Source organism: Anabrus simplex, chromosome 2 (genome assembly GCF_040414725.1).
Source record: "Anabrus simplex isolate iqAnaSimp1 chromosome 2, ASM4041472v1, whole genome shotgun sequence".
Taxonomy (NCBI): domain Eukaryota; kingdom Metazoa; phylum Arthropoda; class Insecta; order Orthoptera; family Tettigoniidae; genus Anabrus; species Anabrus simplex.
This window is the reverse complement of record NC_090266.1, coordinates 1,111,086,713-1,111,158,801: the sequence shown is the minus strand read 5'-3', so window position 1 is coordinate 1,111,158,801 and position 72,089 is coordinate 1,111,086,713.

Sequence of the window (72,089 nt, the reverse complement as noted above, 5' to 3'; positions counted from 1 at the left end):
GAAGAGCAGAGATTCTGGGAATCGGACGGTTTGTGCGATATGACTGTCGATCGCCTTGTCATTAATCCGAATGATACGAGTAACAGTGAGAATGAGGAGAGGGAGAGAGAGAGGAATCCAACTTGCAAAGAGTTCGTCCTTTATCATATTCTAGAATTTTACTTAATTGAAATATTAAATATCAAAAGTGTGGATTTTTCCTTATATGTGGTGCTGTGAATGATTTATTACGTATTTAAATTTTGGGCATAACCTCAAATCCACGCGAAGTTGACAGAAAATAGTGCCTATCAAATGAGGTCATTTAACCAGCTAATTTAATAAGTATACATTTTAAATGTTCAGGATCACTACTGCTAGTCAGTTAACAAATATATAGTTCCATCCAAAACTCTTTTAAATACGGCTCATTTAAGTCAAAAAAGTTACGCAAATTTTCTTAGCGGCAAAGCGAAAAATGCCTGGAGAGAGGGGGTAATGGCTACAAATATAGAGGGGACGCCATGTTGAAACCCCCTGCATTGTGTTATTGAATCTTGAGCGAGAGAGTTATACTGTTCTGTGAATCAAGCGACAAAAAGTAGACTAAGTTCGACGAACAGATTTTGGCCGATGTGGCTGGTGACTTAAATCCAAGTGGATTTAGTTTGATAAAAAGACGGTCAAGATACCGCAGAAATATTAGAAAGTTGTAAAATATTTTTTGTGTTGTAAAAGGTAATTCGTGTGCGGGCAGTAAATACTATCAGTCGAGTGCGATCAACGGAGACACGTGTGAAGGGTATTTCTTTTTTTGTGTTTTATTTCCAGGAAAAGAAATAAATATTATGATGTACAGCCAGAAATGAAAAATGGCTAGATAAGCGACGGAAGATCACGGGTGAGCCAAGGATGGAATCCGACGTCAGTCTAAGGTAGGTGCCTTGCCATCTTACCACCTACTATATCTTATTTTGTGATGTCAAACTTACGTGCATTTGAAATGGGTTTTTATGACGCAGTTGGTCACCCATATGTTTTTTGGCGAATGTCAGAAATATGACGAAAGGTCATTTCTTGTACTTTCTACTTGGATAATTTTTTTAAAATATTGCGAGTGCCGTGTGACATGTAAAAAGTTATTAGTGAGTGTTCCGAAGTGATATCACGTCCAGAGCAGATCGTCATTTCCGTGAAGTTATTGCCTATAATGTGATGTCAAATTAAGATATTTTATCTGACGTAAAAATTTCCTGTTTGAATTTGATGGAATTAATGTAAGAAATCCATGGTTACCCATTTTCAATCGAGTGGAAGCGCGCTGTCGGGTTGAGAAATGTAGAGTGGTGAATTTTGTCACGAAGTGAAACGTTATTCTTTGTCCATTTGAACTGTGTCTGACTGACAATAAATAATAGTAGAATTTTGACAGTCATTTTTGTGAAATCCAGTTTTGGAAAATACGAGATCATTATGCGAAGTGTTCACTATTAATGTATTTGTGCGTATTATGCGTCGTGGATTCTAAATATTTTTATTCCAGTTTTTGTCAGTGAGAGCCGTCGAGTTGAGATAAGAGTTCAGATTTTTCGCTTGAGCTGAGATAGGATTTGTGAATCAGGTGATAGGAAGCCTGTAAATGTGCCGGGATATGTACAAGCCCGAGGAAGATTTTGTGTAATGTTTGGGATGGAAAGTAGAACTAGAGAATCCACGCCGGTATTAATTTGCGACGTGTACAATTATTGTAGGGCATTTTGAAGTATAATCTATGTGCATTTTGTTGGTCAGAAATATCGTATTTTGTAATTGGACTTGCGAAGTTAAAAGTGTCATTCTGAGAAGCAAGTCAGGCAAGACGAAAACAGATGTTTCATATCACAGCGGAGCGGGGGTCGTGTTTCAATGCCGTCATCTGATAGGAGCTCGCAGCTCGAGAGTAACGGGATATGGGTAGTGTGTTAGAATTTAGATCGCATTTCTTGGCAACGGAAATCATTATTTGCGAGAACTTGTTGAAAATATCATCCGGGAATAACGTGCAAGTTGTAGGATACAGTGAATTTGCTTAATTGAGATTGTAATGTACATTTGAATCCACGAAATTAGAGTATAATAAGTAAGGTTAGTCAATTTCAGGGTTGTCCAAAATATAGAGCGATGGTAATGATGATTGTTTTGTTTGTGAGGGGCGCACAAAGCTTCACGGAAATGTTATGACAAGATATGACATCGTAATCGGTTTACATTGTACGGCGAGTTCGTGTGGTTTGTAATTAATTATCAGGGTTATCCAAGTAGTAATAATTGTTAGTATTAGATTAAATTAAAGTGTAATGTCACGAAACAAGATAAATACTGGGAATAAATGATGTAAATTTTTTCCAGCTACGGGAATATACAACCAACGATAAACGTCCAACATGATTAAAAATGAATTACGTCAAGACTTGTGTAGGGACTTGTGAAGGAAACCATTCGTCCGCGGAGATAGAATTTGTTGTTCATTAAGATTTCATTAAATCATTTAAATTTATTTAATTATTAAATTCAGTGGAAACCGTATTTTGAAATAACTTTAAATCAAGCGAATAACTTTAAGATGCATTCTGGAAATCTTAGTTTATTTTCTGGGAAATGCTGCCGTGAGCCCTAACTTCGCCACATACATAGCCATAAAATAAATAAATAAATAAATAAATAAATAAATAAATAAATAAATGTTAACGTAACGATTAAGGGGACATATCCGAAGGTAATGGATTTTACTGCCACAAAGTATTGTGAGCTTTGTGGTTATTGCATTATTTGACTTTGATTGATTGAACAGTAAATGTGCTGGGGTTAGTAAAGTGGAAACTTTGGTCATCAACCGATGTAACTTAATTGTGTTTAGCCTTCAGCTTAGAAACTTGGATGGTCATGGGGTCATCAACCTCAGTGACTTAGAGTAGGGCCATATGCCATCGTAGCATCATTTTCCTTGCGGTCATCATCCACAATGACTTTAAAGTAACTTGGAAGTTTAGATGTCGGTCCATGACATAGTCGCAGGTCACATCGATTCAGTTAAGGGTCCATGCCGTATAACCACTGTGTGGCACACACTGATTGGACTGCCTTAATTATACCCAGAGTCCAGAGTTCGTGTTACGAGGACTGGACCATAAAGAATCACTATGATGGTACATGTAGTCTCACATGGAAGCCGAATTTAAAGATTTCCAGACTTTCCTTTCTTTAATTAACAATTGAGACAATGGTTTCTAGTAAAGATGCCCATCAGGCAGTTAAGTCAAAGGCTCACACCAGTGTTCTGACCCTATGTGTAAAATGATTGTGGTGTCCAGTGGACACGTTTGGATCCCAATGATACCGATGGTCAATTATTAATCATTCCGAAATTATATGAATAAATAGGAATAATTTTAAACGCACCTTTTCATTTGAGTAGATAGATTAGAATTACTGAACCCTACCTCTACCTCAGCAAGTGACGAAGAACCCGATACGACCCAAGAGACAGATCTCATTAATTTTTTTCTGATAGGTAAGGAAGGTAGGTATCCTTCAGTGTGGACCAAAGGGTTCAATATGAATGTTCTTCCTATCTCTAATAGATTTCACGAAAACATGTTTATCGTGCGAGTTAGGCGTGCGTTTAGGGGCGCGCAGCTTTGAGCTTGCATGCGGGAGATAGTGGGTTCGAACCCCACTGTCGGCAGCCCTGAAGATGGTTTTCCGTGGTTTCCCGTTTTCACACCAGGCAAATGCTGGGCTGTACCTTAAGGCCACGGCCGCTTCCTTCCCACTCCTAGTCCTTTCCTATCCCATCGGCGCCATAAGACCTCTCTGTGTCGGTGCGACGTAAAACAAATTCTAAAAAAAGGGAAAACGTTTTTAGTTTGCTAGTTACTTTACGTCGCACCGACACAGATAGGTCTTATGGCGACGATGGGACTGGAAAGGGCTATGAGTGGGAAGTAAGCGGCCGTGGCCTTAATTAAGGTACAGCCCCAGCATTTGCCTGGTGTGAAAATGGGAAACCACGGAAAACCATTTTCAGGGCTTCCGACAGTGGGGTTCGAACCTACTATCTCCCGAATACTGGATACTGGCCGCACTTAAGCGACAAAACATGTTTTGTCCTTAAATCACGGTTCTCGCAGGTACGTTTGATATCCTGAGGTGATACATGGCCTACGTCACCCAGAGTGGTATTATCGTCTTCTTCTTTTATCGATTTTGGCCAGCTGTGGTCCACGTAAATAACTCCTCATGATTTAAATTTTCTTTGGCGCCAGTTCTCTTTCATCCTCCTGCTTGCTGCTCCTTTCCTTTCAGCCATCCATTGTTGTTTCTTCTTGGTTGCTGTTTCTGGCTCTAGGAAACCCTTAAATGTGTGTAACTATTTTCTGAAAGTGGTTCTATTCTGGATGTCTTGATGTGTGATGTTCATTTCTTCCAAATCCTTCTTCGTGTTAACAAACCATTTTTCATAAGAGCTGCCTTTCCTATTGGGATTATTGAAGTGGTTAAAGATTTTCTTATCTTCCAAATTTATTTATTTATTTATTTATTTATTTATTTATTTAATTATTATATACAGCCTATGAGGGACCACTTTACACTAATAAAATAACAAATTTAAATAAGTATAATAAGATAACAATTGGTATAAACAACTATATTAAGTATCAACATTAAATAAATAACAACACAATTGTAAAACAATGGCAACAATAACTGACAAGGGTCGGTTACAGAGTTAACAAGAAGAAAGGTCATGTGAGAGGACATTTAGTCAGGTGACTGAAACACGAACACAGTTTAGGTAATCTATTTGTGGTGAAAATTTGGAGAGGTTGTTGATAGTAAAATCAAGGCTAAAGGGCAACTGTTTTCAGCAAACCTTTGATAGAGGTTTGCCCAGACAGGCAAAATCAGACACTGATGCTTCTTTTAATCAACAGCAATTTTCTACTGATGGTGAAGCTCCTGTAAAATCAGCAAGATGGAAGGAAGGTACATATGTGTTCTTATAAACTTTCTGGTGTTGTATATTTACGTATCACTGAATACGAAGTCCGGCTCCATGGCTAAATGGTAAGTGTGCTGGCCTTTGGTCACAGGGATCCCGGGTTCAATTCCCGACAGGGTCGGGAATTTTAACCTTAATTGGTTAATTTCGCTGGCACGGGGGCTGGGTGTATGTGTCGTCTTCATCATCATTTCATCCTCATCATGCCTACGGGCGTCAAATCAAAAGACCTGCATCTGGCGAGCCGAACTTGTCCTCGGACACTCCCAGCAGTAAAAGCCATACGCCATTTAATTTCATTTCACTGAATACGAATACATATAGGAGTAAAATATTTGTGGATTCAGATTCTACTCAGTTTCTTTGGAAACGTGTGTTCATTTAAATGAGGACTTGATGACACGATGCATGGAGCTTGCTAGGGTAAAGTATGTATTGCCCAAGACATGTAAAATAAGCAGTTTACCAATTGTATCTCCTGATTTCTCCTTATTTTTCCTCATTTTCAATCAAAATTTCCTGATTTTTGGTTTCGTAAAGTTGGCAGCTAAGTCATGGGTTGGAAAGGCGGAAAAAATGGAAATCTGGAGAGAACTTCAAAGGAATGTTTTAATTTTCTGTTTGAAAGATGCAAAGGATGTGAATATGTCAACTTCGGTTAGCGAGTTACCAAGAGTAGGGAGACGGTGGCAGATAGAGTGTTGCTTGAGTTTAGGCGCGGACGGGACACAAGATGCGTGCTGGGCGGGGCGAACCTGTATAGGGAAGTATGTTGGAAGAGTAGCCTACTGAATTTGGTATAGCCATTGATTATTTTATGAAGGTAACATAGATCGGAAAACTCTAAACGGCTTCTCAGGTCAAGTGTACACAGGTAGTTCAAGATTTTAGATTTAGGTTTGTTCTTAAAAACAGGATTGGGAGTCTTAACAATGAAAGTGAAAAAGTTAAAAGTACTATTTAGTTGAGATATGTTTGTGATAGCAGATGAGGACCAAATAAGGGAACAAAAGTCAATAATGGGGAAAACGTACTGTAGGAGACAAAGTATTATTTTAAGGCGTTATTATCGTTAATTTCAGTGAACCTGTAAAGAATACCTAGGCTACGCATAGCTCGGGATTGTATTGAATCGATATGAGCAGAGAAAATCAGTTAATAGTCGATTATAAGTCCTGAGAAGCCGATTGCAGTGCATTTCCCTGGATGGTATAGGCAGTGTTCATTTCTTGCTGGTAAAAGAAATGTCAAAATCGTTCCGGCAGTTCCTGAAATTACCCAATATTAAGGTGTTAAGTCATACATTTTATCATAGTGTATTTATGAGCACAGAATACTGTGTCAGAAGAAGGTGAATCATCATCTAGCTCCTGTTTCATACGTAGCGCGAATCGAATAGGGCACTCCCCAGCTGGCAAATGAAGCACGTTTGAATACATCACATTTTGTCCAGAAGTACTTGTACAATTTTCAAAATAATCACGGTGCTGAATTTGTAATATTTGTAGGTGTAAGGCTATGTCTAGAAAACAAGTGTAGTTCTATTTAAGAAAACAACGTTAGTACCATTATCCTAAAATATACAGACGCGATGAAAAGGTACTGTAAGACCGATTATGAGCCCCTTGGTACCATTGCCGAAAGTAAAAACAGAATGTCGATGTCTTGAATGGTTCACGAGTTATTTGAGGTGGACGACGTAGCTGTATTTGAATACTATTAATAGTTGACGGATTAGTCTTTGTACAGCTGATGACATCGAGCGAGCAACACACCTCAGTGTAATGTCGTTGTACGCCAACACATTTATAGTTGGGCCCACGAGAGTTGAAGTTTGGCATCTTCGAAGTAAGCTGCGTTGTCGTAGTTACCTCAGTCTGCGGCATATCACCCTTTCATACGGGCTGAATATTTAATCAACTATGTGGGCCTAATGCAATTCGATAAACTTTGACCCGTTTCTAAGCTCATGCTAATACTTCCGGCATTTATGACGGAACACGTCATTGCCGATAAATATGAGATATCATATTCACTAAACTTACAATAGCCTCAACAAATGCACATGTCTGATAGAGAATAGAACTGTACAACTAGCCACTGATTAACTTACAAAAAAAAAAAAAAATAACAACGAAAATAATATTCGGGAAACAATCTCTTAAATTATTACATAAATCAGCAACAACTAACACAGATAACAGAGAACAACTCCGAATAATATCACAAAAACGACTGAAAGCAAGCCAAACCACGTGGCGATAGCGTTCTTAAATATGGCATCTGTTATCGTTGCCATAGCAACAGACAATTTTCGAGCAGCGTTAGTCAATTTTTTATCGCCGTTGGCGCTAAACGTCAGACTCCAGGTCTCGTGGGCCCAACTATAGTTTTCTCCCGGCTGAGCGTTACTGGGACATCGAGGCAAAGGAAAACTTTTTTACAAAGCGAGTTGGCCGCGTGGTTACGGCGTGCAGGTGTGAGCTTGCATTCGGGAGATAGTTGACAGCCCTGAATATGGTTTTCCGTGGTTTTCCATTGTCACACCAGGAAAATGCTAGGGCTGAACATTTTTTAATGCTATTTGTTCGTGGCGTCGATCTATAGACATCTTTTGCCCCTACTTGCACCATGTGATATGAACCTGCGTGTAATTGGAATGGAAGAAGTTAAGAGTGTTGAATGTGAGGAAAGGAACGTTAAGGACGACACAAACACGCAGTTCCCAGGCCAGGGATATTAATCATTTAAAATCAAAAACCACTGAGCCAGCCGAGAATCGAACCTGGGGCCGTGGGGTGACAGGCGGATGCGTTACCCCCTACACCACGGGGCCGGATGGGCTGCACCTTAATTAAGACCACGGCCCCTTTCTGTTCCATCGTCGTCAAAAGATCGATTAGCGTCGGCGCGACGTAAAGCAACTTGTCTTGGAATCATTCTTTTACCCCTACCTTTACAACTCCGTTTGCCTCCTTCTTCTTCTTCTGCTCCTTCTTCTTCTTCTTCTTCTTCATTTTCCCCTTCTCATTTCAATAGTCATCTTCATTGTTTTCCTGATCAATATGGTCTGATGACCACGCGATTCTGCACCTTATAAAGCAACTACTACTACGACTGCCATTACCAGTTGACTTGTTACCGTGACGATTGTCAATATTTCCGCGTCAGTGATGCTCGGCGTTGATGGACTAGACAACAAAAATTTACTTTAATAAAGTCGTGAACATCTTTTTTTATCATAGCTCGCGCGGTACATGTAGTTTCTAGAGCTTTCGTTTTGTGCAGTTTTGATGTAACCCCAATTTGTTCAGAACTTCATGTTCGTCTCAGGCTATGTGGCTTTTCTCCTGAGATGGTGGTGACAGGTAGTAAAAGTGATTTCGTTGAATTCTGAAGTAAGATGGGTGATTGAGAGGATCATGTTGACTGAGATGAAGATATTATTCCTCCATTTGATGATGAAGTTGAGAACAGGGAGATGAAAATGAAATGGCGTATGGCTTTTAGTGCCGGGAGTGTCCGAGGACATGTTCGGCTCGCCAGGTGCAGGTCTTTCGATTTGACTCCCGTAGACGACCTGCGCATCGTGATGAGGATGAAATGATGAAGAAGACAACACATACACCCAGCCCCCGTGCCATTGGAATTAACCAATTAAGGTTAAAATCCCCGACCCGGCCGGGAATCGAACCCGGGACCCTCTGAACCGAAGGCCAGTACGCTGACCGTTCAGCCAACGAATCGGAAAGAACAGGGAGATGAGGATTACTAATGGCAATTATCCTAAGTGCTGCGTTTACGTATAAATTCTGAACGACTGAAAATTTGTACCGTATATGATATTGGACACACAGGGTGACTCAAAAACTCGTTAAATTTGACGAGTTAATACTGCGCCGTATCCTGACGGCTCATTTGGAATATTAAATCATATTATTTGACACATTAAACTGTATTATAAACGTGGACTGCAGTTGGGCACTACAACAGTAGCAGATTATAGCTGAGACCGGAAGTCCAGGAGACAGAATGTCGTGGGACACTTGCTCGTTACTTTCCAGTGACCGTGAGAAGCGTCCAATTTTACTCATAGTCAGCATAGAGCGCACGTGTAGCGAACGTTAAGTCACGAGGTGAGCTGAGCTAATTAGAAAGAAAGGGCGTGGCTATTTTGAATACTGGACCGCGCAGAGTTGAAGACCAACGTTGTTCTATGTGTGGTGTGTTCAGCAAGAGAGAGTGGTCAGTTCTGTTATTTGAGGCTATTCCACAGGTCTGAGAACCAGCAATATTCAGGAATAAATTCAGAAAGTTGTCTGAGCCGTAATCTGTTTATAATGAGTGCATTTAATTTCAGTGAATTACAAAGATATTGTGAGAAACAATAGCTCTTATTGGCTGAGCGTTTGAATCTCCGGGGAATCCGCTAGCCATAACGGTGTCTGCAAATATATTTAAGCGCACCACATGGCGGAGCGTTCTCCTTTGCCTGTGTGTTGTCGAGAAGTGAGCATCTCTCCTGTTGTGTGTCGTTGAGTAGTGAACATCAGTGTGATACTTTAGTGTACGCCGGACGCGTAGTTGCTGCAACGTGGGCAAAGGTTTAACTTTGTACGGTCATTACGACCCAAGACAGTGAAATTTTTCTTGTGAACAGGGTTATTTAAACTTTGTAAAATTGTTAGTGCAGTGCGCAATGGCACAAATTCGTATATTAATGGGACAAACTGTAATTTCTGCCGCAGACTGGTAATCGAGTGAGAGACGCTTTTCCGTACATTGCCATCGGGCCGGTCGCGTTTCGCGAGAGATTGTTCGTTTCGATTCGCGGGCCACTCCTAGACACAGTGACTGAACCCCTAACATTTACCTTTGATGGTGAATAGGTTGTGTGTACTAATTTAATCACGTTGGCTTTAAATTACAGCCGACAGTGGGTTTATTCCGGTGCAACGTGCACAAAGAGCTGTGAAGAGAGATCGACCAGATATTTATGTGTTGCTGTTGTACAGGAAACAGCTTCAAGAAGATGGCATCACCCATTGAAGAGAGAAGATTGGACCATCGTGTGCAAAGAGTGTTAGATATGGAGTAACACTTCATGCTAGCGAGGATATAACTCGCTAGAGATGTCCTGGGATTTGCCAAGATAAGTGGCATGATTTGTGAGATACGTTAAATACTAGTGAGGTTTAGATTAGGTATTTTCTTTAGATTTAATTTCAGTCATAGGGTATGAGTTCATTTTTATATGTGTGTTATTGTAAATATGGACAGGACTGGGTTGCATGTTTTCTTTTCCTTTCTATTATTTTATATATAGCCAGATGGGGAACCGAGAGAGGTGACAGGTTTTTTTGAGTTTTATTTGTGTGAATTATGCATGTTATTTTGTTACGGTTATTCCTGTGTTTTATTATTATTTAGAAGGATTAGATAGCTGAAACCATCAGCATCCCGAGTCACACACTCGCAGCGTCGAGACTAAATTTTTATAGAGAGATTAGCAATAGATAGGCTGCTTGCATTTCAGCTGCTGTAGGACATGTGAAGCTGGTATACACCGTTGAATTACTATAAGATCTCTTAAAATTGATTGGAAACTGTTGTAGACAATGGTTAGGCAGGGAATCGAACCCTGATTTATACTAAAAAGGGTTGATGAGAATACAGGATATATGTGAATTTTATGCATGCTGAAACATACGTGAAGTCAATGATGCGGGCAGTGTGCATGCCTGGATATATTATGAGAAATATGTGAAGTAAGAATCGGCTTGTGATTTGTTATGGAGAATTATTATTGAGAATTAGAGATGCCGCGTAGGAAATGTCAGGCCAAGAGATTATTACATGTGTTGAGGATATGCTAGCATGCCAGGATTGTGTACGTCTGAATGCGAGTTTTAAGCGGTTGTTGAAATATTAGCCCGCCATGAAGGTCAGTTTATCAGCCAGGATTATTGCCTTGTTGTGAAGCGAAGAGTAGTTTCCGCAATGTAACCTTGTCAAAACAGTGACCAAGTTCCGAGAGTAGTCTTGCGTTTTATTATTCTTTACAGCTGATTGCCAAGCAGGATATCTGGAGCTGACGAAGGGCGCTAGCCTGGGCTCTGATGCAGTAAGATGAAAGGGAGTGTTGTCCGTTGCTTTCCTTGTGTATATTGAATTATATTATTTGCTTTTTTACAGGATTATGTATTTGTGTGATTCATTGTGATTTTGTGTGATGTCTTGTTATTAATGGGGAACAGTCCGAGTGCTGAGTTGATGATTAAGGTTATTCTAGTTCCAACTAGATCTTTGGTGAACCGCGTTTCACATGTCCAGTTAGTGTAGTATATACGTTTTCACCCACCTGATCCAATGTTAAAAAAGACTTTGATAACTTTAGCCCGTTTTGATTGTTGTAAATATAGAGTAGGGAAATGCCACTAGTATTTAATCGTGTTTCGTAAAGCCATGTCCCATTACTTACGGTATTAAATCACGTGTAGATGCACTTCTCTAGGCAACCATCCCAAATTCAATAAATCCGTTAAAGTAATCATGCGACGATGTTACTCCATGTAAACAGGAACTTTAGACTATTACGTTGATTCGTAACTTTTCAGTAATGAACTTTGTAATTTGAATTGACATTTTCATATTTCGATTGTGTTTGCTTTAATATTGTTTGTTTGTTCCATATTTTAACATGATGACTTGTTGAATTTAATCTCTTTTCGATGCCGTTTTCAGGCTCTTTTTAACTTGATTTTTTACTTTGTGGATATTAGAATGGTTCGGATTGTTTTGTGCAATAAACCTATCTTATCCCATATCAGTATTTCTCATTCGATATAAACCTCCATTATTCCTGTCATGATACTTAGAGATAAGTTTAAACTTCGACTTTTAGACTTAACCGCGACAACATAACCGACTCTCTACCCACTTGAGCTTAGTCGGATGACCGAGCTCGATAGCTGCAGTCGCTTAAGTGCAGCCAGTATCCAGTATTCGGGAGATAGTAGGTTCGAACCCCACTGTCGGCAGCCCTGGAAATTGTTTTCCGTGGTTTCCCATTTTCACACCAGGCAAATGCTGGGGCTGTAACTTAATTAAGGCCACGGCCGCTTCCTTCCCACTCCTAGCCCTTTCCCGTCCCATCGTCGCCATAAGACCTATCTGTGTCGGTGCGACGTAAAGCAACTAGCAAAAAAATTAGCTTAATCGGATGTTTAGTCAGGAAATTGAGGCATCGTCCTAGAGGGTTCCTATCCCTAGGTACGGCACAATACTTCACGGAATATTCCAGGTAGAGATGTAATAATTGATACACATGATTGGCTGACATAGAGTTTTATTCACACCAAAGTAAAGTACACAAAATTGTCGACAGTTGGCGCTTCAAACGATACACAAGCAATAATTAGCATAACAATCGACGTTTAGTACAGACGATGTTCTTTATAACACATGATCAACATGTCGACCGTTGTTCATCAATAATACCTGTAGTCGAGGGACAATGTTTTGAACAGCACTGTACGGCATATCCGTAGATATGGTGAGAAATTGCCGTAGGGTGTTGTTTTTTAGCGTCATTAATGAGGTCGGACGTGGTAGACTTGCAACTTGAGGTAACCCCACAACCAATAATCACACGGATTGAGGTCGGGGGCCCGGGGAGGCCAAGCATGACAAGCCGCGATTGCAGACGCATCTGACGGCGTCTCTCACGACAGCTCCTTCTATACCGTACAGGGGTCTCATGCGCGCAGGTCGGGGGATCCGGGAGGCCAAGCATGACATGTCGCTATTGCAGGCGCATTTGACGCCCTCTCTCACGGCAGCTCCTTCTATATCGTACAGGGGTCTCATGCGCGCAGGTCGGGGGACCGGGTAGGCCAAGCATGACATGCAGGCGCATCTGACGCCCTCTCTCACGACAGCTTCTTCTATACCGTACAGGGGTCTCATGCGCCCAGGTCGGGGGACCAGGGAGGCCAAGCATGACATGCCGCTATTGCAGGCGCATCTGACGCCCTCTCTCACGGCAGCTCCTTCTATACCGTACAGGGGTCTCATGCGCGCAGGTCGGGGGACCGGGGAGGCCAAGCATGACATGCAGGCGCATCTGACGCCCTCTCTCACGACAGCTCCTTCTATACCGTACAGGGGTCTCATGCGCGCAGGTCGGGGGACCGGGGAGGCCAAGCATGACATGCCGCTATTGCAGGCCCATCTGACGCCCTCTCTCACGGCAGCTCCTTCTATACCGTACAGGGGTCTCATGCGCTCAGGTCGGGGGACCGGGGAGGCCAAGCATGACATGCAGGCGCATCTGACCCCCTCTCTCACGGCAGCTCCTTCTATACCGTACAGGGGTCTCATGCGCCCAGGTCGGGGGACCGGGGAGGCCAAGCATGACATGCCGCTATTGCAGGCGCATCTGACGCCCTCTCTCACGGCAGCTCCTTCTATACCGTACAGGGATCTCATGCGCGCAGGTCGGGGACCGGGGAGGCCAAGCATGACATGCAGGCGCATCTGACGCCCTCTCTCACGGCAGCTCCTTCTATACCGTACAGGGGTCTCATGCGCGCAGGTCGGGGGACCGGGGAGGCCAAGCATGACATGCAGGCGCATCTGACGCCCTCTCTCACGGCAGCTCCTTCTATACCGTACAGGGGTCTCATGCGCCCAGGTCGGGGGACCGGGGAGGCCAAGCATGATATGCCGCTATTGCAGGCGCATCTGACGCCCTCTCTCACGGCAGCTCCTTCTATACCGTACAGGGGTCTCATGCGCCCAGGTCGGGGGACCGGGGAGGCCAAGCATGACATGCCGCTATTGCAGGCGCATCTGACGCCCTCTCTCACGGCAGCTCCTTCTATACCGTACAGGGGTCTCATGCGCGCAGGTCGGGGGACCGGGGAGGCCAAGCATGACATGCAGGCGCATCTGACGCCCTCTCTCACGACAGCTCCTTCTATACCGTACAGGGGTCTCATGCGCGCAGGTTGCGGGACCGAGGAGGCCAAGCATGACATGCAGGCGCATCTGACACCCTCTCTCACGGCATCTCCTTCTATACCGTACAGGAATCTCATGCGGCATCACTGACGTGTTGCTGTCAAGTACCATGTGTTGGCCTGTTTGTGCACTCGTTGTTGGTGTCAACAAAACCCCAAGGAAGGATTTTGGCGACGCAAGGTTGAGAAAGGTAGTGGCTATGGCCTGACCCAAAGTGGAGTGCCTCTCCGGCGAATAATAATAATAATAATAATAATAATAATAATAATAATAATAATAATAATAATAATAATAATAATAATAATAATAATAATAATAATTGTTACGGAGTTTTCCGTGGTAGGTAGAGGTGAAAGAAGGTGCGGGTGTGAATAGGTCTCCAACTACGGAATTAAAGTTAAATGTAAAATTTAACAAGGTTATTTTTTCTTTCCAAAATTCAGAAATAACCAGAATGGCATGGTACGGAGTAGCAAGACAACAAGGTACAATTACAGTATTTACAGGATTTGGGCTTCGAGCCCTGAAAACACAATTCTTGAGCAACTAGCCCAACTTTACGATATACAAATTTCAACAACGGGGCAGAAGACCCCAATCAAACCCTGGAGCACTTGCTCCAAATTACACCGTAAAGCCTCCTCGAGGCATACAAGACTCAGTTTCCGGAAAAGAGCCACTCGCTCTCAAATTTAAGCCTCTCCCAGGCCACACCAAACTCCACCTTCAAGCTGTCCTCAACGGACATAAACACAGGGGTAAAATACCCAATCTACTGAGGCCTATTAAGTGAGAAAAGGTTAATTATATGGCCTCTAAAATACCAACTTGAAAGGAGGCTCTCCGCACTCCTAATACACTTTATTTAAAACCTACTTGGCACTAAGCCGTTAATGCAAGGGCTAATCCCATACTACAGAGGTGACTTCAGAAAAGAACAATTTACATTATATTAACGAAGAATAGGTTGAGAAAAATAAGTTCACCTCAAAACAATATGATTGGGAGCTCGAGAGGGTTAAGCACTCTCTATCCCGATATGCAGTTTAAAAGATGAAATAGATACAAGTTTCTTTACATTTTAAGGAAGGTTACATAATGGAAAAAGCTTCGGACCCGCCCCGAGAGTTAAACTGCTGAGCTAGCAAAGAAAGAAGTTATTAATTGGCCATTACCTTGTTGTTGACCGCTGCCGAAGAAAGAGGCGCTTCCCGCCCCCTGCTATGTACTTTACACACTGAAAGATGGAACAGAAGTGGCGCAGAGACCCAAAAATCAGCAGTTTATATACTCTCGCGGAAGGTTCTAGGCGTTAGGGGAATGAGAACACCCGCCCACAATCACTTTATTGGAGAAAAAAGAGAAACCCCTACACAAGATGAAGAGGAAACACATTATTGGTGGAAAATTAAGTTAAGAAATTCGGGATTGGCTAGATTTAAAACAAGGGGAAAGAAAGGGTTAATATTGCCAACTAAACCAATGACTGAAAGAAATTTAACAAAGAACAAACTTTTGAAATAAAATTTTCTCCAAAGAACAGTTCTTTTTCTTCGCACTAGGGTGCACTATTGTAGTTCTTCAGTAGTGTCCTCTAGAAGAGAAGGTTCACACTTCTTACTTCAAGCAAAACAAAAACACATAAAAAATGACACAGTTCTAAAACTCCAAAATTTACAGGTAGTGACATCTTCTGAGAAAGTAGAAAATTAATACCGTCAATAAAGTTCAGACTTTCTCCAGCAGAGGAGTTTCAACTGGCGCACCTTTTGAATTAGCGGCGTGGAGGTGTACCGCCCGGTACAGACCTCCCCCCCAAATATTCCTCCAGGGGTGACACATGAAATTTGTTTGAAAACTAGGTCCAAGTTTTGATGTAGATGTGGAGATTAATTGCAGAAGTATTTTTAAGATTTTCTTAATATGGTTTGATTCAGTTTCAAAATTTTTGTTGTTGCAGGTGAAGTAAAGTCTTTATGCTTGTAGAAGTTGAATTCAGAAGATAAACTTTAGTTTTTAAAGTTGAGAAAAAAAATTTCTAAGTCCACCAGGTATTGCAGAAAAATCCAAGAGAAGGTAGTAATGTCGAACTGGAATGTCCATGTAGTTGATGTAGACTAAGTTGAATGGCTAGATCGGCCGTTGCCGCTTGCGTCCAGGAGAGGCCGCTCGGACCCCTCAAGTACCCTGAGATACCGCTCGCCCGCACCATGAGGGGAGCAGTGGTGTTGAAACACGCCGCGCCCGCGGTGAAGATATACAGGCTGCGGGCAAGTAGCAGGTCGTGCGCCGCACATCAGCCTTGGCCGGGAGGAGAGCTCCGGCTCGCCGTGCACATGTCGTCCTCGCTGGGGTCGAGGGGGCCCATCCTCAAACCCAGTCGCGGCACAGCGCCGCGCGGCTGCGGGGGCACTGAAACATTAAAGCTAGGCGGCAGAATATTGTTGGACCATCATCTTTTTGAGGGCACAGACTTTGTGGAGAGGTTGAGGGGCCAGCGGCCTGCCGATATCCATGGCATTTAATATAAGCAAGCCACAGTGTGTATAGCAGGAGACGGGAGCGTGGTAATGGCCGTGGTAAGGACAGAGTGGCAGTTTAACGAATCGGGGGAGGTTTACAAAAATGCTTAAATATAGAAAATATTATAGAAGGGGCAGAATGCCTTAAAAGTGAAAACTCAAAAAAAATATAACCTTCATATTCCTTTCAAGATAATATGAAGCACGTTAACACAGAAATTACACCGGTTTCACCTGGGACAGGTGAACCCTAAATATCCTCTCGGTGGCTGGATTACTTAATAATAATGTGACCGGCGTAAGGAAATCGAGAATGATACAAGGCCCATGGAATCTGGGGGCAAGCTTGCCCGCGGGAACAAAATTCTTGACCATAACTTGGTCACCTACCTTCAAAGGGGTGGGTCTCCGTCCACGATCATACCTTTCCCTAACCTTTTCATGAGAGACATTAAGATTGGCTTTAGCCTTCTTCCAAAGATCATTGATGTTGTCCGGATCTATTGTCTCGGGTAGAATGTCACTCAGAGACCAGAGGTTAGAGAGCGGCGTGTTGGGAACAAACTTGAACATCAAAGAGGCTGGAGTAAACTTATGTGATTCATGAACCGCCGAATTCAAAGCAAAAGCTAACCAATGCAAGGACGTGTCCCACCTGGAATGATCTTCATGATGATAGGCAATAAGTGCGGACCTGAGATTACGGTTAACCCGTTCAGCCAGCGATGGTTGAGGGTAATAAGCAGAAGTAGTTACATGAGAGATAGACAAGTCAAAACAGAATTTACGAAAAAGGTTTGATGTGAACGCCTTAGCATTATCAGACACAACATATTGGCACGGACCAAAAGAAGCAAAAATAGAATTTAGGCAAGTAATGGTGGACTGAGCGGTAGCCAGCTTAGTCGGAAATAACCAGAAAAATCTTGTAAAACCATCTACGCACACAAAGATGAACTTGTTGGCATTTCCCTTTGACTGGGGGAAGGGTCTTACATAATCAATATACAGGCGTTCCATGGGGCGCGACGCTTGATGCGAAGACAGAAGGCCTACCTTTGTGGACATAGTGGGTTTACTAAGCAAACAAGGTTTACAAGCTTTTACTAGTTCACGGATTTCACCGTCCATACCCTTCCAGATGAACCTTTCACGAATCTTTTCACGAGTTTTAAAGATTCCAAGATGCCCCCCTAATGGGGTCTCATGATAGTACTTGAAGATCATAGGTACAAGAACAGCTGGAACGACAACTTTCATCATCTTATCCTGCCTCGAAGGGCAACATAGAACACCATTCCTCAGAACATAAGGGACCACACGTTCCCCAGAAGAAAGGGTTTCCATTATCGGAGCCAGCGTCGAATCTTCACGTTGGTATTTCTCGATATCCCTAAAAAGCATGGGGGCATCTGTTAAGATGGCATTAACATCAGATAACATGGACTCGGGAGGAGATGAACTATCGACCGGTTCATGGTTCTCAATGTCGTTGGAAAACATACGGCTGAGTCCATCAGCGACAACATTTTCGGTACCTCGGATATGCCTGACATCGAATTGGAAGGCAGAAATACGGATAGCCCAACGGGCTATACGACCAGTACGACGAGGCCTACCTAAGACCCAGCTTAAGGCTTGATTATCTGTCTCCAGGTCGAATTTGACATGTTCCAGATAGAGACGGAACTTCTCTAAGGCGAATAAGACTGCCAAACCTTCGAGCTCATATATGGAGTATTTTGCTTCTTGAGCCGATAGAGTCCTAGATGCATAGGCGATGGGTCGCCTCCCTAGTTCAGTCTCTTGAAGAAGGACTGCAGCTACTGCTGACGACGACGCGTCCGTTTGGACGATGAATTTCTTTGAGAAATCAGGCATAGCAAGGACAGGGGCATTACAGAGAGCTAATTTCAGATCTTCAAAAGCGGCTTGTTGAGAAGGTCCCCACTCGAATTTGATGCCTTTCCTACGAAGCAGGTTCAAGGGCGCCGCTCTATTAGCGAATTTAGGAATAAACTTCCTGAAGAAATTCACCATACCAAAGAACCTGGCGATACCTTTAATGTCCTTGGGAGTTTTAAAATCACGGATGGCCTGTGTTCTAGAATGATCGACTGCTACACCATCAGGTGACACGATATGCCCTAGGAATGACATAGAGGGCTTAGCAAAGGCAACCTTGGACAACTTGACAGTTAACCCAGCCTTACGAAGGCGATCGAGAACTTCTCGCAGATGATCTAGATGTTCTTCAAAAGTTTCTGAAAGTACGACGACATCATCCAAGTAGTGATATAAGTACTCAAATTTGATGTCGGAGAAGACCCTATCTAGTAGCCTAGTGAGTACAGCTGCTCCCGTGGGGAGCCCGAAAGGCACGCGGTTGTATTCATACAAATTCCAATCCGTGGCAAACGCTGTAAGATGTTTAGACTCTTCGGCAAGGGGAATTTGATTATAGGCCTGATTCAAGTCCAAGATAGTAAAGAACTTGGCCTTACGAAACCATGAAAAACAAGAATGAAGGTCAGGAAGGGGCACAGATTGTAACACCACCTTCCGATTGAGAGCCCTATAATCAATGACAGGCCTGAAGCCTCCTTGGGGTTTCGGGACTAGAAAGATAGGTGACGAATACGCCGACTTAGAGGGCCTAATAATACCGTCCTTCAACATCTGATCGATGATTTCTTTCAGAGCCTTCATTTTAGGTGGAGATAGCCTATAAAGTGGAAAACGGACAGGAATTGAATCCGTGACCTCAATTTTGTATTCAATAAGGTCAGTAACACCAAGAGTATCAGAGAACACCTCTGGAAATGACTGACATAATTTACGAATACTATGAGCCTGCTCCTCAGGTAGATGTCTAAGGTCTAACAACATCTCATCCTGGGTAGGCGAAATAGATGAGCATGATACAGAATTACACTTTAACAAGGGAATTTTACAATTGAACGCAAATTTGAATGTGCACGACTTACTCTGAAGATCGAGCACAAGACCAGTGTGCGAAATAAAGTCCGCTCCCAGTATGATGGGGCAAGACAAATGCTTAGCCACAAACAGTTTGGTTTTCCATGTAAATTTAAAAATACGAATTTTGACCTGTACGGAACCTAGAATTTCTAATGGAGATGAATTAGCCGAAACATATTGAACAGGAGATGAGACATAGTCAGGTAGTTTACAAACAGATTTCAATTTAGAATACCATTCAGCCGAAATAATCGAACAAACACTGCCTGAATCTAAGAGAGCTGTTACAGGTTCATTATTTAACTCAATCTTAAGAAAAGGAACCGGTGCGGGGGTATCCGCCGCAATCCTAAGACACTCCTTGGGGCATTCAAGGGATGGATTTGAAGATTGAAATTTCCCTGATTTTTCGATCTGTTTACCCGGGGCTGAGTCTCGGGAAGATGGATTAATCGACTCAGCCGAAGGCACTAGTCACTTTATATTGTTGTTGGAAGTTGCACCAGAAGTTGAGCAGGAGGGGGTGCTATTCGAATTGGGACAATTCTTGGCAATATGTGAGAAAGCCCCACATTTAATACAGCCTTGTGATGAACCAGCTCCATTCCTTGTCACACTAGATTTGAGCAATGGGCACTTGTTCCGAAGGTGGTCGGGCGACCCGCAAGCATAGCATTTACGGGCTGTGACTGATCGGCGAGGTGGAGGCCGAGTATTACTAAAAGAAGGCGGGGGTTCTTTCGCGACACGCAATGAATCGGCGTATCTAACTCCTTCCGCTGAGACGGCCAATGCCTCAAGTTCAGAGAAGGTTTGCGGGCACGCCGCGAAACACAAATATGACCTATAGGATGGTGAAATGCCTTCCACAATGGCTTGTACAATCTGGTCCTCCGGAAAGTGAAGAGCAAACACCCTAGTATAGAATTTAATATCTTGGATGAAGTCAGCCAAGTTTTCATCCAAACGCTGTACACGATAATAGTACTTCTGAATAAGGGAGGACCTTGCCCTAGCCGGGATGAAGTTAGCTAGCAAGTGGGCGTGGAAGTCTTCAATTGATGATTGCTCGTCAATGGCTCTAACTATTTTGTCTGAGAGAATACCTATTGCATAGGGATAGATGATTTGCAAAATCTGACATGGGGAAAGAGAAAACACAAGGGCATGATCCTGAAATTCAACTAGAAATCTTAAAAATGAAATTACTTCACTGGTGTTATTAACTGAAAACTTAGAGATACCCCTGAGCAACATTGCCAATGGATGGGGCAAACTACTGAACCCAGGTGACATAATCGGTAAAGGTTTAAGTGGCAAAGAAGTTAATTCAGAACGTACATTATTCAATGAGTTACGGCGTTCAGACTCGTTGTCTAATGGGGCAGAGATAGTTTGAGCAGCAACGGTTATCCTATTGACTTCTCCCTTAGGAGGCTCTTCCTCGCTCCCAGCATTCATCGTGGCGGGTTGATCAGTTTTGGGAGGAACTTCCCCAGTTAACAATTGAGTGACCTTGCTAGATAATTCAGAAATATTTTCAAGCAGCGTACTAGCTTCCTTCTTCTGAACGTCATTCAACTTTAGAGACAACAGATCGTTAACTCTATTTGAAAAATGAAACAGCCTAGCTTGCACACGCTTAATTTGATTAGGAGAAGGATCATTTTCATCAAAAAAACTAACTACAGAAGCTAGCCCAGTAGTATTCTCCGTGATCGTGGAAAGAGAGTCGTCAATTTCTTTCTCTCCCACATTGGGGATGGAAATGGGCAAATCTAGGGACTCTCTAAGCTTGTTTGTGTCTACTGCAACCGTGCCTCCAGATTGTACATTTCTGATAGTTAACTCATAGATCAACTCCTCCTTGCGCAAATAGTTAAGATGGAGAACATCGCGAGGGCCGGGCATGGTGACAGAACAATTTTGAAAACCTCAAAAATTCCAGCAACTGAGAAAATGGTTAGAGTTCGGAACAGAACAATATTTAGCCGTCAAAAGGGGCTAAAATGAGACCCATTCAACCACGCTCTGCTACCACTTGTTACGGAGTTTTCCGTGGTAGGTAGAGGTGAAAGAAGGTGCGGGTGTGAATAGGTCTCCAACTACGGAATTAAAGTTAAATGTAAAATTTAACAAGGTTATATTTTCTTTCCAAAATTCAGAAATGACAAGAATGGCATGGTACGGAGTAGCAAGACAACAAGGTACAATTACAGTATTTACAGGATTTGGGCTTCGAGCCCTGAAAACACAATTCTTGAGCAACTAGCCCAACTTTACGATATACAAATTTCAACAACGGGGCAGAAGACCCCAATCAAACCCTGGAGCACTTGCTCCAAATTACACCGTAAAGCCTCCTCGAGGCATACAAGACTCAGTTTCCGGAAAAGAGCCACTCGCTCTCAAATTTAAGCCTCTCCCAGGCCACACCAAACTCCACCTTCAAGCTGTCCTCAACGGACATAAACACAGGGGTAAAATACCCAATCTACTGAGGCCTATTAAGTGAGAAAAGGTTAATTATATGGCCTCTAAAATACCAACTTGAAAGGAGGCTCTCCGCACTCCTAATACACTTTATTTAAAACCTACTTGGCACTAAGCCGTTAATGCAAGGGCTAATCCCATACTACAGAGGTGACTTCAGAAAAGAACAATTTACATTATATTAACGAAGAATAGGTTGAGAAAAATAAGTTCACCTCAAAACAATATGATTGGGAGCTCGAGAGGGTTAAGCACTCTCTATCCCGATATGCAGTTTAAAAGATGAAATAGATACAAGTTTCTTTACATTTTAAGGAAGGTTACATAATGGAAAAAGCTTCGGACCCGCCCCGAGAGTTAAACTGCTGAGCTAGCAAAGAAAGAAGTTATTAATTGGCCATTACCTTGTTGTTGACCGCTGCCGAAGAAAGAGGCGCTTCCCGCCCCCTGCTATGTACTTTACACACTGAAAGATGGAACAGAAGTGGCGCAGAGACCCAAAAATCAGCAGTTTATATACTCTCGCGGAAGGTTCTAGGCGTTAGGGGAATGAGAACACCCGCCCACAATCACTTTATTGGAGAAAAAAGAGAAACCCCTACACAAGATGAAGAGGAAACACATTATTGGTGGAAAATTAAGTTAAGAAATTCGGGATTGGCTAGATTTAAAACAAGGGGAAAGAAAGGGTTAATATTGCCAACTAAACCAATGACTGAAAGAAATTTAACAAAGAACAAACTTTTGAAATAAAATTTTCTCCAAAGAACAGTTCTTTTTCTTCGCACTAGGGTGCACTATTGTAGTTCTTCAGTAGTGTCCTCTAGAAGAGAAGGTTCACACTTCTTACTTCAAGCAAAACAAAAACACATAAAAAATGACACAGTTCTAAAACTCCAAAATTTACAGGTAGTGACATCTTCTGAGAAAGTAGAAAATTAATACCGTCAATAAAGTTCAGACTTCCTCCAGCAGAGGAGTTTCAACTGGCGCACCTTTTGAATTAGCGGCGTGGAGGTGTACCGCCCGGTACAATAATAATAATAATAATAATAATAATAATGGTAATGGTCCGCCTCTGGGGGGTAGTGGTTAGCGTGATTAGCTGCCACCCCCGGAGGCCCGGGTTCGATTCCCGGCTCTGCCACGAAATTTGAAAAGTAGTACGAGGGTTGGAACGGGGTCCACTCAGCCTCGGGAGGTCAACTGAGTAGAGATGAGTTCTATTCCCACCTCAGCCGCCCTCGAAGTGGTTTTCCGTGGTTTCTCCACTTCTCCTCCAGGCAAATGCCGAGATGGTACGTAACTTAATGCCACCGCCGCTTCCTCCCCTCTTCCTTGTCTATCCCTTCCAATCTTCCCATCCTCCAATAAGGCCCCTGTTCAGCATAGCAGGTGAGGCCGTCTGGGTAAGGTACTGGGTCTTCTCCCCAATTGTATTCCCGACCCAATATCTCACGCTCGAGGACACTGCCCTTGAGGCGGTACAGGTGGGATCCCTCGCTGAGTCCGAGGAAAAAACCAACCATGGAGGGTAAAGATTAAGAAATAATAATAATAATAATAATAATAATAATAATAATAATAATAATAATAATAATAATAATAATAATAATAATAATAATAATAATAAGATACTTCTTAACAGATACGTTTTTATAGGACTGTAGGAGATGCTGGCTTAGAGAACCGGACACATTATTTCCTCATCTATATCTTATCGTGACAGCGCTGTGCTAATCTACATGACGCTGGTGTTGGAAGCGAGTTTGAGAGGCTCGTTCTTTGGTTATCCCCCACACCTCCCTATTTGAAACAACTCATAGTTTCACAGCCGCTGGAACTAGAGTAATTCGACGTCATATCGGTGTGATGTGATTTCACTTGAAATAACTTCAGTGTCTTTTGCCGTTTTGAAATCACAAATTTGGCATTTTAATTTCCACATTTAGCAATTGTAGCATTTACACATTTGTAATTTGGCTTTGTAGAAGGTTTTCAAGAAGAACGTAGAATTTGAGTTAATTGTGATAAATAGGCTACGTATTTCAGTGATCTTCTTCTACCGCTTTTCCCACATCTGTGGGGTCGCGGATGCGAACTATTTTGTACATGTGGATTTGGACCTGTTTTACGGCCGAATGCCCTTTCCGACGCCAATCCGATAAGGAGGCATGTAATCACTATTGCGTGTTTTTGCTGTGTGCGGTCGTGTGGTGTGTTGTTTGAATATGAAGAGGACAGTGTTTAACAAACACAAAAACCCAGTCCCAAAGCAGAACAATTATTCACACGCGATTAGAATCCCCGACCCGGCCGGGAATCGAACGCGGGACCCTCTGAACCAAGGCCTCCATGCTGGACATTCAGCCAATGAGTCGGAAGGAAGGAAATTAATGTGAAATCATAGTCGCATTTGCAGAGAGCTGCTCGTAAAGCACAATTACTTACATATAAACACACATACACATATCTTCATTATAGATTGTTACGCCTTTTAGCATTCAGTCTGCAGGCCTCTGTGAATTAACTGAACGCCTCAACATTTCTCTGTGCCTTCATACGTCTTGCAACGTAAACTGCAGTTGTTGTAAATACCATAGAAATGAGGAAAAATATATATAGATACAACATGAAAACAATAAAGAGAAAACATACACAATTAACTTCGGTTATGTTCGCGAATTAGTGATGATATTGAAGGAAATCATGGAACAAACGTGAATATATTGTTCTTTCATTCCTGTTCTTTTATCACGTGTATTTACTGAAGTATCTTTCAGCATCTACGCCGTTGGTATGGAATACGCAGCTACTGTAGTTGGGCAATCGCTGAATATTGGACCTTGACAGCCAATAGCATTTGCAGGAAGTCCAAGGGAGCGCAAACTCCGGGTATTTGAGCATGGCAGCCAACAGCATTTGCAGAAAGTCCATGGGAGCACAAACTCTGGGTATCTGAGCTTGACAGCCAACAGCATTTGCAAGAAGTCCAAGAGAGCACGAACTCTGCGTATTTGACCTTGACAGCCAACAACTCGATAGCTGCAGTCGCTTAAGTGCGGCCAGTATCCAGTATTCGGGAGATAGTGTGTTCGAACCCCACTGTCGGCAGCCCTGAAGAGGGTTTCCCGTGGTTTCCCATTTTCACACCAGGCAAATGCTGGGGGTGTACCATAGTTAAGACCACGGCCGCTTCCTTCCCAGTCCTAGCCCTTTCCTGTCCCATCGTCGCCATAACACCTGTCTGTGTCGGTGCGACCTAAAGCCAATAGCAAAAAAATTAATAATAATAGACTATACAAACAAACTCTATTTTACCGCATCACTTTAATTATAACCCTAATTGTAGTAACTTTTTAGAAGACAGGATACAGTACATATAGTAGTGAAACAAGGAATATACCTCCGTTAACGAAATAACATTTGCATTCCTTAAATTTAAAATACCGGTACTGTACTCTACACGTTCTTTTTACTGAACAGAGTAAAAACATCCGTTAGCCTCTTCTGTTTTTTACTGTTAACCTTTCCTCCCTTCACATTGAAACTTCTCGTCAATACCACGCAGCCGAAATTCGTAAATGGAGTTTGTCATCCGCGACTTCGAGGGTTGCTTTCGTACGTGACCGGTACTTAAATCACACCCGAGAAACAGCGAGCCTTCACCGATTTTGCGATCGTTAGAAATTTTAGTTTTTCGGTTCCCGTCATATTAGCTCGCAGTATCACTGTAAACCTTTCTTTACTTGTTAACTGTTCCTCACAAACCACAAACGCCGAATTGCACAGTTAATGTTGAACAAAATTCAAGTTACAGAGTATTTTTTGCTTCAAGGGAGGAAATGTTTGCTTCGAGAAATTGAGAAATTCGTTTAACTGAATTTCAAGTAATAGAGAAATAAATACACATGAAGAATAGGACAAACGTTCGGGAAATTGAAGTTACTTCGAGATACTAAAAATTCGAGGAATAGAGGTTCGAGATATCGAGGTTCGACTGTATTATTATTATTATTATTATTATTATTATTATTATTATTATTATTATTATTATTATTCATACCCACAAGGGATAGTCGTATCTGCGCCACTGCCTGGCCATATTCAATGAAACACGGCGAATTGTATGGGCTTAAATGTAAGTGTTCACAGGAAAAAAAATACTGAGTTGAAGTTCCTGCGTGACATTTCATGGTGGCCTCTTCGAATGTACCGTATTGAACGGTGTCGTATATCTCATTCCAATGTACTTTCTTATTCAGCGCTTTGTCCAGTTACGTAGTGTTACAAGGTATGTCAACACCTCTTCTCGGACCGTCCCATTAGTCATCCAGGAATGTCTGTCGTCGTGGGCAGAAAATAAAACAGTGCCATGGCTGGCTGCTATAAACCTTCAGAAGGTCAAGCTGACAACAATGGCCGGGACAGGAAGTATAGCTACTGCATGACTCCAAGAACTGTCTGTCAGAATTTGAAGACTACACTGAAATACCATGAAACGTTCCCTGGACGTTCATTTCGCCACATGCCATTGAGTTTGAGTTATCGATGGCTAAAACCGAGCGAGTTGACTGTGAGGTTGCATTCGGGAGATGGTGGGTTCGAATTCCACCGTCGGCAGCCCTGAAAATGTTTTTCCGTGGTTTCCCATTTCCTCACCAGGAAAATGCTGGGGTTTTGCCTTAATTAAAGCCACGGCTGCTACCTTCGATGTATTATTGCGACGTTTAACTAATAGTAGTAGTAGTAGTAGCAGCGGCCACTGGGAATTATAAGTGGGGGGTCGCAAAAAATAAACAGAAAACAAAAATTACCCGTGTTTGTGGGAAAAAGTTACAAAATGGTAAGTATTTTGATGCCCTCTAAGCGAATTTCGACAGAGAGGGAATGGCTGACAGTTTACCAACGTGCGGTAATAATATTTTGTTTTGTTTTGAGATTTTGATTCAATACTATACAATACAACTTTCACCAAAGGAGCAATATTAGACACGTATTACAATTAAATAGAAGTACTGTGTGATTGTACAATTAAATACCATTTAGTATTTGACTACACACTGAGAAACTAACACTAAAGAGACTGACGAATGCGCGCGGCAAGCGGGTGAATCATACTTCAGCGTCCATGTCCTTGGAAAAAAAATACAGATACTCGAAAAAGAATTCGTACACGTCACCTTGTGAGAGAACGGGACGTACATATGCATAGATTTAAGGGAAAATATGAAAAGGTAATATAAATAAAACACGGATTGCATAGTTTGGAATGTTATTTATTACTAGGGCATGGATGTTTATGGCATGTCATATCTTTACCTTTTGTATATTATTATTTCCATGAAAAATATAAGTTAAGCAATATTTTATCTACGGTGACTAAAATTATTCAATTTTCACGGGGCATATGAAGTCATATTTTGGCTCTTTTAATATTTTTTGTCATTTTCAGGTAATTTTTCATATTATGGTCATATTTCCCCGTGAATTTTCGTACTTTTGTCATATTTACATCTATTTATTCTTTTTTCGCATACCTGCTTGCAGTCGTCTCAAAGACGGATTTTTCACATATAATTGTTGTCTGTAATTTCTCACAATTATATTTCTTAGAAATATATATTTATGTGAATTAGGAGGGTAAGCTGTATAGAAAGAGACAGATGCACAATAGTGAGCCTCAAATATGCCCCAGTAACGTCCTGTAATGTTGAAAAGACTTTTCCCGTTACAGGACAATGTTACGTGAAAATAGAAGATCGTTTCTATTTGAAAACTTCAAAATATATGTAATTTGCTATTATAATTTCTTCTGATCGCCACCTATTTCATTCTGTGCAGAGTCGAGAGTTACCTCTGGATTGAGTAACTGAACAAATTCAAAATACAATAATATTAATATTATTACTTATTTATTATTATTGAATATTCTATATTTTAAAAGTATATTTTCAAGATAATATTTAAATAGGGGTAAGATTTTGAAGATGTCGCAAATGTGACCAAAAAACTTTTAAGTCATATTTATTGTCATATTTTAATACATGTTTAGGTCATAAATGCTTGCACATTTCTAACATTTTTAGGTCATAAACATCCGGGCCCTATTTATTACCATCGATAATTGCTTACAACAAAAAAGACAACCGCAATTCCTCTAAAGAATTACACATGGAAAAAGTATTCATACACCACATCCTGTTAGAGACGTTTGTTCACTTTTCAATACTTCGTCGGGTTCCCCTTTGCCTTTATTATTGCCTGTAGTCGTCGCGGGATGGAAACAACTAAGTTCTCGGTAATCGACGACTCAATGTTGATCCATTCTTCCAGTAATGCAGTTTGGAGATCATTCCTGTTGGAGATTACCCTGGATTGTAATTTTCTGTCCAATATCTCCCATACTTGCTCTATCGGATTGATGTCGGGGTACTGAGGGGGTGTAGGAAGATGCTTTGGCACATTGTAAAATATCCACATCTTTGTATTATGGGTGGTGTGTTTTGGATCATTGTCCTGCATGAACGTGACATTATGTTCCAAACTAAGTTTCCTAGCACTGGGTATAAGATGTGTTTTGAGAATATTTATGTAGCATTTGTGATCGACGGTTCCATCCATAAAACACAAATTTCCAACAGCGGCAGCAGTCATGCTCCCCCTCCCCCCTGTATGTTTCACTGTAGGAGTGAGATTTTTTGGGTCCAGTTTTGTGTTTGGTTTTCGCCACACTAATCTTCTCCCCACGGAACCAAATACATTGTATTTACTTTCATCGGTGAAAATCACACGCTTCCAAAATTCGTCCGTCTTATCCACATCTTTTAAAGCGAATTCTAGGCGTTTCTTGTGGTTACTTGCACTAACAAAAAAAATTCTCCTAGACACTCGACCATTATACTCTGCAGTTTTCAAGGTACTTCGCACAGTATCCGTATATTCCTTAACGCCCCGCTTCTCCATCTCGGCAGCAATCTGAGGGGCACTAGTTTTTTGATCCTCTTTCACAGTCCGAACAATAAACGCCATGTCCCTCGGAGACAATACTTTGGGACGACCACTTCTGGGCCTGTTCAGTACGCTTTTAGTCACGCAATACCTGTCAATGATGGATTCAACTGTCGACCGAGGTCGACTGATTATTCGTGAAATCTCAGACAGGGACTTTGTTTCATTGTGAAGCTTGATAATTATTTTCCGTTCCTCTTTTGTTTTTCGTGCCATTTTCGCCCCATTGCGCTTGTTTGGACCTTGCGTCAACTGCAGGCGTACACAGCGATTGTACATGGACTGCAGTACTCGCGTGCCCTGAATGTACACGGACCTGGGAAGGGCCCTGCACGTAACTACAAGACTATTTCTTGGTGTACGAATACTTTTACTAGGTGCATAATGTCAGACTCAACCTGTACAATCAACGGTCTAGACCTCTTGATGTAATGAAATGGGGCAAAGGACGTTCAGACATTACGTCTTGTTCTATATTGATCCATACAGTCCCCGTGCATATCAATATATTTATTCAGAGACGCCATGAATGTATAAATAGTCGGCATTTTCACGCGTACGAATACTTTATCAAGTATCTGTATACCTTTGCTACCCTTCCTCACAGTAATGCAAAGTCTCCATATCTTGCTGTGGCGCTATACAAGTCGGTTAGCTGCGACGAACGACATTTTGTGCTCATTTGCGCTAATTATTATGTTAATAATTAAATAAGATAAATGAAAGAATTAGCTGATAAGACAGCAGAGCTTGTACAGATTGCTTTTTTTTTTTAAATAATTCCTGTTGTACCGGGGGAACACCTTCTCCGGCCAGTTAAATTGTGCGCCTTCTATACGGCCATCAAGGTAATCCACCTTAAACTGATGTTATGCAAAATAGTTTGGGTTTCTACTGTTAGATGTCTCTACCATAGCTTTAATTGCTCCACCTTGTGGGGTAAACTACAATTAATCTATAAAGAAACTTGTAATGTGGAGGTTTTTCAACATCGTTTTTAGGATTTTTAAATGTATCAAAGTTGTCATCACTTCTGTTGGTTCCTTCTCCAGTATCAATCTACCAACCATAATTTTTTGTAAATATTTTCTCTAGCCTATTAAAAATCTGCATTTCTAAATTTGGTGGTTTAAATGCAGAGTTTTCGACCAGTCTGAGGACTCTGTTCTATTCCCTATTGGGAAACACGTAATGTAGGGGAATAAGGAGTGATTAACCTCAGTTGATTGCCATTCAACTTGCCACGGGCTGACTAAAGTTTCTAAACCTTTAACATTTTTAACCGTCTTTTGGTATTTAATGTTTCTCATTTAGTCACCCCGCTGTAGAATAGGATTATCCTCTGTGTCATTAGGCCATAAACCCACTTTTGGTTTTAAGTTTTTCTAGAAGGAGTGCAAGTGCCTCCTTTATATTTTGTTTATGACCGATTACAACCAACCTTTCCTTTTGTCACTAAGGCCATGTAGTATGGGCAAAAATTCCCTTGTAAATATATTCTGGTGTGTAGATTAGATTCCGGTGTGCAGTTCTTTGAGGGACAGAAAATTATAAACTGTTGAGCAATAGACAAGCCCAACTCGGGGCTGCCTTTGCGTAAAATAATTTAATTCATGAGCAAAGTGCGCTATTAAAAACTTATGCTTCTGTGAGGCTGGACTATGATATAGTCGGTGCACAGACTCCCTTACAGTGTGAAGGATAGGAGCAACACCGTGCTCTTGCAAATCTTGCAACTGCCAAGAGCGATGCAGCTCTTTTCGATGTAAAATATGCATTTGTAATTCTTTCAAGTTTTGTACCTGATTTTTGGACTTTAAGTCATTGTTGTTGGATCTAACGAGCTCAAATAGTTATTGTTCTTTCAGATTTTCTATTTATCAATTTTAAATTTTAAAAAGGAAAGAAATAAAATCTCAAAATTTGTTGTAATAAGTTATGCTATAGTTAGTTCCTTGACCACCCATTCACCCCCGCCGGCTCTGTGATCCACGATAGTCCCGGAACAAGTGGTAGCAGAGCATGATTGAATGGGCCTGGACAAACCACCTTTTAATGGCTTTTCCTAAAATTTGGAATTGAACACTAGAAATTTTTAGTTTTTCCGATTTTTCAAAATGTTTATGAGAACTTCCTTTAATTATGTCTGGTCCTTGAGATATTCTTGCTCCTTGATACTTGCGCAAGGAAGAAATCATTTATGAATTAGCTATTCGTAAGGTTCAGTCTGGTGGCACGGTTGCGACAGACGCGTCTAGGCTCAAAAGATTCTTTAGAGTTACCTATTTGTATCCCTGTTTATGGAGAGAAGGAAGTTGGTGAGGCTTTATCCACGGTCACCACCAATATTTCCGATCTTGCATCGGTTGTGAGTTCTTTTGAAGGAGGTGAGCCCTCCGGTAGCCAACTCAAAGGGGTTCAGGCTAGACTCTTTCATTTTTATAATAGAGTGGGGGATCTGTTGTCTCTCAAGCTTAGCGAAGAGCATTCTAGTGTGGCTAATTCCTTGTGTCAACATAATTCTGAGCTGTCCAGCAAAGTGAACCGATTGTTGTCTGGGTTTGTTAGTGGGAAGAATGATTATGTTGCCCCATTAACTATGAATACGGATGAGGATACTAATAAGTCTTCAGATAGTGGCGAATAGGTCGAGCAACAACAAGCTTCTGCCCCATCTGAAGAGATAGATAACCCCGTTGGTAATCCACAACATCTTACACCATTTTTCATTAGCAACGCCGCTTTCGAACCTCTTCAACCTCCGGCACCCTCACCCGTCACATCACCGGGCTTTAGCAGCTTACCTCATCCCCTCGCCATGTTGCTTAAAGGAATTTCTAGGATTTCTGTTAAATCCACGAACGATGTTATTGCCTTCCTGAGATATGTCGTAGAATTCCAGGACCATGCTTTGGTGTTTGCCCTGTCGCACTCACACATTTTACAAATTATATATCCTTACATAGTTGTTGTTCTATCTGATAAGATTGTTAAGGCTATATCTTTTATTTTCTATTGGTTTTACGTCGCACCGACACAGATAGGTCTTATGGCGACGATGGGAGAGGAAAGGGCTAGGAGTGGGAAGGAAGCGACCGTGGCCTTAATTAACGTACAGCCCCAGCATTTGCCTGGTGTGAAAATGGGAAACCATGGAAAACCATCTTCAGGGCTACCGACAGTGGGGTTCGAACCCACTATCTCCCGAATACTGGATACTGGCCGCACTTAGGCGACTGCAGCTATCGAGTTCGGTAAAGGCTACATCGAAAAGGAGTTCCATTGAAACCTTCCATGCTCATTTGTTGGCAAACTTTATCCATGCGAAAGCCCTGTCATCTTAATTCAAAAATATTACTTCCGAGTCCAACGGCTAGATGAAAATATAGCTGACTTTTTACAGGATAATAAGTTTTACACCAGAGTTTTTGCTTTGCATTATTCTGAAGGTTAAATTGTGCAAACTATCATTGAAGAGATTTCGCCCTCTTATAGATCATATTTGTGTTCTGCTTCCCGTCCGCAAACGTTTGGGGAACTTGAGGCCATGTCCATGTCGGCGGAAGGAGTGAAATATGCCGATACTCTGCGAGTCACTCGGGACCCACCATCTTCTTCTAATGTTTCTCGGCCATCCCCTCGTCGAACTTTCACCCCCCGCAAATGGTATGCGTGTGGGTCTGCGGACCATTTCAGAAATAAGTGCCCTTTATTGAAAGCAAGTGGATCTAAGAACGAAGCTTCGTCTTCCTCAGGTTGTTTCAAATGTGCAGCATTCACACACCTGGCTATGAATTGTAAATTGCAGAGTAGTTGTTGTTCCTGTTCTGACTCTAAAAACAACTGCAATAGAAGTTGACTAAAGTGCATGGCTGAGTCCTTCTCCCCTATCTGTTTCTCCAGGCTCAGCCCAGTTTAATCCTGCTGGTACGGACGTGCACATTAATGGTGTCCCGACATAAACAATCAACACTGCCCCTCTCCAGTACTGAAAAGAAAGAAAGAAAGAAAGAAAGAAAGAAAGAAAAATGTTTTTATATTGGGGAAGAGAACCTCATTGACTCATAAAAGGAAAGGCCAATGTAAACATTTTTGGTATAGGTCCCTTGTCACATTTATGCTTTTTTTCCTTTCCTTTCCTTTCCTTTCCTTTCCTTTCCTTTCCTTTTTCCTCCTCCTCAGCATTTTCTCGGGTTACTTTTGCAATTTTGTCCTTCACAAAGGTCCAAAACAGTTCTGTAGTGCTCATTTCACAGGGGGCTACTGGCAGCCAGACAAAATTATTTAGTGATGTGCTCAGTTTTTGTTTTGAAGCGTGCTGACATAGGGTTTATGTGTTTACGTATTTAGTTTTTTATACAATTGCCTTAACGTCGCACCGACACAGGTCTTATGGCGACGGTGGGATAGGAAAGGGCTAGGAGGGGGAAGGAAGCGGCCGTGGCCTTAATTAAGGTACAGCCCAAGCATTTGCGTGGTGTGAAAATGGTAAACCGCGGAAAACCATCTTCAGGGCTGCCGACAGTGGGGTTCGAACCCATTATCTCACGTATGCAACGTGTTAACGTGCCAGACTACCTACCACACTGGCGGGGAGCAGGGGAGTTCGATAATTTTCCTCTTTATTTACTAAAATTTTACTAAATGAAATACACTAAATAAGTGCAGAATATGCTGCCTGGCCGAGGTGATAATGGCGTACTCCGTTCACCCGAAAGGACGTGAGTTCGATTCCCCGTTAGAACGTCGAGAAATTTAAGAAATGAGATTTCCACTTCCGGTGGTGCATATGGTCCTCAGGTTCACTCAGCTTACACCAAAAATGAGTACCAGGTTAATTCCTGGGTGCAAAGGTGACCCAACAAGTCTCGAGGTTACGAATAGTGGAAGCCTTTACCTTCTACTCCTCCAAGCACCTTCATGGCCTGCTTTTTAAATAAGGAGAGAAAACATAATGCCCCTCAACACTAAAATAAGCCCTTCACGCTAAATACATTAATTTATCATCCCGAAATCGTGACGATGTCCCATGAAAGCCAATAGAGTCAAGTTAATATAAAATCTTCAAAATTTCCCGTCAAGAAAATTTATACAAAGCAATATTCTCATAAATGAAATTCTGGTATACTCAGCCAGAACAATTCAAGTAAAGGGTGTCCCAAGAGGAATGGCCAATATTCAGGGATATGACAGAAACAATCATCTGAAACAATGAACTTCATATGCTCTACTCCGAATGGTAAACGAGACAGAACACATTTAATGTACGGTACTTTAGAAGTGAAGCTTCCACGGTGTGTAGAATTATGTGGTTCTTTTTCCGGGTTGAACCGTGTTGTTGTTTTCTGTACGTTACGTACAGTTTGCCGAAGTTTCGAATACATTGCAGTATTCTTTGTCAAGGCGGTTAAAATATCCCTACTCAATCCGAGATAATCAGTCAAGATACGTCAAGATACGGAAACAATGATCGTACCCGCAGATAATACGAACGCTTTACGGGGAGGATATTCTCAAAGCTACTAGGCAGTTCAACAACCTTCGAAAGACCGGGCGAGCTGGCCGTGTGGTTAGGAGCGCGCAGCTGTGAGCTTGCATCTGGGAAATAGTGGGTTCGAACCTCACTGTTGGCAGCCCTGAAGATGGTTTCCCTTGCTTTCCCATTTTGATACCAGGCAAATGCTGGGGCTATACCTTAATTAAGGCCACGGCTGCTTCCTTCCCACACCTAGGCCTTTCCTATCCCATCGTCACTATAAGACCTATCTGTATCGGTGAGACGTAAAACAAATTGTAAAAAACCTCCGAAAGGTGATGAGTAACTACTTGGCTCGACTCGCCTTTCTAAAACGCTGCGGGGACAACAGCATTATGCCAACATGTCTGAGACTGAAATATCACACCAGGAACTGACGGACAGACCGTATTCTTCACGAAACCAGCATTAAACTTCCCAGGGAACGGATCAGTGACACCAGACGGACTCTGAACCACCTCAACCATAAATTATTTCACCTCCACTTGGAACTTCCCAGCACTTTGTCTCTCAATGACTGGACTACGTTAGACGGCATTAGCCACTGCCAAACAAAACAAGAAATTCGACCGCCTCCTACTGAAACAGAAACTGAAACCATCTGATTCACTACAGAAAAATGCAATAGTTAATCTCACAGATAAGTCACTCAGTCAACCTACTCCTTCGGCCTTGAAAAAAGGACTCAACTACGCAGTAACTCCTAATAGGATACCGGTGGAAAAAATAATTAGTAAAAGTTGAAACTGCAATCCGACATCTCCCTACCGAGTCTGCAAAAGAGATCAGATACGATATATCATGTCTACTGAGAACAGCAAAGCCGCCGCCATCTAATTTGAACAAAGAAGTAATTCATGCCCTCAAAACACTACGTCAAGATACGGAAACAATAATGCTACCCGCAGATAAAGGCAACGCTACGGTGATAATGACACGCACCGACTACACACTGAAAATATAACTATTACTCACCGATTCTACGTACAGGAAAATAAGACATCCTACCAACCGCATTAAGAACAAACTCCACAGACTAGTAAAACATTCTAGTATTCCAGCCGAAATACAGGAGAAACTGATTTCCTCGGACCCGATACCTCCTAAAGTGTACTGTATGGCCTCCCAAAAATCCATAAAGAAGGCATACCTCTGCGACCTACCATGAACGCTATAGGATCTCCGACGCACGATATCGCCCGTTACCTAGCCGGACTACTTCAGCCACATACAGGACACACTGAAATCTACGTGAAGAACTCCCGACATTTCATCCAGCTCCTTAAGGACCAATCAATCGAAAGCACGGACTTATTAGTTAGTTTTGACGTCACGTTACTTTTCACCAAGATGCCGCTAACAGAAGTATTTCCGCTATTAGACCAGTATCATCCAGAAGACCTGTCAACACTATCTAAAGAATGCCTTAACGCCACTTATTTCTACTTTAACGGGGAGTTCTACGAACAGACATAAGGGGCCTTGATGTGGTCGCCGCTCTCTCCAATAATAGCAAACATGTACATGAGAGGGCCGTGAGCCCTAATTTCGCCACATACAAAGGCATAAAATAAATAAATAAATATGGAACACTTCGAAAAGAAAGCCTTAGCCACATCTACCCTAAAAGCGAAATGTTTCCTCCGTTATGTGGATGACACGTTCGTGATATGGCCTCACGGGAGCATTAACCTACAGCTATTTCTCGATCATCTCAACTCTATTCACGTACATATTCAGTTAACCATGGAATTCGAGGTAAACGGAAAACTACCGTTCCTGGACGCCCTAGTAAAACGCAATATCAATGGCACTCTGAGTCACGCATTATACAGGAAACCCACATACACAAACACGTACCTGCACATCTTTTCTCATCACCACCTATCACAAAACCAGGCTGTTCTAACATTACTGGTTAACAGAGCCATAGCGATACCAGACGCAGAACACCTCGAAGAAGAAAAAGAACACCTCACGAGAATTCTCAGGAGAAATGGCTACTCTCTCAATAACATCCGACGAGTCTAGAAAATCAGAGGAAAACAAAGAAAAGGCCGCCGTAGAAGAAAACAACGGGAAAGAAGAACTGACCCGCCCGAAAACAGCGATACATTCATACATTATAAACACTACAGACAGGATCGGCAAGTTACTCGTTAAATACGACATAAAAACCATCTATATACCACACCGGAAGCCAGCCCGTTCTCTGACACCAGTAAAAGACACAATAGAAGTACAGGCTACTGGAGTATGCCACATTGAATGTAGCTGCGGAACGTAATGTGTCGGTGAAACAAAACGTCTAATCTCTACCCACCTAAAAGAACACATCCGTCACACCAAGAACCAAAACACAGATATTTCAGCTGTAGCCAAGCATTCCTACGAAACAAGATACGAAATATAATTTGACAAGACCAAGGACCTAGCAGCTATCCCTTGGAATCTGGAAAGGAAAATCCGTGAGGCTATCGAAATCAAGAAACATCCGACCAATATGAATTTAGAAGAAGGATATAAAATCAGCAATTCTTGGCTGTCTATCATACATAGATTCAGACATACAGACCACAACATACACACGCAGGACGAACCTCTAGCGCGGGCAAGTCTCACTACCTGGCTGTGACATATACTTTCCAGAATTCTCACGAGACAGCCATGTGGCGTACGTCAGCCAGAAAGGCTGTCGTAGTGTGATTGCTGCCTGGGAGACTGATTACCTCGGATCGAGTAGAGGTATGTCAGTCGCCTTGACAAAGAATACTGCAATGTATTCAGAAAGCCGGTAAACTGTACATAGTGTACAGAAAACAACAACACGTTTCAACCCCCCCCCCAAAAAAAACTAAATAATACATTTAATGGACATCAATTTTTGATCTATTGGCACGCTTATGTGTCTTACCCACCGAACCTCTTTGACGTTTTGAAATGGAAACAAGTTTTCCGCATGTAATGTTCATGGGACATTGATACGTGCAGAAAGCCTCTGTGTGCTGGTAGTATGACTATGCTGCACCATTTCAACAATGTGTTGCTGTTCCTGCGCAGGTTGTTGAACTACACGTTGGGAAGAAAAATGGGAATTTGGAAGAATACCTATTTCACAAAATGTGCTGAAAACACCGGTAAACACTCTACGATCAGGAATTCGACGTGTCGGAAAGCGCCGACGGTCTTCCTCGACAGCAGCAGGAGCAATACCATCACAGAAGCCGTAAACACACCATATCTGCATATTCTTCATTAGTGTACAAGTGTGGCATTTTAGCCAGCGCTTGTACAAACACAGTTGACCCATTCTTCTCTCTGATACATTCTCAATCCCTCGCACAACACACCATGGACAACTGCGCGTTCAACGAGCTAGTTTAATGGCAGAAAGACATCCCGAGCAAAGACGTTGACAGCTACGAGGTAGGTCAAAGAGGTTGGGTGGATAAGACACATACGTGCGCGCCACTAGCTCAAAAGCAAATGTACATTAAATGTGTTCTGTCTCGGAAACAATTTGGAATAGTGCAGATGTCCATTTGAAGATTTTTACTTCAAATGTTCGTTCCTGTCATATCCCTGAATAGTGACAATTCCTCCTGGGACACGCTGTGTACCACGTTACGAAGCCAATTCGGACTCTCCCTCCGCAAGTTTCAGCTAAACAAGACCAAAACCACTCTCATATACGCGGAAAGGTCAGAAACGTTCTTAAGGATCATATCCACTGGTCCACCATAGGAAGCGCTGAACGGGAGACACCAGAACTGTCTTCAGCGTTAGTAGATGGCAAGCGTAGTGGTGTCTGTACCGCTGTCCATTCCATATGATAGCATAGCATTCTCCTTTTCTTCTTCTTTTGTCCCACACCTGTGAGGTCGCGCGTGCGAACTGCGTCGCACATATGGATTCGGCCCTGTTTTAAGGCCTGATGCCCTTCCTGACGCCAACCCTGTAAGGAGGGATGTAATCACTATTGCATGTTCCTGCGGTGGCTGGTAGTGTCGTATGATGAAATCAAATGGCGTATGGCTTTTAGTGCCGGGAGTGTCCGAGGACATGTTAGGCTCGCCAGGTGCAGGTCTTAAGAATTTGACGCCCGTAGGCGACCTGCGCGTCGTGATGGGGATGAAATTATGACGAAGACGACACATACAACCAGCTCCCGTGCCAGCGAAATTAACCAATGATGGTTAAAATTCCCGACCCTGCCGGGAATCGAACCCGGGACCCCTCTGACCAAAGGCCAGCAGGCTAACCTTTTAGCCATGGAACCGGACTGTAGTATGATGTCTGAATATGATGAGGAGAGTGTTGAGACGGACATATACACCCAGTCCCCGAGACAGAAGAATTAATCAGAAGCGATTAAAATCCCCGACCCGGCCTGGAATCGAACCCGGGAGCCTCTGAACCGAAGGCCAGTACGCTGACCATTCTGCTAACGAGTCGGACGATTGCATATCATTCGACTTGGTTAATTATTTTCTGACGACATTCCGACCTCATTGTCCTATTTTAGTTGGAATTAGCTTCGGTGTCCCGACACACACGGCTGACTTGTAACATAGCTAGTTAACCATAGCCCAGTGAGCAAGCCATCCTTAGGTGTACAATCACTGATTTCTGTAGCAGTGGTACTTGTTCTCAGTATGGAAGACATACGTTCTTTTGGGGTAAAAGAGTGTGTGTTAGGAAAACAATGAGCAATAACGTGGTCTTCAACGAGCTACAACACCATTGTCGTCATTTCTTAACTAGTCGGGAAATTGTCTTGCTCCTTAGTTCAATTGTCAGAGTGGAGAGCGCTCCGAGGTCCGCCAGCTCAGGGGCAACCAACCGCCACAGAAATACACAATAGAGCCGTCAGTACGTAACTAGTCGGGAAATGATGGGGCTAAATATTGTGTAAATAGAATTTCTCGTCCGCCTCTGTGGTGTAGTGGTTAGTGTGATTAGCTGCCACCCCCGGAGGTCCGGGTTCGATTCCCAGCTTCGCCATGAAATTTGAAAAGTGGTACGAGGGCTGGAATGGGTTCCATTCAGCCTCGGGAGGTCAACTGAGTATAGATGGGTTCGATTCCCACCTCAGCCATCCTCGAAGTGGTTTTCCGTGGCTTCCCACTTCTCCTCCAGGCAAATGCCGGGATGGTACCTAACTTAAGGCCACGACCGCTTCCTTCCCTCTTCCGTATCTATCCCTTCCAATATTCCCAACCCCCCCACGAGGCCCCTGTTCAGCATAGCAGGTCAGGCCACCTGGGCGAGGTACTGGTTATCCTCCCCAGTTGTATCCCCCGACCCAGCGTCTGAAGCTCCAGGACACTGCCCTTGAGATGGTAGAGGTGGGATTCCCTCGCTGAGTCCGAGGGGAAACCAACCCTGGGGATAAACAGAAGAAGAAGAAGAAGAAGAAGAAGAAGAAGAAGAAGATTATCTCTAATATCAATCAATGCTCTTTGCTTTACGTCCCACTAACTACTTTTTCGGTCTTCGGGGACGCCGAGGTGTCGGAATTTAGTCCCGCAGGAGTTTCTTTTACGTGCCAGTAAATCTACCGACACGAGGCTGACGTAAGTTGAGAACCTTCAAATACCACCGGACTGAGCCAGGATCGAACCTGCCAAGTTGCGGTCAGAAGGCCAGCGCCTCAACCGTCTGACCCACTCAGCCCGGCTCTCTAATTTAATGTGGTGGTCTTGAACTTATGAGTCGTACTGGTACTGTATTTAGTACCTGATCCAGTTTCGCTTCCCGGCTCTCCCATCAATTTAAGGCGGGTTTTTAGGGATATAAAAATGGTTTACGGAGGGGAAACAAAATAGTTTGAAGGGGGTCAAATTTCCATCTCAGGTTTCTACTTCACTTTCATGTATACGTCGGTCACTGCATGCCTGATCATACCATTACATGTACAATTCATTGGATGATATTATCTCCGTAACCTCTTACATGTAAATAATAATTGAACCGTGAGTTAGGCCTCTCCAGCTGTTGAAATCGTCCGCCAGCTCTACTGTAGTGTAGCAAAACGCATGAAATCTCTGACTGAAGAAGTGATTCACGAGCGCAGCGACTTTAACTACCATGAAGAAAGTGTTTGTTGTACTGTTTGATCATGCAAACGGTGTTCCTCTCAGTTTTCGGTACCTTTCTGTTTTATAGAGTTTATTGCTCATTGCAGTATTTAGTGAGCTAAACTTTTGATATGTAACTTCTTGAGCAACTGTCGTATTTAGTATTACGTTACCTAATTGGCAACGATCTATCGATTTAGATCGATGCGGTAGTGACGTTAGGAAGCACATGAAAGGCACTTAGTACATTTTATAGTCTTTTCCATACAGCAACACATCAGTAGGAATGGTTTAACAATCTAATGTCGATCAGCTGATAGGTTATATTGACAGAAACACATATATCGAAAAGTGCTGTATTTTTGTATCGTATTTAAAACAGTGGCAGGCAACTGGAAACCATCACTGAATATGTTCCATTGACAATCACGTTATGATTTTGTTCACTTCAATGTACCGGAGTTTCAAGCCCGCAGTGTACTTCTTCAATGGAGGCGGGACTGAGAGAAGCCCCTGCATCAATTAGCAAGTTATCTTTGCGCGTCATTCGAAAAATTGGAACGTGGGTTGTTCGTGGTCTTTTTGCAACCAGGTAAGCTCGCAAATTTTTAAAAGAGCAATGAACATACACGTAGTGGATCTTCTTGGACTCAGTGCAACACGCTAGAGGGGATATGGCCATTTCATGGGTCACAGAAGAACACTGCGTTCTCTTCAGGGTGCGAGAATCAGAGCAGGAATTGTGTTGTAGTATTGGTTCCCAAGAATCTGAATAATGCTGTCTTCGGATATGAACCAATCAATGACAGAATCATGTCCATCAAGATAAAAGCTTCCCCTGCCAGATCAACATTATTCAGGTGTACGCCCCTACTGCCGCAGCAGCTGATGAGGTATTCGAAGAGTTCTGCAAGTTAGAACGTGCAATCAACAAAATGTCAACAAGGGAATTAGTAATAATTCAGGGAAAGTTTAATGTTAAGATCGGAGATACTACTAAGGATAATCATTTGAGATCTTTAGTTGGATCATATGGCGTAGGTGAGAGAAATGAACGAGGGGTTGGCTTATTGGAATTCTGTGCTGACAATTATATGCACTTCTGCAACAGCAACACTCTCTTTAATCATCATGCAAGGCAAAATTATACGAGGATTTCGCCTGGCAACAGAGTCAGAAACCAAATTGATTTTTTAATTGTCAGACGACATTGGAGATCTTCTGTCCCAGATTCAGAGGCTCTTCCTGGAGCAGATTCTGATAGCGACCATAACACGTTAGTCATGAAAAAGGAGTGGTAAGTAGGTAGGAAATACGGATCGCAAATGCCTTCAAGAGTTTGGAGAACGAACAAGACCAAAAATCCGGGAATTTCGTTCAGATGAGATTGAATCAGTATCCCATACTTGGTATAGAATGAAAGAAGTGGTTTAATCATCCACCATGGTCTACGAAGTTGTTGCCACCTGCAAAACAACCACACTGCAGCTCATTGAAGAGAGGAGAACTTTATGAAGAAAAATGACATTCAAACCGCTCTACAAGAACAAAAGTATAAGTTCTTGTGTTACGAGGTACTGCAAAATTCCTGGAGAGATAGGTCACAATTTCTAAACAATGTGTGTGATGATATAGAGCAACATCAAAACTCCAACCAGACAAGAGAACACCATTCAAGAAAGTCTCTAGCATTACTCAGAAGTTTAATCCCCACGCGTGGGCGGTAGTTGATTAAAATGGTATCCTCACTGGAGGCAAGAGAGCGGCCATTAACAGGTGGAAACGATTTTGTGAAAAGTTATATTCAAACGGTAATAACAACGCCTCAGGTGGAAGATCGATAGTGTACGTTGAAATGGAACCTGCAATTCTGCGCTTGAAATTGAGAATGCCATTAAACATGTATAAATCCTAGGTATTGATAACGTCATAGAAAGATGATTAAAGAGATGGGAGAGGATGGCACAGGCGTGTTTCATTCATTGTGTAACAGAATATAGAGTAATAGAGAATAGCCGAAAGATTGAACAATATCTGTCTTCATTTCACTGCACAAGAAAGGCTCAGTCAGAAACTACTGTAACCATCGCACTATTGCATTGATACTACATGCCTGTAAAATCCTCGTATACATCTTAAATCAACGCCTAAAACCTTGCATACAACCTCAGATATCCACGGAGGTCGTTCGGGATGTATGGGGACGATGTTTGAAGGGTAATTAGCGTATGAAAAGCCATGTCTTCACCAACGATCACGCTCAATTGGAAAGCCAGCATTTCTAGTTACAGCCCGACGACGTTATTTCCATTGCAGCAGACTTTTCCGCAGAACTAGCATGTGTATCTTATCCCACTCCTCCTGACAATCTTTCCAGAGGCCATTGATAGTGTGTGGACGCCTATTTCCTAATGCCCTATTTAGGAGTATAAATGCACAGAAGTCCATGGGTGACCCATCGGGTGCCTTCACCGGAATGTAAGTAAAAGGAATTGCACGGATTTCAGTTTCCATCTCCATTCTTTCTAAAAGAGACGAGTCGAACGAGAGGTGTGGCTGGATGCTTTTTCTTGATGTACCCGTACCTGACGTTTCGCCCTCCCGTACAGCGCTGGGATACCAGTGTTGTAAATGGGTGTTGAAGCTCTTGATGATAGTATGTAGAGTTCACCTTCACATTATTAGCGACATGACGAATGGTTAACTTGCCATTGTAGCAGTGTCCAGCGATGATCATGAAACCCCTTGGAAAACTATCCTGGCATTCTTTATACAATATTTGATAATTAGTTTTGTCTCTAGCGCGGTAGTAAATCGAGCGGGGTGTTTTGCAGTCACTAAGGTACACATATTGTTCATCTGACATCACCACATTTTTCCATCTGTCCTCTGCCAGATAGCCCTCATACAGCTTTCTTGCGTTAGTGGGGTGTTCCGAAATGTGACAGGACAAAGCTTGTGAAATTGGCGCTTATGCCGCTTTTGTAATTTGAGGTCCTTTTCTATTATACTGTTAACTGTTGAAACAGACATCGCCGACTTACGTGCGATAGTCCTTTGAGGGGCAGGGTTACCACCTGAGACAGGGGCGTTCACTTTCCTTACCAATTCTGGTGTACAGCTGCTGGCTGGTTGTGGATTTGCCTGATTTTACCCCTCTGGAGTTAAGCCTAGTCGGCCATTACCTTTCTTATTTAATACAAAACCGATCGCGTTCTTTGATATCAATAATTAACACTTCTTGTACAGTCCTTGGATTGCAGAATAACTGTATTTAGCATCGATAATGGCTGTTATGTAGCCCTCCCAGTAGGGGTCAATCCGCTTCGGCATCGTTGCAGCTAATATCACGAAACTCGACTCACACATTCTCAGTTCTGACATGAATCACCACTCCCCAAGTTGACAGGCTCAAGTTGATGACTGCGCCTTCAAACTCGCCACCAGAGATCCCGAATATCCTTCTGTGTATCGTAAGGAAGGCACTTGACGATTGGGTTGGAGTATCAATATAAATGGTCCGTTATTAGACATTATGAATTTTCCAGCTAACTCATTCCTGGTTGCCAGCGTTTCGCCCCCGCGTGCTAGGCTGGGGTCATCACTTGGTACCTAGTACACCTACCAAGACGCTGGCTAGTGCATACCGTGGAGGCAAAGCGAAGAGAAATAAGTTAGTTCAATTCTTTCCCCAAAAGAGGGAAAGCGGGCCATCAGCTCAACGAACGAGCTCTTCGGCCTTAGAGAAAGGAAAAGGTCAGCGATGAAACGTAAAGTGTGGAGGGTATGTGTTGTACACACCATAGAGGGAAGACGGTTAATGAGTTTTGCGCAGGGAGACCGCGACAAGCCGGGACCCAGGGAGGACCCGCAAAGCCCCCGCACGAGCAAACCCCTACAAACACCATGGGGAAAAGGGACGAGAAATTTATTTACATAGCAAAGTATCCCGGGTGCGCATTTCGGAAAAGGAAAAATGTTACAGAGTGACAGAAATATTGAGGAATACAAGAATTACAAGATTAACATAGACTTACGAATTAGAGTTTTACAGAAAATGCGTTGGGACAGGTTGCGGGTTCGGTGAGAAGGTGGTGTAAGTAGGACAAGGGAAGTGTTGCAATATGAAATAGTAGAGGGTAGTTGTGATATTGGTAATCGAGGTAGCGAGTAGGCGAAGGAGATCTAAAATTGGGAGGGACGGCGGAAAAGAAGCGGGTTAGGGAGCAGGGAGATAGACCGGTTGCGATCGACGAGGAGAAGTGAGAGGAGGGGAGCGAACAGTATGGGTCGGGGATCGAGAGTGTTCCACTCGGTGGTGCCGACGACGGAGGCTGACGCCGGAGGTAACCAGATGATGGATGTCTTCATCGCAGGGAAGTTGGAGACGGACCATGAACGTTGGACCATGAGTGTTGTAGATACGAAAAACTCTATGAGCTGGGATGCCTCCCGTGTGGAGTTCGTTCATGATGTCCTCCTCCGTTATAGCTGGGTCAACACCGCGGACGACACAACTCGGCGGTGGAAGGAGACGATGAACTGTGGTAGCTGCGGCTGCTTGTCCTTCTAGGGCCGATTGAGCTGTGCTGGTAGCATCCCGGGGGGTGGTAGGGGATGACTGAGAACAGGGTAGGGTGGTAGGGAGGGAGGTGGTGATCGGTGACATGATAGGGAAGGAGTGACTGGTCGTGGTAGTAAGAGTAACAGTATTCGGGGAGTGAGAGGCGGAAGTAGTGAAGGTAGTAGTAGTAGTAGTAGTAGTAGTAGTAGTAGTGAGGGTGGACATTGGGGGAGGTGGCGACAACTGTGGCTTCAGAGGGAAGTCTGGAAGGGAAGCCATTTGTTTTAAAAGATGCTCAGGAGTAGGGACCGCTTCATAGATGTCACCACAGAGTAATACACCGTCCCTGATGAATGATGCCGGCGGCTCCGGAATACGAATGAAGGCCACGATGTCCGGAAAGGGTTGACCAGAGGAAGCGTCCTGGAGGCGGAGAACCGCGTGAACGGCGATTTCGTAGCGGCTCAAGTAGATGACTGCGCCTTCAAACTCGCCACCAGAGATCCCGAATGTCCTTCTGTGCATCGTAAGGAAGGCACTTGACGATTGGGTTGGAGTACCAATATAAATGGTCCGTTATTGGACATTATAAATTTTCCAGCTAACTCATTTCTGGTTGCCAGGCATCTCAATTGGTGGGAGAAATATTAACAACTTCGGTTTGCTGATGACATCAAACTGATTGCCAGTATTGAAGAATAGCTTTCAGATATGTTAACAAAATTGAAGAATGTGAGTCCTGAGTGCGGACTGGAACTCATGGTGATTAATAAAGCAGCACAGGTCCTATACTTCGTATACCTTGCGCCAACTATCAGTGATACGGGAAGTTCCGAGAAAGAGAAAGAGATAAGAAGACGGATTTTGCTAGAACGAGTCGCTATGATGAAAAACTAAGATCTGGAAGAACAGAGGAAAGACTAATAATACAAAGATCCGTCTCGTTGAAGCCCTTGTATTTCCTGTTTTCTCATACGGCTGTGAGATCTGGACAGAAAAAGCATCGATATCTTTATAATGTGGTGCTGACGTAGAATGTACCGCAAGAAGAATTAATGCATTCCTTCTTCAGGAGCTTAAGATTTTAAAACGCCTTTCTTCTCGTATCAATGAAAGAACGGTTCAGTTCTTTGGACACATTCCGAGACGACCTGGAGAAATTACTTTCAAGTTGCTTTATGTCGCACCGACACAGATAGGTCTTATGGCGACAATGGATAGGAAAGGCCTAGGAGTGGGAAGGAAGCGGCCGTGGCCTTAATTAAGGTACAGCCGCAGCATTTGCCTCTTGTGAAAATGGGGAACCACAGGAAACTATCTTCAGAGCAGCCGACCATGGGGTTCTAACCCACTATCTCCCGAATGCAAGCTCACAGCTGCGTGCCCTTAATCGTACGGCCGACTCGCCCGGTTGATCATTCTCAAGCACATACCTTCTCAACCAGAGTTGTGCATTTTGCAACTCGTTAAAATATTTATTTAGGCACTTGCATAAAGTCGGTTGTTTTGAAACTATTTTCGACACATAACCCGTTTTATACCTTTCATTAAATTATCCATGTAAATTGCCAACAACAAGTCTGAAAGATTACAGCCTTGTCTAACAGAAACTGAATGTTCGTGAACCATGGGCAATGACATCAGCAAGAACAAAGGCAGCATCATATTTGTGAGATGGTAGCGGGACCTGACGTTGCATCGCTACACGAAATATATTCATTAGCAGATAACACTTCGAATCATTTTCAGCGAGGAAGTGGTCTTACATCGAGCTCTTGCGAGTGGATCATCCAGCCGAACGACAACAGCAGGACAGCCAATCTGTCTTACACCAGAAACAGGAGAGGCGGAGGAAATTGATATGTTAGGCATTATCTGCAGACCTAGTAACTTATCATCAGGACTGAAACCATATCATTTCTATATGAGCATTCCTATCTCTTATAGCAATGATAACAGATATATTTTCAGACATTACTACCATTCGTGGAATGTCGGCAGATTATAACGAATGGAAATTATCACATTAATAATTCAACATGACAACGCATTTACAAAATGACATTGTTAACATCAGCTTCACCGGCAAAATACCAATCACCATTGATCTGCATTCAGGGCAGTCGCCCAAGGGGCAGATTCCTTATCTGTTTTTTACCCACTTGCAAAGAATTTGGAAATTTATTGAACATCCCTCTTGGTAAATTATTCCAGTCCCAAACTCCTCTTCCTATAGACGAAAATTTGCCACAATTTTTCCTCTTGAATTCCAGCTTTATCTTCATATTGTGATCTTTCCAACTTTGCTATTTTGCTTTACGTCGCACCGACACAGATATGTCTTATGGCGACGATGGGATAGGGAAGGCGTAGGAATTGGAAGGAAGCGGCCGTGGCCTTAATTAAGGTACAGCCCCGGCATTTGCCTGGTGTGAAAATGGGAAACCACGGAAAACCATCTTCAGGGCTGCCGACAGTGGGGCTCGAACCCACTATCTCCCGATTACTGGATACTGGCCGCACTTAAGTGACTGCAGCTATCGAGCTCGGTTTTCCAACTTTGAAAGACACCACTCAAACTTATTCGTCTACTGATATTATTCCACGCTATCTCTCCACTGACAGCTCGGAACATACCCCTTAGTCGAGCAGCTCGTCTCCTTTCTCCCAAGTCTTCCCAGCCCAAGCTTTGCAACATTTTTGGAACGCTGTTTTTTGGTCAGAAATCACCCAGAACAAATCGAGCTGCTTTTCTCAGGTTTTTTTTCCTGTTCTTGAATCAAGCAATCCTGGTGAGTGTCCCATACACTGGAGCCATAATCCAATTGGGGTCTTACCAGAGACTTATGTGCCCTCTCCTTTACATCCTAACTACAACCCCTAAATACCCTCATAACCATGTGCAGAGATCTGTACCTTTATTTACAATCATATTTATGTGATTACCCCAATGAAGATATTTCCTTATACTAACACGTAGATACTTACAATGATCCCCAAAAAGGAACTTTCACCCCAACAATGCAGTAATTGAAACTGAGAGGACTTTTCCTATTTGTGAAACTCACAACCTGACTTCTAACCCCGTTTATCATCATACCATTACCTACTGTCCATCTCACAACATTATCGAGGTCATTTTGCAGTTGCTCACAATCTTTTAACTTATTTATTACTCTGTACTGAATAACATCATCTGCAAGAAGCCTTCTCTGATTCCACTTCTTTACTCATATCATTGATATATATAATAAAAAATAAATGTCCAATAATACTGCCTTGAGGAATTCCCCTCTTTATTATTACAGGGTCGGATAAAGCTTCGCCTACTCCAATTCTCTGAGTTCCATTTTCTAGAAATATAGCCACCCATTCAGTCACTCTTTTGTCTAGTCCAATGGTTGCCTAGTTGTACTTCCTCTTAAAACAGTAATCACCACCACCAGCAGCACTCTTCTCATAGTCGGTATGGTAAAACTGAATAAGATATAAATGATCGGAAAAGGTGTTCTCTATAAGTTTTGTTATGTAGTAATTTTCCGATAGAACAAATACCATACGTATTTAAAAATTAAATTTCAGGCGCGTTCCCCTAAACCACCTTTTCATCCAGCCTAGCCTAGACTGTAGTTATTTATTCTCCGACTTTACATAGAGATTTTCATGAAATTCTGTTTGCCTGTTTCTCGTGGCTCGGCATTGATATGGACTTAGCAACAAAAATCGAAATTCATTATCATAGCTGGTACGGAAAAAATGTTTAAGGCATAAAATATCGAAAAATTAATTCTGTATAACTTTAGTTATGTGGCATTTATCGATAGAACCACTAATAACATAAATATTTGAGAATTAAATTGTAGGCCTTCCGCTAAACTGCCATTTCACTCAGCGTGAAAAGAATTATGTATAGCCTAGATTGTAGTGGCTCATTCTCCGACTTTGCATAAGTTACAGATTTTCATGAAATTCTCTTCAGCCATTTTCTCGTGATGCCCGTACATACATACATACAGAGAGACAAAGATGACAGAATATTTCCTTGTTATTGTGGACACGACCGCTACAGAAATACCGCTCTGTTCAATTTTGAGCAATGTACAGGCAAAACTCTTGTTTTATATATAGAGAGATGATACATCGAAATCGGTCAAGAATTTCAAATTCCCCAGTTCACATATGAAGCTGCGGACTATTTCGTACAAAAATATACGCATGTGCACCTGTAGTGAACATTATAAGTATGAAAAGAAAATCCAGAATGACGATAATAATAATAATAATAATAATAATAATAATAATAATAATAATAATAATAATAATAATAATAATACCGGGTGAGTTGGCCGTGCGTGTAGAGGCGCGCGGCTGTGAGCTTGCATCCCGGAGATAGTAGGTTCGAATCCCACTATCGGCAGCCCTGAAAATGGTTTTCCGTGGTTTCCCATTTTCACACCAGGCAAATGCTGGGGCTGTACCTTAATTAAGGCCACGGCCGCTTCCTTCCAACTCCTAGGCCTTTCCTATCCCATCGTCGCCATAAGACCTATCTGTGTCGGTGCGACGTAAAGCCCCTAGCAAAATAATAATAATAATAATAATCATAATAATAATAATAATTTCGTGTGGTTATTTCTAGCCGAATGCAGCCCTTGTAAGGCAGACCCTCCGATTAGGGTGAGCGGCATCTGCCATGTGTAGGTAACTGCGTGTTATTGTGGTGGAGGATAGTGTTATGTGTGGTGAGTGAGTTGCAGGGATGTTGGGGACAGCACAAACACCCAGGCCCCAAGCCATTGGAATTAACCATTTAAAGTTAAAATCCCGGCCCGGCCGAGAATCGAACCCGGGACTTTCTGAACCGGAGTCCAGTACGCTGACCATTCAGCCAACGAGTAGAATGACGATAAATACTTCTAATTGTGCTACTGATGACGAACACCTCTTGCACAACTTTTATTAGACACGTCCCGCCACCTGTGTGATCAACAAGGTAACTTCAAACAATGGATATCTCTCAGCTCGTGCCTTGCTCCACACGATACACCCGGCGTTTTATCAATAGCAGGCACCGTTACGGATAACGAGTTTTTTGTTTGCTAGTAGCTTTACGTCGCACCGACACAGATAGTTCCTATGGCGATGGCGATGATAGGAGTTGGAAGGAAGCGGCCGTGGCCTTAATTTGGTACAGCCCCAGCATTTGCCTGGTGTGAAAATGGGAAATCACGGAAAACCATCTTCGGGACTGCCGACTGTGGGATTCGAACCCACTACCTCCCGGATGCAAGCTCACAGACGCGCGCCTCTAACCCCATGGCTAACTCGCCCGGTGATAAATAGATTAACAACCGAGTGTATCATCTATGATACATCAGGACTGTACAGTAAGCCTGATACAATCATTTATGTATTATTTCCGTTTGTAAATGGTGTTAAAATAAGTTTGGAGTACGCATAGCCCTAAACGCTTGTAATATTTATATATCATACAATTGCCTGCTGGCTACCTCACAACATTGTCGAGATCTTTTTTGCAGTTGCTCACAATCTTGTAAAATATTTATTACTCCCTGAATATCGTTCAGCCAACCAAACACTGCAACAAGTTGTTTTCAAGTTAGAGAACGTTCCGAGCAGAGTGGCCGCGCTAGGGCTATGGAGCAAAGGCGAGTCAGTTCGAACCTCGTCGTCGGCAGTTCTGCGAATGGTTTTCTGTGGCAGGTAAGGCTGAATTCACGTAGGCAAGACACGGAACGAATGATTCATTAGTGAAATGTTTAAATGTTTTGACTGAAATTTTGCCCGTGGGAATCCATCAAATTAAATTAAACTTTGTTTAAAGGGGATTCCAATATATCATAAGTTTTAAAGTTTAATTTATTTATCATCATCATCATCATCATCATCATCATCTGTATCTGTTTACCCTCCAGGTTCGGTTTTTCCCTCGGACTTAGCGAGGGATCCCACCTCTACCGCCTCAAGGGCAGTGTCCTGGAGCTTCAGACTCTTGGTCGGGGGATACAACTGGGGAGTATGACCAGTACCTCGCCCAGGCGGCCTCACCTGCTATGCTGAACAGGGGCCTTGTGGAGGGATAGGAAGATGAAGTTATAGGCAAGGAAGAGGGAAGGAAGCGGCCGTGGCCTTAAGTTAGGTACCATCCCGGCATTCGCCTGGAGGAGAAGTGGGAAACCACGGAAACCCACTTCCAGGATGGCTGAGGTGGGAATCGAACCCACCTCTACTCAGTTGACCTCCCGAGGCTGAGTGGACCCCGTTCCAGCCCTCGTACCACTTTTCAAATTTCGTGGCAGAGCCGGGAATCGAACCCGGGCCTCCGGGGGTGGCAGCTAATTACGCTAACCACTACACCACAGAGGCGGACTAATTTATTTATCGCGACTATATAATTAATTTCTTAACATGCTCAATTTTGAACGTAATTCAAGCAGCAACTACTTTCAAAGTTTATGACAGTAAATACGAGTTTAATTTAATAATGGCTTTCAAATTGGCTCTCCTAAATTTTAATGCGACTTGAGCTTAATAATTACAAAACCTATTATTTTATGCTTCCTTCGTATCGATCACTGTACAGTTTTCTATATCGTTTCACAACTCTCATTTGGCCGTATTATTTTTTAACTTATTTATGACTCTATTCAAGTTCTAATGTGACTTACAACGCAGATGTCTCCTACACTTTTTTGACATTTTAATGTAACTTAAGTTTTCAAAGCTGGGTCCAATCATATCTGATCTCTCTTTGTAACTTAGTGTGGCAAATCTCAAGGTTGGTTGTTATTTTACTGGCTACCTTCCTGTGACGTAATCCGCTACGTTTGCTCGCACATCTTCTCTGCTCCCTTAATCGTCGATCTTCGGTCTTCATCTCGGCATCGTGAGTAGGTACTCACAAGTTCTTCACTTTCTCTGTTTCTTCATTGTAGTCACTTCATCGAATGATCGACACGGTCGAAGGAATCCATAACTACTCAAACAAGAATTATTTTTACATATTGCTTTATGTCTCACCGGCACAGATAGGTCTTATGGCGAAGAAAATAGGTGAATAGAGCTTTAACAATTAATATTTATTGTATAAGTATTGAAGTCCGTCTCTGTGGTGTAGTGGTTAGCGTGATTAGCTGCCACCCCCGGAGGCCCGGGTTCGATTCCCGGCTCTGCCACGAAATTTGAAAAGTGGTACGAGGGCTGGAACGGGGTCCACTCAGCCACGAGAGGTCAACTGAGTAGAGGTGGGTTCGATTCCCACCTCAGCCATCCTGGAAGTGGTTTTCCGTGGTTTCCCACTTCTCCTCCAGGCGAATGCCGGGATGGTACCTAACTCAATGCCACGGCCGCTTCCTTCCCTCTTCCTTGCCTATCCCTTCCAATCTTCCCATCCCTCCACAAGGCCCCTGTTCAGCATAGCAGGTGAGGCCGCCTGGGCGAGGTACTGGTCATTCTCCCCAGTTGTATCCCGCGACCAAGAGTCTGAAGCTCCAGGACACTGCCCTTGAGACGGTAGAGGTGGGATCCCTCGCTGAGTCCGAGGGAAAAACCAAACCTGGAGGGTAAACAGATGATGATGATGATGATGATGATGTAAGTATTGAAAGTTAGAAAAAAGAAGTTACAATGAAGTTTCAAAGAATTTACAAGGATTTTATACTTTAAATGAAAGCATGAAAACAACAAATAGCAAATTAAATATTATCAAAAGTTAAAAGAATAATTATACATTGGTTCTCTAGTACCTTTTCCAAGACAGTCTCGTCTTTAAAACAACGTTATCTTATGTAAAGGGTGAAAATTCAGAAAGTCGCATTTCAAGTGAAACCGTAGGTCAAACCATTTACTTGGGAACGCCTGGTTTCTCACAAACGATCTACCGTCTTTCCTCTATATAAAGTTGTCCACCGAAGCAATATCTCACACGATACCCTACACGTCGAATGGACCCCTAATCTGATGACACAATGACCTCCAATCTACTGGAACATGTCATGAAATTACTGAGCCATCATTTGATGAAATCACGTGTGCCTCTCAATCAAACACAACGGTCCAAATTCACTTTGGACAACCGATATATTAAAATCGTGATTTAATTACTTAGATGAAAATTAACTTAGTGAAATAAATTAAGAAAGAAGGCTTCCACAAGATGATGAACGAACTGTGTTCAAACTGAACAAGTAAACAAGTACGAAAATACTAATGTTAATATAAGAAGGTTTAATTCAATAATTATAATTAATATATGTTGAGGTTAACTCCGATAAAGAAAACAGTTACATGATAGCTGTTTCATTAAGCGCATATTTATCGAAGACATTTTTTCTTTTGACGATGTAACCTGACAAACCCCGGTCAGATATTATTATTATTATTATTATTATTATTATTATTATTATTATTATTATTATTATTATTGTTGTTGTTATTATTATTATTATTATTACTACTATTATTATTTAGTGCGTATCTTTCAGATATGTGTATTTAGCCGTCGCGGCATGGTAACTCTTATAGGAACTCTCATTATTATGGATACTCTCTAAATTTTATTTGGGACTAGTGTGTTTCGATCACTCAGTTTATCTCCCGGTTGTGTACGTGACGATTTTCCGAGCGGGTGTTTACGTGTTGACGGAGCTGAGGTGGAAAATTCCAGGAACTGTGCTATTTTGGAATGTCGTTGTGTGGGTTTGGACTAGCGTGGAGCAAGCTAGCGTCTGGTCAAGCATTCTCAAGTTGGAGCTTGCAGTGCGCAGATGTGATATTTGCTTTCGTTCGGAGTGTAATAAGAGGTGTTTTGAACGAGTTGTGGGAAGATGTACCAAGCCATGTTGGGAGTTTGAGATCTGCTGTTGACGGAACCAGAGAGAGAGAGATGCTGGAGTGTGACAACATTCTATGAATATGAATGTCTACATAAGGTAACGTGTTGGGCCTTTTCCAAACTATATCAACGCTATCAGCAAAGTGGAGTCCATTCTTGTAAATATAGTCATGACTGCGTGTGAAAATTTTGCGTTTCGGAATAAACTGAGTACCAATTATTGAGAGAGAGTTACGTCATAATTAAGACATTTATTATTTATTTCAATATTCTGTTTATTTTGTTATATATGTTCAAGGGTGTATCACGACGAGCTATGCTCAGATTTCAAGGTAAATACTGGTTTAATTGACCAAGTAAATTGTATGAGATTAAGATATATTCTGTTTAATTTATATGGGTGAGGGAAATTACCAGATGGACTCCTTTTCCAATATTATTTTTCAGGTATCAAGTGATTAAGATCTCCTTGTCACAAGGCAACGACCCTGAAGATGAGTTTCAACAGCCGGCAGTTTTAAGAATTATTTATTTATTTATATATTTCGATGGCTCCCAAATTCTTTTATTCATTATCAGTTATTATTTATTTAATAGAAAGATTTCAATGATAAGTCAGTCGTGCATTTATGTTAACGATAAACAGAATTGTTAACATCTCGAGATCTGTAAGAAAGGTTGTACAATCATTTAACTTGTTACCTTAACGGCCTTACTGAATAAAACACGCATCTCTAAGTGAAATGCCATCACTCGACATCTCGAATCACCTCGGGAGCTGAATTTTATTTCTATTTATCGAAATTTCGAGATATAGGGAATTTCCGCCTTCGTAGAGTGCGTGGAACTGAATGATCTGTAGCTACGGCTTTGTACTGTCATAAGTGTTATTTAAGCAAATAGAAATCAACTCGAAGTATTTTGTAATTTTAATTACAGCACTTATTATAGCAAGTCGTTGAAGATAAAATGCACACAGTAAGGAATTTGGTTTTCACTCTCCAGCTCAGTGGCGTATGTTGGTATCAAGACGTGGGCTACCACTAGACTTGGGTTACCCCTTTTCCATAGTTGGTTTAGGGAACGTCAAGCCTTAAGCGTTTTGAGCTGTAGCCTGCTGTGTTGTCAAGGTTACGTGCCAGATGCGACCGTGCCGGATGCGACCCGGCCATTATCGTGCCAATAGCGACCGAGCGGAAACGCATCGTGCCGCATGCGACCCATCAATCACTTACAATTGATCTGCATTAAGGGCTGTCACCAAGTGGCAGATTGCTTATAACTAGCTAACTTGGTCTTTTCTAAAATAAAGGTCTGACACCGTTGTTAGCAGGTTCGAGTGCCACTGGTCGAAAGAAAAATATAATAATGTTGCTGGCTTTACGTCCTAGTAACTACTTTTATGGTTTAAGGAGACGCCGAGGTGCCGGAATTTAGTCCCGCAGGTCTTATTTTACGTGCCAGTAAATCCACCGACACAAAGCTGATGTAGGCCTATTTGAGCACGTTCAAATACCACCGAACTGAGCCAGGATCGAACCTGCCAAGTTGGAGTCGGAAGACCAGCATCTCAACCGTCTGAGCCGCCTGAGCCACTTAGCCTGGATGAATAAAATAATTCACCATCAGAATGTTGGCCGGCAGGGTAGGGAAGTTGGTGGTAGACAGTTTCTAATCACTAGATTGCATGCCAAAAGCCTGGATTCAAATCCAAACCTTTTCGCAGTGTTCAAATGGAGTGAGGGGATATGATGCTGTTGATGGTGATTCGGCAGTCGGATGGCGACGTAAGGCATTGAGCAGACCCCTTGGTATTATTCGAGAGGAGTAGGCTACGTGTCGAAACCGGGTGTCATCTCTCCCTACTTCATTATCAGAATCCCACATCCAGACGCGCAGGCCGCCCAAGGGTGTCGGGTAGAAAGACCTGCACCAGGCAAGCCGAACGCGTCCTCGGACACTCCTGGTACTAACAGGACACGATAAGTAAGTAGGCCTAAGTCGTAAATAATTTCAGAGAATTAGGATCTTTTCTTTTGCTGGTGGCATTACGTCGCACGGACACAGGCAGCTCTTAAGGCGACGATGGGATAGGAAAGGGCTAGGAATGGGAAGGAAGCGACCCTGGTCTTAATTAAAGTACAGCCCCACCATTTGCCTGGTGTGAAAATGGGAAACCACGGAAAGCCATCTTCAGGTCTGCCGACAGTGGGATTCGAACCCACTATCTCCCGGATGCAAGCTCAGGGCCGCGCGCCTCTAACCGCATGGCCAACTCGCCCGGTGGGAAAAGACGTAAACGCACCACCATGTTTCGTGTTGTAAAACGAGTTTCCCCCAGAAGTGTTATGTAAAGTAGGTGCAGTACCTGCTTATAGGACTTATTGAAATGGCATTGCACCACAGTCTAATATATATTAGACTGTGATTGCACTTCGTTTAGCGTACATTATCATGGGTGATGACACAGCTTATCAAATGACAATTTGCTTGTCAACGCCGGTCGCATCCGGCACGGTTACAGATTATGCGGTCGCTAGTGGCACGGGTCGCATCTGGCACGCCACCGTTGTCAAGGCTGCTTCACAAGCTACTGCCCTGACCTCTGCCATTGCCAATGCTCAACACCTGTTCAATCGTGTTGGTAGCCTAAGGTTTAGCAAATTGCAGTCCAGCTTTGAGGCTAAATGGATAGAATGCTTGCCTTTGGTCCGACGGCCCCGGATCAATTTTCAGAATCAATCCCTCATACTCTTAATTTCCCTGGCTTGGGGACTGGGTGTTTATGACGTCTTCGCCATTCATTTTATCCCTATTAGTTCACCACCAAGCCTATACAGTTGCCATGCCCCATTATTATTATTATTATTATTATTATTATTATTATTATTATTATTATTATTATTGTTATTATTAATATCATCATCATAATCGTTAAATAAGATGTTGAATTTTACAGCGGTCGTACCCATCGTTCCCTGGTTAATTATCTTCCTCGAAAGATCAGTGGTGTTGTCCGTCCCATGATCACGGGCTCGATTCCAACCAACAAAAGAGAACACTAAACCTGAAAGATTCCAATTTATTTTAGCAGATCTACCTATAAAAATAAAACTATATTACTCCTATAACAGTAGGCTTGCAGTGTCTTCGTAGAAGGATGTAGAAGTAAACGGGGGTGAAATACCAGCACTCCGTTATCTGTATAATTAATTCAGAAGTATGAGGTGAGGAAGTATATATACGATGAGTAACGCATGGTTGATAGTTAGCTGTGGCGATCTGATGGACCGAAGCCTAGCACACCTATCCTCCGCCGGTCCCCGCGCCTGTAGGCATACAGCAGCAACCCGCGTGAGGCGGGGAGCGGGATGAGAGTAAGGGCTGCAATATCAGTCTCCGAAGCCTTGTTCTCAGAAATACGTGCGACGTCTTTTCTCAATTGCTTTCAAGTTTGCAAATAAAACAATGTGTCAGATGCTTACAATATAATGTGATTTAGGTTCCCATTGCTTGCATTTGAGGTTTGGGCTTCACTGATAGCCTTGGTAGCCCTCAGTATACGCCACTGCTCAAGCTCCTTTTCTTCCACATAGTTATTGCTGTAAAAACATTTTCATTTTATTCGACTGACTGCATGACACACACCTTAAAATGCCGTACTGCACAGTAATGTTGTACAAAATTCGAGTTACAGAATATTTTCATCAGGTATGGAGGAAACGTTTGCTTCGTGTAATCGAATTTCGAGTAGTAGAGAAATAAATACACGTGAACAATAGAACAGACGGGAGGGAAATTCAAATTATGTCGAGATACCGAAATTGGCGTACGGCATAGAGTACAACTCGTAACTCAAATACAAAATTTAAAACATCAAACACAACCTAACTCTATTCAGTAATGAACCTAGAATGCACAATATTCATACGGTTACACTGACCATATGATATAACGCGAAAAAACTCTCTTCCGGTAAGATAGATCACTCTTCCCGCAGGTAGCTCTCTTGTCAAGCTTAGTCTAGAAAAAAATAGCAACACTTCTTTGATGTTGGACAAAAGAACAGATGTTGCATTCTCTCCATGTTCCATGTCTCATCTAAATAAATGTGGCTGTAAATCTTTCTCCAACCTTGCTAAAGCGTCGTTATTCGTGGAAATACCACGAGACTGAATTGTTACCAAAAGGTGTACAGGTTCGTGCCCTGCTGTTTTCACGTTATGAATCCCAACACTCCAGAGTTTGAATTTCACATGACTCCTCCTGAAATAATCTAAGTTCGAATTTCTTACGGAAATCTCGCTGAAATAGCCAAAGTAAGAGTTTTCACTACTTGACTTTGTCTCGGCCTGTGTATCACTCCCGAAATTCGCCGTGTAGTCTGCTCCAAGTACTTTTAGAAGACTGTTGCGGATTTGTAGGAATGCCATCCCATGGTGGGATGCGGTGCAATACTCTAGCCTCTGGATTAGCCATTTCTGAAATCGTAGGGATCTTCTCAAAATTTATACTCGAAATAATCCAAAAATACTGGCCATTGTGTCTCCACTTTCCGAATAGTTTAAAATTACTGTAATTTTAAATGCCTGAAATGGGATGACCACCTGTTCTCAATGACTGCGATTTTGTCTCAAAATTCTTATATGTGATATCTAACAGATATTTGCGTACATTTTACATATATAATTTTGGGCTTTATTATTGCCGGGATGGAGATGGCATTTCCACAGAGTTCACTTGGAACTTTAACACCTGGTTTTCTGGAGAAAATCGACCGCCTTCTAACATATGCGGAAGGATATGATTTAACCCAAAGAGCAATGGCGATTTTCATGGCCAAGCTATAGTCAAGACGGCCAGTGTCATGGCGTTATAGTAACTGTAATGCCGTTGGCGGATGTAATGAAATTAATTAGCAACTTTTACTCCAGGGGAAGCAGAAGTGATGGCAACTCTTTCCTTACTGTATTCTGGTTATTAACAATACTAGTAGTGGAACTTAACGTGTAACAATAATCTCTGTTCTATCAAGACAAGATAAATAAAACTGATGTGGAAGTGTTTAGTATTTGATTTGTTTATTTATCGTCAACGCAATCATTATTGTTCTAATTACAGATGATATAAGAAATTCAAATAATAGCAATACTAGCAACAACTACGCAATACAATCCATCTATATATATAAAAAAAGAACATGTCCTGACTGACTGACTGACTGACTGACTGACTGACTGACTGATTCATCATCGCCGAGCCAAAACTACGGGACATTTCGTTAAGGGAGGATTTTTGGATATTCCGTCGCTAAGGAGGTGAGAAAGGGGGGGGGGGTTGAATTTTTATAATGAGTGTATCAATATCTCAAAACTTTAAAAGTTTACAGATGTAAAAATTGGTATTTAGACTCTCATTTAAAAATAAAGAAACAACTATTTCTTGTTTTCGAAAAATTCACTAAAGGGGGTTGTAAAAAGGACTGAAAAATGAGTTCAGCACTTTTTAAGAGGATACTAATATCTCAAAAACTGAAGATGTTACAGACATGAACATTTGTATTTGTAACCTTCTTTAAAAATAAAGAAGCACGTATTCTTTTGTTTTTGGAAAATCCACTAAAGGGGGTGGGGTGTGTGAAGAGAAGTGAAGAATGTGTTGAATTATTTTTATGAGGATACTTCTGTATCAAATACTGAAGATGTCACAGACGTGAAAATTTGTATTTGGAGCTCCTGTTAATGTAATGGAACACGCATAATTTGTTATTTGAAAATCCACTTAAGGGGAAGTGCTGAAGGGTGAGAATTTTTAAAATGGGCATATCTACAATTTATCAATACTTACCACATATTACAGACATGAAAATTGGTATTTTTAATCTCTTTTAAAATAAAGTAACACGTATTTTTTTTATTTCGGATAAACACTTGAGGGCTGGGGATTGGAAAAAGGGCTGTAAAAGGGGATGATTTTTTTGATGAGGATACTTACGGTATATCTCAAGAACTGAAGATGACACAGACAGAAAAATTGGTATTTGAAATTCCCTTTAAAAAAGAAACACGTATTCTTTTGTTTTCGGAAAATCCAGTTAAGGGGGGGGGGGTAAATGAATTGAAAAATGAGTTGAATCCTTGGTTTGAGGATACTTATATCTCGAAAACGAAGGATGTTACGGACGATAAAATTGTTATTTGGAATCTCCTTTAAACATAAAGACACACGTATTTTGTGGCGGAAGATGGTGGTGGAATCTACTTAAGGGGGTGTAAAAGGAGTTTGAATTATTTTATTAGGTTACAAATAGGAAGTGGACTTAAAGCAACACAGCCCTAAGGGTGTTTTGACAGGGAGGTGAGCAATGATGACAAAAATATTCATTTATATGAAACCGTTTGAATTATGAAGTTAAAATTTCGTATGATACCCTAGGTGTTAAATAACAGAAGGTTTGAAACAAATTTAACCGATCAGAGAGTTAAATGGGGGTTAAGATCCGAAGACAAATATAGGCATTCCTTCCTCCGAAACGGTTTAACGAACGAAGACAAAATTCCAATTCCAAATCCTAGGTGTGAAATAGGAAATATTTTTTAACTTTCCAACCAAAAAGTGTAAGGCCTAAATGTGGTTAGGCCGATAAACGAAATTATTTATCCCACCAAGACTGTTTGAAGTACAAAGTTGTCATTTTACGAGAAGGGTGTTCTTTTACGTACTAGGTGTAAAATATCGCATACTTCGAAATATTTCTCCCTCGAAAACACAATATCCATTCTTCCGAAACTCTTTCAGGCACTAACTTAGTTTTTTTATGAAGGTTGGTCTTCTATACTGTACCGGGAAATAGTTGTTGGGCAAGAGCATGGGAAGGATCTCAGGTTGTGTACGGTTGCTATTGGAGCAGGTACAGAGAAGGATGATTTAGCAGGGCGAATAATAGGTGGTGATTAAAATTTTTGACAATATTTATTAATAATCTCATGCAAATCACCCTGCTTCTCATTCATCAAAAATTAAATCTTCAATTTATCTCTTCAGAATGCAATTAAATAACGGAATTATATACGCTGTTATGATTGAAATAAATAGAGTCTTTGTCCTATACATCCACTCGATGTTAATAATGTTCAGAATAAATACCAACTTTCAATGATTTCAATACATCCTACGGTTCATCTAGGATTTCACACATGGACTCAAATTCAAAATAACACTTTGATCATAGAACTTCATTCAACCACTTGTCAATTTACCAAGATATTTAGACTGCAAAGAAAATTAAATCAATCACTTTTGATGCAACCTACAGTCTGTCTAAAATTATTAAACATAATATTAACTTGCACTTGCTTTAGCAATCCTATAGTTCCAATTAAATATTTTCAATCACTTGCTGAAGAAATCCTACAGTTCATCTAATTAAATTAAACAAGATTTTTAAATTGTGCACTTGTTCTAAAACAAGCCCTACAGTTCAATTAGGTTGTAGTGAAATGACTTCAGTTCACACAAACTTCGAAAAGAACATCCTAAAGTTCATTTAAAAGTGGATCTCCAGTTATGCTTGCTTTGGAGAGAAACCTAAAGTTCACTTAAATAGGATCTAAAGTCTCTTTAAATGACCTCCTACATTTTCTACAAGTAGTAGGATTAGAATTCACACGATTAAAAATTAGTTTGTTAGACGAGGCACTTTTCATTTCATAAATGTAGCACTGTTGAATATTGCGATTAATTTAGTGCCTTCTTAAAAAGTCAGTTATTGCCTAAGTGCAATTACTCACTCAAGAAAATGTAAAATTCACTTATATCACCTGTGTTCTGCACATAAGAATGGTTGAAGTACGGCTCTGTAGCTTGATGACTGGAACTTCTGCAGCGAACAGCCTGAACTCGAACTCAGCACCAGCAGCGTAACACGTTCCATCCCACGAAGACACCACATTTTAATCCCTCGTAGATACCACGATCAATCCCTCGCTGGATATCACGAATATTCCTCGAAGACACCACGAATAATCCCACGCTGGATACGACGTTCAAAGTAGTGTGATATTACGACACTTCGCCAAGATTTCCGGTGTTTTAAAAAGATATGTAGAAACGCGAAAAAGTTCAATTGGAACTATACAGGAAGACGTAGCACCGTTAATTATCATTAATGAGTTGCATTTCACACTGAAATAAGTTAGAATGCACAGTTTGTACTCGCACTTTTATACTATGGCATTGAATACGTGACTTGAAATAGCACAGTCTATGTCACAGTTCGAACTACTAGTCAAGTTTCTGTGGTAATAAAATGAGATCACTTCTGAAGTCGAAAGCACAGTCTTTCACTACACAGTTTGTAAGACAGGAAATTAGACACTAGCACAGTTCATAATATGCACAAATTATGTCGTAAATTCAGTATTAGAATGACTATCACAGTCCATTAAATACTCGAGTAAATGTAATGAACACAACTTCTACAGCAGTCTCTAGAATCCTTATCTTCACTGCTTAAGTGGATTTTATGAGTGAGTTTTCATAATAAGGGTTCATATGACCTAATATCACCATAAAATGTCCCTAATATTCAGTTCTTTTCTTACGATGCTGATCGAATATTCAAGAAAATACGTGAAATTAGCTACACTCAGTCCTAATTAGTCACTGAATATTCGAGTGGAATAATACTTCAAATAACTCACAACCGTAATTGTAAACGAGAAAGATGTCTCAAAACTAATGAAATTGTCGCTAATTGAAAATTTAATTTATCACGCACAATTTCCTTGCTAGTTGTTTTACGTCGCACCGACACAGATAGGTCTTACGGCGACGATGGGACAGGAAAGGGCTAGGAGTGGGAAGGAAGCGGCCATGGCCTTAATTAAGGTACAGCCCCAGCATTTGCCTGGTGTGAAAATGGGAAACCACGGAAAACCATTTTCAGGGCTGCCGACAGTGGGGTTCGAACCTACTATCTCCCGAATACTGGATACTGGCCGCACTTAGCGACTGCAGCTATCGAGCTCGGTGCACAATTTCCTAATATGCTTGTCACCGTAAGTGATTACGACAGAGTTCAAATATATGAGGAATTAACAAAGTCCATAATACTGTCGAATGGCAAATTAAACACTGGTATTCTCAGTTCTACCTAAATACACGGTTAATATCACGAGATCACTTGTTCAAGAAATTCGTAAGTCTTATACTACAAAACTCAGTTTGATAGAACTTTATAATATTCCAAACGTCCACGACGCGGTTGAAGTTTCACTTATTACGATCTCGCACGAATTCAAAGTCTTAGAATATGACATACTCGTATCTCGCGACGAAGCAGCATGTCCTTCAGTAATGATCGAGTTGTAGATTTCTCCCGAATGCAACCGTGGCCAACTTTCCTCTGCTCGGTTGGCCGGTCAGAGTACAGAGCATATGGGACAACAACCCACTATGCATCTACCGACCTCCCCTTCGACTTACTTACTTACTTCAATGCTTTCATTCCCCACCCTGAAGGGGTGGGGCGGGCCACCTAGAGGGTGTCGCCCTCTCTCTGGCCAAGAGATGCGGGCGGGTTGGGGAGATGTGATGGAAGAAGGAGGTGGGTAAAGGATGTGGAGAGTTAGGAGATGGGAGAGGAATTGTGCCTATGCCTGGGTATTACACAATTGCTTTATTTAAGTCATAAGTACATGATACATAAAACATATATGATTTACGAAAGGGTGTGAGGGATAAGGGGGTGTGCAAGGGGGAGAGATGAAGTGTAGAAGGAAGTGCTGGGGTAAAGGTGCAAGGTAAAGAGATGAAGGCTGGCTGTCATGTGATTAAGTGAAGTGAGGAGAAGTCGAAGGAGTTCAAACGTTGGGATGGTTGGGGGGATGAAACCAGTCGGAGGAAGGGGAGGACAAACTGGTGGAGATGGGTAAACAGGAGGAGGGTCCGGCCGGGGTCGGCGACGAGGAAAGGTAAATCGGGTCGAAGGTTGGGGAGGCGAACGGGAGGGTTCCACACGATGGTGACGGTCATATAGCTTGATCCCATGAGTGATGAGTTGGTTCACGTCTTCGGGCGTCGGCAGGTGGAGGCGAACTAAAAACGTTGGACCATCAGCGTTGTGTATCCGAAGTGCTCGTTGTACGGGCAGTCCTTGCTGACGGAGGTGAGTAGCGATGATGTCAGTAGGAATACTTGGGTCCACCCCGCAAGCAACACAGCTGTAGTTATGAGTACGGTTGGGCGACGGTGGTGGTGATGGTGAATTGGCCATGTTTGTTGAAGTCCCAGTGTTTGTTCGCTCGGCAAGTGGCTGGGAGGTTATACACTGAGGTCTTGGTTGATCAGTGGTGGGAGGGTTAGGGAGTGTAGACATCATAAGGGGTAAAGGATGGGATAGAGTTGTAGTGGTGGTAGGGTGGGTTGGGGAGGTGGATGCAGTGGTGGTGGTGACGGTGGTGGTAGTAGTTGTGGTGGTAACAGGGTTGGTATGACTAGGGAACAACGGTGGCGATGGAGGAGGGGGTGAGGTTACGACGGGCGAAGCAGTTGTAACAGGCGTAGTAGGTTCATCTTCTGGCAGCTGGGCTAATATATATGATGGAGTAGAGGTCGCTCGGTATCGGTAGCCATGGAGGAGCGCTCCGGTTGCTTGGAGGCGATTGCGGTCGTCTTCAAAGGCAAAATACAGAAGTACATCGGGAGATGGGTCGGGGCCATCATAGAGCCGTGAGGCGCTATGGACGCCGGTCCCGCGGAGGGCAGTCTGGATGTCGTCGTTGGAGAGAGCAAGGCTGACTTCTTCGATGACACAGGTATACATGGTGGGAGGCCGACTTCCAACTAGGTGTCAGGCCGTTATGCGTGTTTGGGATCGGCGGGGTGAAATAGTAGAGGTGTGGAATCACCCGGCCGAACAAAAAGAGACCTTGCGTGGAGAAGCGTTGTTCTTTTTCAACCAGAGCTGTGTCCTTCCTCTCCCAACCAGAGCTGAACCAGAGCTTCCCCTTCGAGTCGTTGACCTATTTATATTCTGCTGGAAGCGAGCACACTGGGTCAAGCGACAGAGGAGTGGTAACGTATCCCAAACTTCTACTTGTCATATCTTCTGAACTAATAAATGGATTGATCTCAAATTTTTATCATTGTACCTTTGAAATGTGGATAACATGTCGGTGTTCGTCTCATTTTGATCTGTCAAGGCGTTTAAAAGTTACGAAAATAAATTCTAGACGTTTCCATGGGGAGGTGAAATACATGTGGCGCTGACGTCACTTGACCTTGTTCCCCCTCTCTCGCTGTCTCCCTCACACATGGCGCAGTAGAGACGAGAACATTCCCTCGTACCGCTGTTTCCGATGTTACAACTCAGCCATTCTTTGATGATTAAAGATTTTATAACACTGATGTGCCAGGGCCTATGCCTTCCTGGTACAATACCCTAGATGTTAAAACATATTTAAAAACATTCACCTCTTAAAAAGTATTCAATCCTCCACTACTTTTCGGCGTACAAAATCAAAATTCCACAGGTTGGTCGCTTTTACATCCCAGATTTTAAATACGATAGGGTTTAAAACATTCAAATTGTATGGGATTCAAATTAGTGTTAGACCAGAAAATAAATAATCATTCCCCCCGAAAATGTTTTACAGGTTCAGCTGACACTGGACTCTCCAAAATGTGAAATCATGAATAATAATTTTCTATTTTCAGTTTAAAGCCATAGCGAAGCACGGGTATCTTGCTAGCATATACATATTTACAAAACACATACGGAAGAAGAGAGCATGAAAACAGAAAGGTGTTTATACGTTTGAAATGAGCGATAGATAAAAGAAGGAAAAACCGGGCGAGTTGGCCGTGCGGTTAGGGTCGCGCAACTGTGAGGTTGCATCAGGGAGATAGTGGATTCGAACCCCACTGTCGGCAGCCTTGAAGATGGTTTTCCATGGTTTCCCACTTTCACATCAGGCAAATGCTGGGGCTGTACCTTAATTAAGGCCACGACCGCTTCCTTCCCACTCCTAGGTCTTTCCTATCTCATCGTCGCCATAAGTCCTATCTGTGCCGGTGCGACGTAAAGCAAACAGCCAAAAAAAGAAGGAAATATAACTTTCAGTTACTAAATACGTCCACCATACCGCTAATTTCATTCAGGGTTCTTAGGGCCTGCATAAACCAAGAGTTCCTGTGTGATTCAGTTCTGCACCTGGGTAAGTTAATGGTGACAGCCTGTTGGATGTTACGGGAAAGAACATGAATTGGTAGCAACTCGAGTCCCCGTATCAATCAACCATTCAGTAGCAAGCCGCGCGAGGTACGGCGAGGGGAGAGGGGCGCAGTGCCTGGGCTGCAATATTTTTCTCCGATGCCTTGCACTCAGAAATACGAGCGACATTTTATCTCATTGCGTTCAAGTTTTGTAAATGGAACAATGTGCCAGATGCTTACAATAAAATGCACTTTGGATTTCCATCGTTCTCATCTGATGTTAGGGCTTCGCCGATAGCCTTAGTAGCCCTGGGTATACGCCACTGACTCGAGACTAGACCGCATAAGTGAGAAATACATGGTTTTCAATGATACAACAGATTTAAAACTCTTGCAATTCCTTTTGAGGAAAGCTAACTTTTTAAATGCCTTGTTGACTATATTTAACACATGCTCATTGGAAGATAAACCATTTTGATCACTAGAAAAACACAAGATCATTAATTTTTGTACCACGCTTCGCTTCTTGACCCTTTATATGATACTTGAATGCATTAACTTGCGATTTTCTCGTAAAGGATATCCCCCCTTTTTTTATTAAGAAGGTGGCAGTCTAGTCTGAAAATATTTTCAACATGCTGGACAGCGACGCTAAAACCTTAGCCTCAAAAGTAATGGGTTATTTTAAACTGAAGGGTTTATTTCGAAAGTGACGCAACTCCATTTGTTTCCAATTTCAAGCTGAACGTGCTGATGTACTCCCACAACAGTACTTTATCATATAGAAACGAATTTATTTCCAAAATTGAGTATATCGTGGTTAAAACGATATCCAAAAGTAGTATTTATTTCCAAAGTGCCCTCCGCGTACTTATCACGTGATCGCCTATCGGTTGTGGCAAGACTCTGCTCTTTGGCTCGTGGTTTTACTCTGTGCAAACATACCTTGCTGAAAAGAGGTAGGAAATGGCCGTTTCTTGTAGTCAAACATGTACCATTGGACAAGAAGGCAGAGTCAAGTATGTATGTTAAGAGCCTCCGCGATAAACTGGGTGTACGAGAGAAGGACATCCTGCCATGGCATTTTCTGACAGAATGCTTTCTTCTACATTAACTGCTGAATATTGAAACCCGCAAAGAAAAACATTACGTCCTTCAACGAACGTAATAATTATTTTTTTATAGTTATATTTTGTGAGTTGAATATGTGAAGTGTACGGGCCAATAGATCCTTCCAAACATCTCCCCCCGAAAATGTGCATGTTTAAAAATACGAGATATATAACTCGAGACAATCATGTTTGTGAATTTTTCCAGTCATATGTTAGGTTTTCTAAATAAAATTTTTGTATTGTAGACATTTTTATTTTCTATTCGTATTACTGTATATGCATTTCGAAATTGTGAATAAATAGTCCGTCTCTATGGTTTAGTGGTTAGTGTGGTTAGCTGCCACCCCCGGAGGCCCGGGTTCGATTCCCGGCTCTGCCACGAAATTTGAAAAGTAGTACGAGGGCTTGAACGGGGTCCACTCATCCTCGGGAGGTCAACTGAGTAGAGGGGGGTTCGTTCCCACCTCAGCCATCCTGGAAGTGGTTTTCCGTAGTTTCCCATTTCTCCAGACAAAAGCCGGGATGGTACGTAACGTAAGGCTACGGCCGCTTCCTTCCCTCTTCCTTGTCTCTCCCTTCCAATCTTCCCATTCCCAACCAAGTCTCCTATTCAGCATGCCATATGAGGCCGCCTGGGCGAGGTACTGGTCATCCTCCCCAGTTGTATCCCTCGACCCAATGTCTCACGCTCCAGGATACTGAGGTGGTAGAGATGGGATCCCTTGCTGAGTCCGAGGGAAAACCAACCCTGGAGGGTAAAAGGATTAGGAAAGAAGGAAGACGAATAAATACAGCATTTGTGAAGTATTTGATTGAGTATATCATTAAGCATTATATTGGAAAGTTTGAGCACCTACAAAGTAACCTAGCCTACGCAGTTCTGCATAATTTACATTTCGAGCCCCTCTTTAGTTCCACAGTGACGTAAATCCAAGACCCCCCCCCCAATTTTGATGGTATTCTTTGCAGTGGGATTTTAGCCACTATGACAAACAGATTTTATTTGAAGTGATGTGTCTACATATAAAAACTGGAGTCTCTATGTTATTAGGAAATCAATTTATTAAAAATGGTGTTTCCTGAGAAATAGTGTTTCTTGGAGACGCGTCACTTTGGAAATACGTATCCACAAAGACGCACACGAGATGCTGTCAGTTGGTACAATTTTTATTCAAATCTATTACAAATTAACACACAAATAACCTTAATACAGTATCACTAAACAAAACACTTCACTTCGAGAATATAAAAAAAGCCGCCATTTAAAAACTATCGATCGCTTCAACATGGATATTAAAACCTTGAAACATAGTTGAAACAGTTGACTGCTTACAAGCATGTCACAACAACACGTGGTCACAAGTATATTCTTGCTACACCATAACTCTAAAATAACTCGCTAACCAATAACTAGTCGTAACCAATAAACTATTCTCGTCACAGTCAAGATCGTCTCCTTATATATGTCTTGACCAGGCTTCCAGAAAGATACATTACAAAAAACGACCTTCGTGAAAATTCTAGGGTGCCTAATACATAGATTGTATTGTACAGAATATTCTCAATTGTTCTAGAGCCTATTACCATTCTGGAAGTTACAGTGTGTTTCACAATTATGGATTACAAGTTATACAGGTAAGAATAAACTATATACAGGTTCTTGCATTAACTGAACTAATATAAATGTCTATGTACAGCACATGTTTCATGGCATAACCTCACACAAAACGCGATCATTCGACTACGTAAATAATAAGATTACTAATACTAAATGGATGCATATCAGTTCATAGCCATAGATGATAATAATAATAATAATAATAATAATAATAATAATAATAATAATAATAATAATCATTCGAGCTTGATATTTGCATTAGTCACCCATGGGCGAGAGAATATTGCTCTTAAGTTATATCTGTTTATCGCACTTGCGTCAATACGCCCTTCAGTTCTTTACCTCACTTAATTTTGTGAACTCATGTAGATGTTTATTTCATTATGTTTTATGTTTTTACCGATGATGAATTCCTTACAGCAGCTGTGAGGGCTATATCTGAGGTTACGGAAAAAGAAACTAATGAAATTCAAGCTACGTCCAATCCAATTAATGTTTTCATCACGCAAATGTCTCCTTTACCACAGCCAAGTACCTCGGAGGGATCAGGTATCCAGAAAACAAAACGGAGAACTAAACATCATGCAGAAATTCTCACTGCAAGAGCCAGAAAAGCAATCGTTGGACAAGAAGAGGAAACAAGAATTGGAAGCATTTAACATCAGGATGAAGAAAACAAAAGTAGACAGGTAAGAATAAACTATATACAGGTTCTTGCATTGATTGAACTGATATAAATGTCTATGTACAGCACATGTTTCGTGGCATAACCTCACACAAAATATTTCAAGGAAATATTTCAAGATTTGGTTGTTGTTGATGATGATGATGATGAAATTGCCTGTATGAACGAGGATGACACTCAGGGGGAAGAAAATAAGTGTAACAAGAAGTGCTTATTTTGTCTTTAATTCGGTAAGGGCAATGAGCTCTGGTATCGGATGGGTTCACTCTGACTGTAGTGCTGCTGATACTTGTGATTATTGCCGATCTAAATAGCCTAGTGTGAGTGAAACAAAAACATACAAGGTCAGGGTTATTTCTGTAATATAGTAGGCCTAATAAAGTCGCCCTACGGAATACAGCTCTAAGTGTTGATTTAATAAACACCCAATTCATCATCCTGCTCGAATTATGCACGTGGGACCATTTCCTAATATTCTACCAAGAGAAAAATTATCTATCTGGAATTTTATTTCCTAACATCAAGATATTACCAGGACCAATGTTTAAGGTCCTCAGAAGTTTCGAAGTTATACAACAATACTGCCATCAAAAAATAGCAAGAAAATGCAAAATAAAAATGCATTTATGATCTAAAAATGGTTAAAAAATGACACAAAATTTGAAAAAGGTAAGGTTATTCTGCCCGTAGGCAGGTCCGAACCTCCGCAGAGGTGTTCCTGAGCCGGACTTTACGTGCGGTAGGATGGCCAGTTCCTTTCCGCTCCTCCATTCCCTTACCCCCCACCAACAGCGCGTGGCAGCCCATCCAACTACTGACCACGCCCAATGTTGCTTAACTTCGGAGATCTCACGGGATCCGGTGTTTCAACACGGCCACGGCCGTTGGCAAATTTGAAAAAATGACCAATAAATTAATCGTAAGTCACTTATTTATTAAACCTTTAAGAAACAATTAGCTGATTTGAGAGAGAATTTTAATGGATGACAATGCATTAAGTTTAAATTATTTTTGTTACTAACAAAGTAAATACCACTTTGCACCCCTGGTGTAAAAGAAATGAAATATTTTAGAACTGGCATATTCTTCAAATACTCTCCTAGCAAATAGGTGTCATTTAATTAACAAAGAATATTTAGGAAAACAAACTTCAGTGGCTGTTTACAATACATTCCAATTTAAATGCACAATAAAAACTTTGCGTAGGTTCTCAAATGAAAACGATTGCCTATTGTCTGCAAGTAACGATTTGTACATGGAAAAGCTTCTCTCTACCTCAACTGAAACAATTGGTGCATACTGAAAACAAGCAATATCTCCCGGATTCAATTCACAGTCGGTAAGAGAAAAATTTTCACCCGACAATGCTTTGCCAATAGAACACAAAGTTTTATACCCACTGTTCTTTTGCAACACCTTATTCAATTTCATGGATACAACTTCACCCACTTTACCACACACACGATTCAGATCATTCACAACTTTATACACAATTTGCAGCTGCTCCACTAGTGGCACTTGGGATTTTTCTAGAGCACTTATTGCATTAGGAAGGGATCCGAAATTGTTTCTATGTAGGAAAGTTTACCTGCAATTTCTTTGTCAGCCAAGAGTTCCTGGGCTGTTTTTATTGATTCAGCCTCAGTTTTGTCGAAGGAATCGACCACTTTCTTTACAACTTCAAAGTTCTCGCAGTAATAACAACAAGCCTCAATCCACGTTCCCCATCTAGTCAAAACAGGTGAAAAGGGCAAGGGAATTTCAAGAGCTTCTGTTTTGAATGCTGGAACTCTAGATGGGGCTTTTAAAAACACTTTCTTTATGCACCCAATTAATTTGTCAACTTAAGGAAAAATATGTCGTACCTCTTCCGCGGTCGGATGTAACGCATGTGCTAGGCATGTGACATGCACCATTTTCGAGAAGAGCACACGTAACGAATTTGCAGCCTTTACCATGTACGGTGCTGCATCTGTTACTAAAAGCAGCACATTGTCATTCCGAATGCCATCGGGCCACGATAACCTCAAAGACTGGTCAAACAGTTTGCTAATTGTTGACCAGTTAGCTTTGTCCAATTGCTCACAATGTAGTAGAAATGGTTCTCCAGCATTCCCTGCTTCCAGGACGCCTACAATAACGTTGGCTATATATCGTCCCATACTGTCTGTTGTTTCATCTATGCATACCCATATGTTTCCGTCTCCTACCCTTATCCTTATTTCTTGTAACGTTTTGTCATAGCATCTTCCAACGTAGGTTCTTCTTAATGTTCTGGGATCTGGTACAGATTTTCCAGTCTCCTTTTCTAAGAATGTACGCAGCTTTGGATGGTTCAATTTGTTCAGTGGAATATCGGCGCATAAAAATGC